Source organism: Ostrea edulis, chromosome 7 (genome assembly GCF_947568905.1).
Source record: "Ostrea edulis chromosome 7, xbOstEdul1.1, whole genome shotgun sequence".
Classification (NCBI taxonomy): Eukaryota; Metazoa; Mollusca; class Bivalvia; order Ostreida; family Ostreidae; genus Ostrea; species Ostrea edulis.
In genome coordinates, this window is record NC_079170.1 from 28,645,230 (window position 1) to 28,717,318 (window position 72,089).

The 72,089-nt window shown below is 36.2% G+C and overlaps 3 protein-coding genes across 3 annotated transcripts in view; 1 reads left to right on the plus strand and 2 right to left on the minus strand.

The window, feature by feature from the left end:
* Window positions 1-4,043: 4,043 nt before the first annotated feature.
* LOC125655623 (eosinophil peroxidase-like) lies at window positions 4,044-19,726 on the minus strand. Its single transcript, XM_048885977.2, has 14 exons — window positions 19,589-19,726; window positions 18,669-18,795; window positions 17,145-17,359; window positions 16,384-16,566; window positions 15,345-15,390; window positions 15,115-15,224; window positions 12,926-13,027; window positions 12,016-12,099; window positions 10,345-10,673; window positions 9,890-10,056; window positions 8,412-8,624; window positions 7,383-7,549; window positions 4,490-4,592; window positions 4,044-4,206 (listed from the first exon to the last, which is right to left on the minus strand). The coding sequence occupies exons 2-14, from the start codon at window positions 18,752-18,754 to the stop codon at window positions 4,131-4,133; spliced, it is 1,881 nt and encodes a 626-aa protein (XP_048741934.2). The 5' UTR covers window positions 18,755-18,795; window positions 19,589-19,726; the 3' UTR covers window positions 4,044-4,130.
* A 13,100-nt stretch (window positions 19,727-32,826) lies between these two features.
* On the minus strand, window positions 32,827-52,404 carry LOC125655624 (eosinophil peroxidase-like). The gene is made up of 12 exons (XM_048885978.2): window positions 52,090-52,404; window positions 48,467-48,649; window positions 46,574-46,622; window positions 45,928-46,037; window positions 44,541-44,642; window positions 43,626-43,712; window positions 43,128-43,456; window positions 41,323-41,489; window positions 39,443-39,655; window positions 36,303-36,469; window positions 33,443-33,545; window positions 32,827-32,966 (listed from the first exon to the last, which is right to left on the minus strand). The coding sequence occupies exons 1-12, from the start codon at window positions 52,295-52,297 to the stop codon at window positions 32,873-32,875; spliced, it is 1,812 nt and encodes a 603-aa protein (XP_048741935.2). The 5' UTR covers window positions 52,298-52,404; the 3' UTR covers window positions 32,827-32,872.
* A 14,411-nt stretch (window positions 52,405-66,815) lies between these two features.
* LOC125655814 (uncharacterized) overlaps window positions 66,816-72,089 on the plus strand; it is a 6,464-nt gene continuing 1,190 nt past the window's right edge. The window contains exons 1-2 of the mRNA XM_048886326.2: window positions 66,816-67,079; window positions 69,683-71,030. Coding sequence (XP_048742283.2) covers window positions 69,691-71,030 — 1,340 coding nt within the window. The 5' untranslated portion in view covers window positions 66,816-67,079; window positions 69,683-69,690. The remainder of the gene's footprint in view (window positions 67,080-69,682; window positions 71,031-72,089) is intronic.

Here is a 72,089-nt window from a genome sequence, read left to right on the forward strand (position 1 = left end):
AGCTTGCCTCGATTTAAAAACTGACCATACACAGAACAAGCTTAGTCTTCTTTTGATCTTCTCTCAACTCGGGGTTACAATCTCTGAATCTCGGTCAAATAATTCATTGTTGTCTCGTTTTTTTACTTACTGTGTCATGAACTGAGGCGCTTGGCCAATTTTCAACCAATCAGAACGCTGAATCGTATTCAGTGCAGTACGGCCTATGCAGACGATTGGAGAAGTTTGAAAATGAAACTAATAGTGTTGTGGTCATTTCTCAAAAAAAGGTTTAAAAACGGGAGTAACCCCAACTTAGGATAAAACAAAATACAACCTATATGATTTGATACAGAATTTTGTCTAGATTATGGAAATGATGGTTGTAGTCTGATAAAATATGTTTGACTTAGCTTAAGTTTGGATTTTCTGTCACAGTCACGATTTCTTGGGGGGGGGATAGAAAGTACATTTTGTACATTTATGGCTGACATAAATATATATGCATATATATATATATATATATGCAGGGAATCAAACAAAGTTGGTTCTACACCATGCAGCCTTATCCAGTAGATTGTATCATGTCTTTTATATGCCAATACTGTACAAGTTTTGTGAATAATGAAAGAAATATGGACTAAAATTATCAAAAACGTCTGCATTTTTCGTTCCGCGTACCCTCATTTTTGGCATCTGACAGACCCATTCATGAAGGAAGTTGCATATACTACACATCAAAGGTTTTCTCATTTACTCCTCTGTCGAATGGTATGGAGTATTCTTGTGTAGCATAGTCTATTAGGCTGTAAAACAGCAAAGTGTTATCCGCTCCCCGCATTTGAGAAACCACGTAAATTTTCTAGATTTGCATAAAATGGCAGAAAGGTTATTCTATGGCAATTATATCGAAGCTAAAGTGGTTAATTGTGATATGCACAACTAACATAAATGTGCACAGATTAGGACATGTGGGTTTACATACACATTATGTAATATTTACAGGGTTACGTATAATTAACATGGGACCACGTGGGACTGTATAAGCAATGATTTTAAATCAAGATTTTACATTTTAGCTGGTCTGATTTTGCATGTTTGTGGATATTTTATAAAGTATGTTCATATTGGGACAGAGGCGAGACTGGAAGTTAAAACCGTTGCCGATATAACCAAGCCTGTAAATAAGACCAAAGCGAATTGACTCAGTGGTCCTCTTTCGTCGATTGCAACTACGAGAAGTCAACCCTGAAGACGTACATAGGCATGAGGTGTCCAAAATATCTTCCTCGCCCTTTTGTGATGAAAGGAATGTGGAAAAACTACGAAGTCAGTGCCACCAAAGAAGCTAGAGGCATCAATATATTGCAATACTGGTCAATTCAGTGGAATTGTATCATCAGCATACATACTGAATGAAATGTCATTGAAACAAGGAATTAAGGACATTATTTGTCACATTTCTCGACCTTGTTGGTGTCTTGCTGAAGTTTATGATGAACGCCTTTGACAGAAATATGGGTAAATAATGGGTGGATCTGTAACTCTCTGGTATATCCAAATATTTTCCCTGAGAGTTGCAGATGTACATGTAATTCTGAATGTTTATCATGTTCTGTGTTGTACCTGTGTGTGTTTGATTGAATAAAGCTGTATAAGACCTTCGTACATTTTTATAAAATAAAACGCAAAACTGCATAATAAATTTACATTCGATTTATCATGATGCAGTGACTTTTTGTAAAGTATAAACAATGAATCAAGGTATCTGTGCGAGTTAAGATTTGTACACCCAGGTATGCATGCATGAATCAATAGCCTTGTACTTTTATGTTTCGATAATTGTCAGATAAATGAAAGAAGTTCAAATGGTTTGAAACGTAACAGGTCTACCGTAATAATATTGTAACATGCAGCGATCTGAACACGCTCGCCGTTGCTTAGAGAGAGACTCTACCATATCAATAGAAAAGCTAGCTCACTAGCGAGGCCGTAGAAATTCCCTACATACTGTTTGCTGCACTTTCCCCGCTCAGGGAAGCTTCGTTCCGAAGCTTAACATTGGTCTTCTCTGATTTTTGGCACCTCTTCAGCAAAAGCATCTGCCATTCACGACGACAACCGTCGTCGTCCCAGGACGAAACAACGTGCATATGACACACAGTCCCTGAGTTCCAAACGTACTCTACCTGAAGCAAGCCTCTGAACAGCCAAACACCAGAGTCACTACACTGCCACCATTTTGTAACGTGCAGCGGTTTGAACACGCTCACCTTTCCTTAACTTGCGTGATCAAGAGAAATCACTAAACAAGCTAGCTCAAGAGCGAGGCAGAAGTTCCCTATATACTTTCCAACAATTCGACTTAACATATATTTAACGATATCGTGCTTCCATATAATACTCAGGTTCAAATGTCCAAGTCAGCCGCTGACCGTGAAAGTCAGTCGTTCTCGCAAAAGTCCACTAGGCAGTCTGCACTATAAATCTACACCATGATCAAATTAGCCTGCCTCACATTTGCACTAACAGAAGATGCTTACAGGATGTCCTCAGAGCAACGTACCAGACCAGCATCTGGTTTTAATCAGGCTGAGGAATCGGTATTGGGCGCCAATACATGAATGGAGGATTCTCGTATTGAATTTACAAACAATATAACAATGCTTTCACTCACTCTTTTTCTTTGTCTCAAACATATCGAACTTTGTAGTGGTTACTAAGAAAATGGTGGCTTTCAATATATTGATCGCTGTTCTTTATATTCACCTTTCATTGGCATATGAATGCTTCCTTTTTGTCTTTTGAGTGGCTGTATGCTTAAAAAGGAACTGTCAGTGGTAGCTCAGTGGTAGAGCGTTCGCTTCGTAACCGGGAGGTCATGAGTTCGAGTCCTGTTCGTGTCATGGCCGCGTCAAACGTGCTATTTTGCCAAACGTTCTGCATTTTTAAAAAATGAGGACCACGGTTATTTTGATCCCGTGTCGTGACAGGCGTTGGCATTTGAGCCGGGCCTAAAGGCCCTTTTATACTGAGCGCGAACACGAACGCGAACGTGACCACTGCGAGTTTTCACGCGACTTTCCGCGCGAATCATTGTTCGTATTGAAAGCGGTGATGCTCGTGGAAATTCGCAGATGACACGAGGTCATTTATGTTTTGGCCATGGCGAGCTACATACCTTCGGCTTTTATCATAAATAATTAAATGTTCCTCGATTAAGAGAATCAGTTGTTCTATTCTGTCACCTGGCATGATGAAGCCTGAATTGTCACAGACAAGTATGACTTTTGACCTCACATTCTGATTGGCTAATGAAAATTGTTCGCACGGTCTTTTCCCAAAAATTCGCTCTGGTGGCTATCTCCGCGGTGTTCCGCGCGAACATGAATTCGGCCGTGTTCGCGTTCGCCGTCAGTATAAACAACATCATTCAAAATGAAGTTAAGCAATCCAATGCGAACGCCGCGTTCGCGGTCGTGTTCTCTGTCGCGTTCGTGTTCGCGCTCAGTATAAAAGGGCCTTTACTGGTACGGTCGTAAGCACAATACATAGGTCTAAATTTTCAGCTGGTGACTTCTCAGTATGAAAAATTCTTGAAAGGAATGAAAACAAGCAACATATGCAACAACACTTTCATGACCATCATTTTCTTGCGATAGTACAGTGTCAGAGTTCTGCCAATAATATGACGTACGTGTAGACTCTAAAACAATTGTGAAGGGGTACGTGTGCTGAATCCGTCACCGATCAGTGCAAGATCTTCCTTCCAATACTATGAAAGGTGAAGATAGTGAACAGTGATCAATCTCATAGCTACTCTTAAGTCTAAGGAATGCAAGAGAGAGAGAGTGTGTGTGTGTGTGTGTGTGTGTGTGAGAGAGAGAGAGAGAGATAGAGAGAGAGAGAGGTGGGATCAGGTGCCTAGGAGGGGTAAGCATCCCCGGTCGACCGACTTTATGGACTTCAGCGACAAGCATAAGTCAACGTTTGTGGTGTTCATGTTTCAACGACTGTTTCTCGAATGGAGCGTAAACCAAACAATAGTTAAATGACACAAAAACTAGTAATGCACTTTGCTTTATTAGAGAATTTCATTTCTAACGATTTCTCTAGCGTAATCTGTGCTGCGAATTGGACAGAGTGATACATCAGACACTTCCTGAGTTGGATCTCCATGCGGAAAAGTCAATTCCAGGTAGCTGGTCACAACGTCTCCAATTATTTCTGAAAGGAAGTGAATTGACTTAACATAATAAATAACCGATTCTGAAAGATGTCCTTGCTACTGGTTACAAACTTGGGGGAATGTGAGGACAGTGTTTATTAATTGCTATGTTTGTACTCCAGAAATAAATTGTTACACACAAATTATGAATCATAACCTAATCTTCTTAAAGATATATTATAAAAAAACAAACTAGAAAAATATCACTCCTAAATATCATTATCCTTAACACCATTCATCGTAACTACTGACGCGAGAAATTACAGTATCTAGTATTTGTACCTTGGTGATGGAACATGGAACACATCCGGTTGTACAGTCTCCACACCAAGATTCTCACACAGAATTTTAGACAACTTGACTTTTCGTATTTCTTGGAGTTGTGCTAAAATTAGAAGAAAAATTAGGCCCCATTCATTTCAATATTCTTTGGGTTCATATTGAATTCAATTATAACTAGCAATTGTATTTATCATAATATTTATTTAAAACCTGTAATTGGACGATTGTTATCACATGATTCTATTATGAAACCCATATAAACTTAAGGAGAGATCAAAAGTTCAATGTCTGAGAAAAATCTTAATTCACATAATTTTCACCAAGACCCCCCAACCCCCTTTAAAACTAAAATTGAATGTTGAAACTAATCAATTAACAAGGGGAAAACATACGAATAAAAATAACTCTGTATACCTTTTCTACTGTTTATTCACAGATGAAAGGCTACATTAAAACTACTAAATGTTCATCAGAATCTAACATTATTATGTACTTGTCGTTTTTCTTTTTCCACGAAAGTATAATCGATGTCGGGTGAAAAAAAACTAACGAGAGTTTTTATCCCCTTCCCCCTAGCTATTTGAATTTAGATTTTTTTTACATAGATGTTCTGATCTCGCTCCTAACTATTCAAAATAAACTCAGACAGTAAAGAAATCTAGTTTTAGTAAGATGAGGTTTATATATGTTCTATTTTTAGTATGATAAGGTTTATATACATGTAAGTTCTATTTTTAGTATGATAAGGTTTATATACATGTAAGTTCTTTTTTTAGTATGATAAGGTTTATATACATGTAAGTTCTGTTTTTAGTATGATAAGGTTTATATACATGTAAGTTCTATTTTTAGTATGATAAGGTTTATATACATGTAAGTTCTGTTTTTAGTATGATAAGGTTTATATACATGTATGTTCTATTTTTAGTATGATAAGGTTTATATACATGTAAGTTCTATTTTTAGTATGATAAGGTTTATATACATGCAAGGTGAAGATAACGAACAGTGATCAATCTCATAACTCCTACAAGCAATACAAAATAGATAGTTGGGCAAACACGGACCCCTGGACACACCAGAGGTGGGATCAGGTGCCTAGGATGAGTAAGCATCCCCTGTTGACCGGTCACACCCGCCGTGAGCCCTATATCCTGATCAGGCAAACGGAGTTATCCGCAGTCAAAATTTTTTCCCCATTTTATGGGGCTCCACCCACTCCACTTTGGCGGAAAATAAACCACCTTCCGATTTGTATGATTGATTGATGTATGTTTTCCGCCATACTCAACAATTTTTTCAGTTATATGGTGGCGCCCAGTTTTTTTTATTGGTGGAAGAGAGAACCCAGATATGCCTGGGAAGAGACCACCGACCTTCTGAAAGTAAACTGGGAAACTTTCTCACTTACCGGTGCGAGCGGGATTCGAACCCGCGCCGACAGAGGTGAGAGACCGTGTGATGCTCTAACCACTCGGCCACGTCCCGGAACGATATACATGAGCGGGTCTAAAATTACAACTAATGATTTGATTTTAATCTATGAACGGGTAATATCAAAAGATTTTAAACAGACTCAAACATGCTTAGATTTTTTTAAAAAGCGAAGTTAAGTCAGCTACTGGTATTTGTTCTGTAATAGAAGAGTTTTTTTTATAGAACTTCGTTTGCATTTGATGGATGAAACATGGGACAAAAAGTGCATGCTTTTACATATCACCAGATATATAGTGATAAAACAGCCTTATAAGTCTACAGGTGCGGAAAGATATAAGGATATTCAAGATATAAGGAAGATATTATCTGAGCATGTACTGTAATTATAAACTGATGATTAAACAAAAAATCTTCACCTTCTACGTAAAAAATTGTGATTGAGCTCAAGGTGGAAATTCTCATATAGATGGAAAGTGGAGGATGTGTACAATGATATTTTGAAATTCAAAAAGTTCAAATTTACTGTATTCAGTTTTTAAAACTGCAGATTTAGTAAGAATTAATTTGGAGAAAAAAATAAACCTTGCTAAACTCGAACGCACGACTTATCGATCAGCGGTCGACACGTTAACCAACTGAGCTACCTGGCTTGACAATCTACAGATCAGCGGTCGACACGTTAATTAACTGAGCTACCCAGCTAGACAATCTACAGATCAGCAGTCAACATGTTAACCTACTGAGCTATCTAGTTAGGCAATTTACAGATCAGCAGTCGACACGTTAACCTATTGAGCTACCCAGCTAGACAATATATTGATCAGCAGTCGACACGTTAATCTACTGAGTTACCCGTGTCGACTGCTGATCTGTAGATTACATAGCCGGGTAGCTCAGTAGGTTAACGTGTCGACCGCTGATCTGTAGATTACATAGCTGGGTAGATTTGGGAATAATAGCGTCAAAATCGAACAAATTGGGAATTTTATACCTATGTATCGGCAAATGATTTCAACTAAAAGAAAATAAAAAAGAGAACAAAACAAGAAGTATTCATCTCTTTGCAAACTTGTTACGGTAATATTTGCTGTTGTGAGAGATAAGGAATCGTCGTAGCTCTACAAAACACGCGCATTTGCCATGATCTGTACTTTCGATTTAATACTGGAAGTGAACATTTTAGTTAACTCGTACAAAGTTTCAGACTAAGAAAATTACGATGTTAGCGGTCTATTTTTCGGCAAGTGAATTGGGAAATTTTAGTCTCAAAATTGGGAAAAAAAAATCGGCTTTTGGCATTGGGAATGGTACCGTTTATCGGTACCAGTTATATAACGGAAAAAAACCCCGCTGAATTGCATGTGATTGTTTGCGCCAAAAGTTTCCTTATTCAATATCATATTAATAATTTTTAAAAAAAAAAAAAGGTTGGGGGGGGGTGTTACACACATCTCACCTCTGCTGAATCCCTCCTTTCCCTGGTTCTCATACCAGTATCTGTCGCCGTCCTTTAAGTCTCTAAACTGGTTCCCTATGATGCATGAAAACAGGGGTCCGACACTAGCTCCTGTCATTGGTGTCTCCGCCATTCCCCCCGCGTAAACATCGATGTCGTCAACATCACTGATGGGAATATTAATAATACTAAAGTATATTTCATTTTCAAAATCACTGAAGCTGTAAGTTGAAGATCATGAATAATGCATGTTTTGTAATGAAAGTGGGTTTTTTGTTGTTGTTGTTGTTGTTGTTGTTGTTGTTGTTGTTGTTGTTTGTTGTTGTTGTTTTGTAGATGTCATTAAAAATGTGAAAGGTGAAGCTAACGAACAGTGATCAATCTCATAACGTGTGAAAACCGTCAGATATTTTATAACAAAAACTAATAAAACTAATATGAATCTTGAAGAAGAAAATATCGTATCTACTGAGAACTCATCGGCCTAAGATTATAGATGTAGAGACGCGGTAACGCTGTAAATCCGCCTATAGTGTGGATGATTTTCAAAAGTCGAGTGTCATTGTAATTCACTGGGCGGGCGTAAATACAAAAAGTGCAATGTGACACAAGTACCAACCAATTTGGAAATACATGCATCAGTTGGGTCACATGAAAAGGTCACAGAATTTCAGTGGCCACTCCGCAAAACATTTTACTACTGTACATGTACATTACTGACATACTTGTACGTTTCATGGAAATAGATGTTATATCTTCTATTGTAATGTTCATTCAAATTGTAGTCTACACCATTCAATCCGGTCCCGTGTGGACCCGGGTTAGAATAGGTCCTCAGTATCCCTTGCTTGTCATAAGAGGCTACTAAATGGATTGCAAAAACCCGAAGTCCCGTGTCACAGCGATTGTGGCACGATAAAGATCCCCCCACATCAAAGACCATAAGCGCCGAGCATAGGCCTAAATTTTGCAGCCCTTAATATGAGTGAAATATTCTCGAGAGGGACGTTAAACAATATTCAATCCTACCTATACACGTCCGCTAAATTGAGTCTGTTCTCTTCGCTAATGTCCTGCAAATCACTGAAAGAGGTTGCCACTGAAAGTCCACACCACGTCCGCCAGGAATTATACGCCGGAAGTCCATGATCTCGACCCCTCTGAATATTCAATGCTCCAAGGTCAAAACCATGACCATGTGTGTCCGCAAACATTCGATCACGAACTGCTCCCTCAAACTGACTGATAAATTATGTAAATTTAAAATCAAATAAATCTACAAAAACACAGCTACAAATACATATGAATTAAAACTATCAGAAACTTTGGTGATTGAAGATATTTTCATACTACAAAACAGAGATTTTTAGTAGTTGCGGAGCTGAATGAGCCTTTAAAATGTATCCAAGTGGTGTTTCTTTTTTTCAGTTTGGTGATTGTACATTGAATTAATCTACCTTTGAAAATTGAATTATATTCGCGTGGTATATCTTATATGTGCGAAAACCTTTTAGTATAATGTAGAAATTAATTTCATATTTCATTATCTCGTAATTAAGATATAATTATCTCGGAATTAGGAGAAAATATCCATTAATTACGAAATCTTTCTCGTAATTTTGAGATTATCATCCCGTAATTACTATATCTGTTCTCGTAATTTGAAGATGATTATAACAAAGATCTTTTCTCATGATCTAACAGATCTTTTCTAGTGATCTAATGAGGTCTTTTCTCACAATCACGAGATAATGATCTCATAATTACGAGATAGCAGAATGTGAATCTATTTTTTTTTTTACATGGTAATGATAGGTTTTCGTACATACGATACACTGTACAGATGTAGTAAGTTTTCCACTTGTAGAAAATCTCTCCTTAAGGGGAATAGTGACTATTCGCTTAAAGGGACTAGTTCACGTTTTTCGACAAATTTTTTCCTTCTCTTTTTTGATGTTAAAAATTAAAAATATAACTCATTTAATGTTGACAACCAAAATTCGGACCGTCTGAATGAAAGGAAAAGAGCAATATTTTAGCTTTAATTCTGTGTTATGTAAACAAAGACTCGATTATGTAAACAAACAAACCAGTGAAATGTTATTTTGTAATTCAGAGTATCTTCATTTTGTACAATCTCAAATCTTAACTTTTGAATGACACATTTTACCTAAAGTATACTTCAGATGTGATATATACTTGGATCAATATTGATTTATTTTGAAAACTTTTTAAACAATGACACACCTTAATCTTTGTTTTAAAACAAATAATAAACTCTCTATAATGAGCTTCTGTCATGATATATAGTAACCCTTATTTTTTTTGTGAAACCTTCTAAACATATTGGACTGTAGATTTTGATCATTTAGAGTGAAAAACAAAATTTTGGGGAAATCGTGAATCAGTCCCTTTAAATAGTACAAAAGGAAAAGGACTCGCATATAATGACAACAGTGATTTTATGAAATCATCTTTAGTCATGCAATATCAATTTGTAAAGCTACCTGTCTGCTTTCATTCCGTTTGATGTTATTACAAACCGCGCCAAATCCGACACCCGCTGACCTCCACTTGTGACCAACATATGCGGATCGTGAAAGGTGGATTCGATGGGAGCAACTTGAACCCGAGTCATGTAATCCTGAAGAAGGTACGCCATTGTGGGAGGAATCTACAAAAGTTCGTACACCGTAGGTAATTTGTTCCACCTTAGACTTATAGATAAAATTTGACATTTTCCAGCAAGAAAAAAAAATACTTACATATGTACATAATTATCATGATACTGTGGATTCATCGATTTCCATGCACAAATGTTAAAAGTTTGTGGATATGTCTGATAATTAAGTTTCGTGATACATACATATGTAATAAATGTAGGTTTTCTTTCTTTAAGAGTAAAATCTAAATATGGTTGATCACGTGATTCCGGTGTTTTATTTTCGAGCCATAACAATACCTGCGAATGTCCAAATCTAAATGCGGCGGCGTTGAAGACGTTTTTGGCGGCCGGATTCACACTAGCATTGTAACTAGAGCTAAATCCCCTCTTTCTTAATTTCAGATTGAATTTTACAAGGTCTTCCTCTCGTAGAACGGTAAGTAGGTATTCCCCGTAGGTAACTTGCTGTAGTAGGGCGCCTACGATTTTTCTGGCTTCCTGGAACACCCGCCATGTCCCCCAGTCAGGTCTCACTTTCCTCAGTTCATCTGTTATCCGGTTGTGTTCACGTAAAAACATCAAGTGGTTCCCTCCTAATGACGGCACGACATTCACGCGATGGTCACCTTCAGAGAGAATGTTTACATAATTATATTTAAATTTCCAATGTTTTTGCCTGTGATATCTCTACACATTGTAATGACTGTATTGTTCCCATGAATGTGTTGCAGTTATAAACTACTACAGAAAAATATAGCACGTGGAAAAATATAGGACCTCTATTTTAAAGGCTGGAAATTCTAACAGGAATGAAAGTAGATTATGAATATAAGGAAACACTTCATATTTGAAAATACATGAGGTTATGAAATGCAACGCTTCTCGCCAGCATCCAATTCATGAAGCACAAGTTAACGCGCCGGCGTGGAACATCACAGTTCATAGTTACCCTCATGTATTTTTAGAACTGAAATTTATATTTCTAAACTATAAATAATCAACCAATTCAACACCACGACTTATGACTTTTCAGTAAATTGTTGATATTTTTTGAATAATTATTCTCATGCATCCAATGCATCCCCATAAAGCAAACATTTATTTTCCTTAAACAAATGTTCATAATAGTGATATAGAGGTTTTTATGTCAGGTTTGTAGGTCAGTGCTTTTTATTAAGAAATGAAAAACATTGAAACAAAATAGACATATGACTGACAAAACATGATTAGTAAATGTAAATATACAAGTATTTACATTTCTGAAGATGATGTTTTATCTAACCGAAAAGTACAATATTCCTCAAGCTCAGAAGGCGATATGAAACTTGTACTTCGAGAGTAATTAAGGAAAAGCAGAATATTGACCAAGAAAATGTCTAGTATTTTTTTTATATCATTGAATGATTTAAAACAAGGAAATTGGCTACTAGAGGCTATACCTGGTCGGCCATCTTTGTATACAGCTACAGTTGAAGAGGCAAGTTAACGTTAGACTGCGTCGAAAGTGATTAGAACGAGAGTTTTAGTTTATCATAAGACTAAGTAATTCAAAATATCGAAATCAGATGCTAGAACATGTAGAACTCACCAAATGATACCTGATCGGTTATGTTTAGATCGGGTTCGATGTTTCTAAATCAACAATTGTTACTCCAGTTTGTGTCACCCTTTCTTTACAATTAGTTAAAGGTAACCGAGAGTAAAGACCCGAGTTTTCACAGCGACCAAAATTTAAAATACCTGAAATTAATCAATATTTGGAATTCCCAATTTTATTGTTGGTCTTACGTAGGAAAAATCAAATGTTATATTCACTTAGAAGACACATGTAGGTGAATATGTTCTATATCTCCCAAGCTGTTGGATCTCAGTCAATCCGATAATGCATGATTAAATTTCCGTGTGAATATACACAAGTGGATTACAATACCACTGGTTTTAAACTTTTCCTGTTACATATGATGTCACCTGCTTGTTGGCAGAAGTCGCCGTCTTGGGTTTGACAGGATCCCCCTGCTGGTAACAGATCCCCGTCCGAGACCAGCATACTTCCTGTAAATCAAAAGGTACTTGTATATCTGGGGTTATGGTTATGAAGTAACTGAAGAGGGCAACTCACATCGTCATCTAAAGATCTGTATGAAGGAGAGCACCAATTAAGCATAAAAGTGTATGGGTTCTGAATTCATGCCTCGACCTTAGCCTATGAATAGTCTGTTCTTTTCATGAAATTTTATTTTAGAAACTAAACGATTTTTTTTAAAATTCCGCATACACATGTTTCGTGCATGTAAGCCTTCATTTTACTTCAGTAAAACACCCCATGAGAACCCCTTCATTAAATGCTATTTGATTTGATTGGCTGTAGCTTACCCATATATAGCAGCATTTTTTTTAAATTAGCGATAAATATATAGAAGGTGTGCACAGATATTATATATCACTAGAAAGAAAACTCCTACTACGAGATTCGGTGAAGGTCCAGCCCAGCTCAATTTTACCCGACATTAACATCAAACTAAGAACATCATTGGCAATTCAATTCAACAAGATGTTTTTGAAATTGAAAGCGAATTGAATATATATTAAATTCAAAATAACTCTTTTTATTGACTTTAAAAAAAAAGAGAATTCATAAAAGTTTTTGATATTTTGTATTGTGTCCGGCAAATTTTGAATTTTTTGTCTCTTTACAAGTTTCCGGAACTCTCTTAGCTGTGCTTCGTGAAGTTCAATTTCCACGACGATCTGATTTTGTATACAGCCCTAGTGGCTAGTCCCTAATTAATCTACCAGACAGGAAAAACGTATCTTAATCACCCCAGCGACATGCAGACGAGTTGATTTTATATCAAATGTACAGGTGTTGTTTCCATACCTGTCTCCGAATCTGCGAGATCTAGCCACGCCCTCCGCGAGTCACCGTAGACGACCCCTCCATCAATGAAAGACGTGATCTGGTTGATCTGTTCCCTCGGACCTAAATGATAAAACTACTGCTAAAATTGTCATTCTGAAATTCCATTTGTGCTTTAGTACGACTAACGCCTCGACTTTTATTTGCTCGACCTTGGAGGTTATCCTGCAACATACATGAAAACGTGACCTTTATTTCATAAGTAATAAATGCTCCTCTGTATAGGTCCTAAAATTATGCATGTACATTGTAGTAACTATACTATAAAATACAATAATCTCTTGCTTAGCATATAATAAACAAGAGGCTCATGGGCCTAGAATCGCTCTTCTGATACATTGTAGAACAGGCAAAAATTCTCACCAACCAAAATTCATCAATTAACAAAGTTTAATGATGTTAAATCAAATAGTACCTGAAAATTTAAATGTAACTGTCCAAATGTAGGTCACTCACTGAAGACTCAAAATGCATCAACTGACAAGTCAAATAGTATTCAAATATATCGGACAAATTCCCAAAAAAAGGCCACAGTGACCTACTTTTTTGTCGACACACTCTGAAGACTCAAGACCCATCAACTGACAAAGTTTGATGATTGGAAGTCAAAATAGTATCTGTGATATTCAAATATAGCCGTCAAAATCCAAAATAGGTCACGGTGACCTACGTTTTAGTCAACACACTCTGAAGACTCAACATGCATCAACTGACAAAGTTTGATAATTGCAAGTCAAATAGTATCTGAAATATTAAAATATAGCCATCAAATTCCAAAAGTAGGTCACGGTGACCTACTTTTTGGTCAACAAACTATGAAGACTCAAGATGCATCAACTGACAAAGTTTGATGATCCTAGCTTTCATATTGTCCAAAATATGCATCTAAAATTGAAAATGTGATATTTGGATGTCTGCAAAATTCGAAAAGTAGGTCACAGTGACCCATTTTTTAAAATAAATATGTTTTGAGGCCTCTAGACACATCAACTTACAAGGTTTGATGATTCTAAACCTCTTGGTATCTGAAATAACAACCTAAAATGTATTCATAAATGATTAGCCCAAAAATTCAGAAAGTAGGTCATGGTGACATACTTTTTACATGACGCACTTCAAGGTCCCATGATTCAACAACTGATAACTTTTGATGATCATAGGCTCAATAGTGTCCAAGATATGCATCAAAATCCATTTAATAATAATTACCTGCGAAATTCAAAAAGTAGGTCACCATGACCTACTTTTGAGACAACATGATATAAAGTCCTAAGATGCATCAACTGACAAAATTTGATGATCCTAGTCCTTATACTAAGCAAAATATCAAGTTTTAACAAAACAAAATTTAAGGTCAACTTTGAAGTGACCTTGAGACCACCCCCTTTGCCCCAGGATGATGTCTTGAACATTTTTATTATCTACAACCTATCCTCATCCTTATGCATAAGTTTGGTGATAATTTTCCCAGTGGTTCTTGAGAAGAAGATTTTTTAGCAACCACTTATTTTGTTTGCATTTTCCTAATTATCTCCCTTTGTTAAAGGATCACAACCCTAGTTTTAGTACAAATGAAAGCCCTTGGGCCAAGGATACCCTGTGACAAATTTGACAAAAATTGACCAAGGGGTTCTTGAGATATAGCCCTTTTTACAAAAAGTTGACGCACACCGTACGCCAGACATATGACCATATGATTAGCTATTTGAGCCGTCGGCTCAGAAGAGCTAAAAATGTATCTCACATGATATTCTTCAAAGTACAGTGTATAAAAGTTCCTTAGGAAGGCAAAATGTGCATGATGACCCTCTCTATTAAGGAAACGCTACGATAAAGATCATAAAATGTCCACATCTGCCGCCATTGCAGTACTTGTATGAAAGGCGAAGAAAAGGAACAGTGATAAATCTCATAACTCCTATAAGGAATACAAAATACACAGACCCCTGAATATACCAGAGGTGGGATCAGGTGCCTAAGAGGGGTAAGTATCCCCTGTCGACCGGTCACACCCGCCGTGTATCATTATGCTTATAGATGTATGTGTCCCATATTCATAATACTAAGCAGACGGATGATTAAGATACGATAAAAATTTATATCTTTATGAATGTTCCCATCTACCCAACATAGTTTCTAGTCATCATTACCTGGCTGACAGCCATCTAGCGGAGGAGCGGGTGCGGATCTCACAAACTCCATACAGCTGACGGTGAAGTGCGGGTCATCCGTGGGGATTTCTATTGGGAAACAATCCTCTCTAGTGAAGAACAAATTTAAACAAATCACTGTACCTTATAAAATTAATAATTTGTGTACGTAATGATATCAATGTTCTTGACCAAATGACGTAAATACAAAACGCTATAGTATTCCAAACCTGTCTTGTACTTCTTCACCACAACACTTGATCGGCGAACCAAACCCTGAAAGAAGATTAGTTCTATTTATAGACCCAGTCAACAATTAAAAACACGTGTCGCATTCTATGACGCAATAAATCACATATCAAATGATCTTCACACAACAAGAAAGAATTTATACATCTATATTCACATTGCCAATGTTTTTGCCTTACAATTGCAAATTATACTGATAGTTATTTCCCCATGAACGCGTTGCAGTTGTAATCAGTGCGCGTATGGATATTGATGAATACATGCGTAGTACACCGGTAGAAATGAAAGAACGTGTGGTAAGTAGATAAAATAATTAAAATACATGAGGGTATGAACTGCAATGCTTCACGCCAGTATGAGGGTATGAACTGCAATGCTTCACGCCAGTATGAGGGTATGAACTGCAATGCTTCACGCCAGTATGAGGGTATGAACTGCAATGCTTCACGCCAGTATGAGGGTATGAACTGCAATGCTTCACGCCAGTATGAGGGTATGAACTGCAATGCTTCACGCCAGTATACTTTTCATGAAGCACAGTATTCATTTCATATAGCTTTTTTGCAGGACTTCAGTATATCTTTATAAGTTTTAATATATCAATGCGCTAAATATTGAGTATCTCCATGTAGGCCTACATGTATGATCAGATAAGTGAGCATTGTGACCAATAGGTCTCTTGTTCGACGTACCTACACTACTTCAAATTGTCATATCGCAAAAGATCTTGAATTTAGACAAGAATAAGATTGATAGAGCTATGCTTGTATCAATATTTTCCATGACTTAGATATGATTGCAGAAATGATACTATGAATTCATCAGTTTTCGTAGTCATCATTTTCGTGGGTTTTTCTCCATTTTTCCTCGAACACGAGAAACAACCCGCAGTAGAAGATGATTACTACTCAACCACAGAATCAACTTCTCATGAAAATGCTAAAATATGCTTTTCTCAAACCATGAAAATTCTACCCTACGAAAATAAAATCAGTGATTCTATAGCACATTTGTAGATACCTTCCGTCACAGGAGTGGATACTATGTCGTGATCAATGAACTGTCCCCACACCATCACCATCAGGGTCTGGGTAAAGTCAGTCTCCGTGCAGTCTCCTGCCGCCCGGAATAATTTGTTACTGATCAATCTTGTGCTGGGAAGAGGCTGTCCATTTTTACCGTTTTTCCGTGGGGAAGTTATTTCTAAAATGCGAATACGTATGTACATGTTTTCGGAAAACGCGTGACGACAGTAAAAAATTTTTTATCACAGTGCTGATTTCTCAGATCCTTCTAAAATATCGTAAAAAGACTTTTGTAAAATTTCTCATCTATTCGAATCATGCAGTTAAACAGACATAATTTGCATTTGGAACTTTCAGATTTTGCAGTATGACAGTGACTATAATCAAAATTCAAATTCCGTGAATGTATTAGACGATTTTAAAGGAAACACATTGAATTGTGGGATTTGAATCAAAGTATCAGAGTCAAGGTATAGAGCGAGATTAATATAAGCCTTTTGGCTTATTTCGCAATCTATTTCATGTATAAGACATTGTTTGTAAACATTATCGAATGATTTACGAATAAATATTGTTTAAACTAAGGTATATTACTTAATTAAGCGATATATGTCGCCGGGTTCATATTAATTTTATCACATCGCAGACTCATGCGAAGAGTTAATCCGGGCTTGTAGAACATCTATCATTTTAACAAGTCTACGATAGTAAAGGAACATCAAAATAAGTAACACGATTAACAGAGGGTTTCCATACCGTCGTCATATTGCGCAGGTTGATATCGAGGCTGAGGTGTAATGGCGGCCCCCCACTCCGGATGATTTATATTATTGCAACTTCCATCCGTGGATCTGTAGGCACTTCGTTCTGCTTTGTCACAGTTTTCTAGCGTTTCATTTGGACAAAATTGTGACTGGATTTCTTCACGAAGTTCGGGATGAGAAGCCAGTTCCGTTGGTGTCATGCCAGTTCTATATCGGGAAAGAAATCGAATCATGGCACGATAAATGTGTATCATGATAAATTCAATCCGCGCAAACACGGGTTATGTTAAACCATGAAAAAATGCATCAATTTAGTTTCAACCGGCACAAGTACCATTGACGTTGAGATGATTTTTGATGATGAATGGATTAAAATTCACCGAATCATGGGGAAATGCATCATTAAAAAGTGAAGATAATGAACAGTGATTAATCTCACAATTCCTGTAAAGAATATGAAAATGAGAGTAGGGCAAACACGGACCCCTAAACACGCCGGGAGGAGTAAGTATCCCCCTTTGCCCCATCACTCCCGCCATAAGCCTGATAAGTCATATTTAGCATTGAACAAATTATATTAAAGCGAATAAACCAATAAAAAAGAATGAATGAATTACTGTTTTAGAAGACGGAATTACGCGAAATAATCCGGAACAATACGATTTGAAAACTCAAGGTCGAAACGAATTGAGATAACTTGTACAACAATCGACCTTACAGATTATGTAATTTTAGATTCATCCCGCGCAAACATGGGTGACGTTGAGATCAGTGTCATCTGTGAATGGATTCAAATTTATTTCTTTGATTTATGCACATAGAGGTGACCGAGGACGGGATGGGGTGAATCGTAAAAATAAAAATGAAAATAACACGTTTGTTTGAAATTCAAATTGTATTTAGAAAAAGAAAAGAAAAATTGATTCGAAAAAAAAAATATTCTAATTGATCCCGGTTAAATAGCATTTTCTATTCAAAAAATATGTGCAATTGTTGTAACTCCAATATTTAAGTTTCCTTATCCCCGTTCGAATCCAATCACTGCAAATTAACCCCAAGAGTTCTTCTATCTTGACCTGAACAATCATAGAAAAGAAACTTTAAAATTTGGGCTAGAGATTCACTTTGTAGAATGTGGTGATATACTTGAAATTTTCGTGGAAAATTTCGGTCTATTTTGTTTAAATGCAATTAACACAATGTGAGATGACGTAAAATGTAAGGAAACTCCAGGAACAGAGGGTCCTAATTAAGATTAATTTACATTTTATTTTTATGCGATACGTGTCTTTATGTCCTTGAAAGTCCCAAGAAAGCCTTGCTTAAACAGTACCTGACCTATAGCTTGAATAACAGAAACAAGTGTATCTGTAGAGGACATTAAGATATAACATGTATGATCCTAGACTTACAATAGATATATTGCAGAGGATATTGCAGAAACTTTGAACATTACTTTAAACCATTTTCTACTATTATCTGAAAGGTCCAGATTTAGAAAGAAACCTAAACTCACTGTTGGACCAGGGTCCGGGTCACCTCTATGGAGATGATGCCGTTTAAGGCCATCTTCTCGGCTTCTTTCTTGCGTTTGTTGATCATGTCATGCTTGTTTTTAGAGGGTTCTTCGTTGGTATCAATTCCTGTAATATCAAAACTATGTCGATATTCCTGACATGTAACTTTGTACTTGAATGCCTTATAGGAATGTCAGATTGTCTTCCATCCATATTGTTGTCATCATTTTAATCGTAACACGATAACTTGAATAACTTTCAACATAAACTTTTCATATTTCATAAAAAGGTAGATGATTATCAATGAAAAACGCCTATGTATTGTAGGGTCATGGTGTTAAAAGTCAAGGTCACAAAAAATTATTCCCGTGGGGATCCGGGCTAGAATACACCCTCGGTACCCTTTGCTTGTCGTAAGAGGTGACTAAATGGAGCGGTCCTTCGGTTAAGACCACAAAAACCGAGGCGCCGTGTCACCGCAGGTGTAGCACGATAAAGATCCCTCCCTGCTCAAAGGCCGTAAACGCCGAGCATAGGCCTAAATTTTGGAGCCCTTCGTTGGCAATGATGACGTCTCCATATGAGTGAAATATTCTTGAGAGGGACGTTAAACAATTTGTAATCAATAAGCCTTTCAATCTTAAACTTTATGCTTTATCATTGTGACACGACAGATTGAAACGTTTACTACACAGATTTTGTTTTTGAAAGCTTTGTCTTATCGGAGATCTACCATTTTAGAAAAGTTTGATTAAGTCAGTTTAATGTACGTCAAAGGTCCTAAAGACGGCAAGCTTTGGTAAAAAGCTATACTTGTAACGGTATTTAATTAATTAAATTTCTGTGAGACCCTTTCTGGGTCAATTTTGTCGTTAAAAATGAAAATAATAATTGAAAGAAAGAGAGAAAAGGGGATGACCTTTTTCCTTAAATTCACGTAACTCCTTTCTATAATTCTCAAGGGTTTGATCTCCAGCTTTGATTGCTTTTCGTACAGCCTTCCGAATTTCCTTGCTGCTTAAACCATCTGCTGTACACGTACCTGGCAGTACGAAAAGAGCCACCACATAGGTAAGAAATCTGACATCTGAAAAAAAAAACACTTTATAAATCGAAATTTTCAAAGAATTGTTGCCACATCGCTAAGGGCTGTTCAGTGGAATTGACAGGTAAATTACGCAAAAGTTGAAAATCTGAGTATACATGTACACAACCCATAGACTATAATATGACCAAAGGAATGGGGTTGACAAAGGTGTGTATTTGTACCCCGACGTTTTGTGAATTTGTTTTCTAGTTGTAACCCTAAATAGTCCCAGGTCGACCAGTCGATCTTATGATGGCATCCTAAATCAGATGTTAAAAGTATAAAATTCGTAATGTTAACTAATAGATTGAATTTTCAACAGGGAAAAAAATACACATCCGATTTCAATGCTATAACACCATCAGTAGTCACAGACAATGAATAAAGAAGAAGGTAGAATATATCTACATGTATCAAGGTCCCTTAGACAAAGGCTTTGTGACTTATTAAATCATAAACAAATGAAACATCAAAGAGACTCAAACTTTTTTTTTTTTTGCAAAAATTATACTATCTACAGGGCCGTAAATTAACCTTCAATTTGGAGGAGGCAGGAAATTAGGCGGGGGTCTGGGGGCCGCCCAGGCCCCCAGACGCTGAGCACATTTTGTGCACACTGAACACGTTTCGTGCAAAATCCTTGATTCTAGGGCCTTCTAAGATGTTACTTGACTAACTCATTCTAAAAGAAAGATTTGGAATGCTTTTTAAGGGAGGTATTATGTTCTTAGTTATTGGAAACAACATAAATTCTAATGAACTTTAAATTTTAATTTTTTTTGGCTCAAAAGTTGGAGGAGGCACCTGCCTCCTCCGCCTCCATGTAATTTACGGCCCTGATCTAAAGTACATTTAGGTCAATGTCATGTACATCATGCATGCTGACTAGGAATATACATGTAAAACATGAAACATTTATACAAATGTAGGCCTAGTTCAAAAGATATAGCCGACGATCATCAGAAAATTATGTCAACTTTTAACAAATTTTTATTAATTGTATAAGTAGTAAATCTGATAATAAGCACGTAGAGTCGGATGGGGTGGAGGGTTTGGGAGTGTTGTCCCCTTTTATTGACAATTTTTGTTGTTATTATTTTGACATGCAGAGTGTTAGATTACCCTACTTCTTTATCTTATGAATAGTAAGCGTGTATTTTTGAATTAAATCCATGTGCTGAAGGATGAACGTCCCCCCCCACCACCATTTCCTCTCCAACGATAAGATAGTAAGAATGAAAATGTTTTAGGTTTTTTGTTTTATATTTTATCCTCCCCTACGAATTTAAGTATTTTCAATATTTGGTAAAATAGGATTGCGGTTTTGTTTTCTTTTCAATTTTTTCTTTCGCTTGTCATTTATACTTAACAATGAAATCAACATCTCCGGATTGCTTTCCAATTTGAAAAACAATGTCACGTGCCTTAAAAATATCTTCCTCTAGTTGGGTGCTATTTATTAATCACCCCCTCTCCTCCCCATCATCTTCAGTATCTAAAAAGGAATTCTGGCTAGTGGTTATAAGGAATGTTTTTAGTAACTGCTATTTTTAGTTTTTCAAATTACTGGTTCATATATATCTCCGTTCTCTGACAATGCCTCATTAAATGTGGTATATATATGAGAATGGATATTTTAGTCAAAATATGATAAAGATCAATTGACCTTCAAGGTTTTCAAGATATGGAAAATATCACCCCACAAAAAGACACATATCAAGGAAAACAATACAAAAATGAATATCACCGAAGGAATAAGAATATAATTACAAATGGAAAATCTTATCAAAACAAATAGGAAATAAGAACAAAAATATTTTGCAACATAAATGTATGACCTGCCATAGAAACCGTCAATGTTTGTTTTCATATTTTCCTTGTCTGTGTATTGTAAAAATATTTTCCACCTGTTAATCAGAAATCTTTATTTCAAGTGGGGTTATACCGCAAGTTAACATTAGCGCTCAAGAGCTTTTCACTAAATACAAAGAATACGGTCTCTCCCATAAACATACAGGAATGTCCAATTTCTGTCGAAGTCCATCGCTTTTAAAAACAATTTGTTTACTTGAACAATTCTAACCAACATGCTTAAAATGTTTATCTGATTATATACGTCACTGATAAAATTCAATTAAATCCACTTCGTCCAAGATTGATTAATGTCCATACCACAAACAAATTCCAAATTAAAGTGAATAAAGCACTTCTGATATATTGAAAACACTGTCCTACATTTTTGTCTGTTTTTTCATTCAATGTGTTTTTAATAGAAGTCACTGAAGGAGATAACATGCATAGTAGTATACTTAATCTATCAACACATCTCTGAAATTGTGGAGCCTAATCATTAAAGGCTCAGTGGATAATTTTACACTTCACTGAATTTGTTTAAATCGTAATTTCATACCACAAGTAGATAGGTCATTTCACTCTTAAAGTTATTGAATGATATAGTTTATATATTCCGCAGTTTAAGGTAAAACTCTCGTGATAAATATAATATTTGCATGACAGCACATTGAAGATACACGACGTAATAAGTGGTGGGGGAGGGGGGCGGGAGGAAATTTTCCCCCCATGAATTTCATTCAAAAGTATGGTCATTGGTTCTTTCATATTTCATTTACTTACTGTGTAGGTGGTTGGAGAGCCGTGATTAATTTCAGTAAAAGTAAATTCCAATAAAGTGACTGAAAAATTACCGGTAGTTACATGTATTGTGTTGTATACATATGTTGGTATTTGACTTTTATTGAATTATATTCACTTAGTTACTAAGTTAGAAATAGGTACTCATGTGAATTAATAATTGAAAAATATTTAATTTACAGAATAAAATACAGTGCAATTCTTGCAGAGAATATATGTTTTTAAAATGCTGGATCAGTTACGTTAGCAATGAGCGAATTTATATCAATATTCCAACGAGACACAAACAGAGTCAAAACACTTTATTTATACATGTATTTCTTTCTTTTTTTAACTTTTGATAATAGAGTTTTCAGTGGGTAACTCAGTGGCTTCAGATTAATATTAAATATATCATAAAGGATGAAAATTACCAAGTTCGTCAAGAATTTAGAAAATATATACTGTATATAAAAAAAATAAATGAAAATAAAAATAAATTAATGTAACAAAAATAATAATCATATTACACGCATGTCATTCAATTCCCTGGAAATACTACATATCTGGTGTCATTATAGAGACTCCTGTACTCACCCATGCTGTTTTGCTGACAATTGTTTGGTCATCTGAATGAAAAATAATGGTACGCTGGGATTTAAATACCAAGACATACCATGATTCACGAGAATTGCCAAATATTTAATTTTAGAATAATAGTATTAATGCGATTTCTTTGTGAAAAGGATTCATCTTGAACTAAGATTTGCAAATCAAATGAAACTGGATTAATTCTTGTATAGTATAACGTCCATTATTCCAACCGTGGTCACTCCATTTGTTTGTTGTAAAGAAAGCACTATCTGTATAGGTGATAGACGGACACCGCCTGACTCAGTATCCCTAAGAAAATTTCAATAATTATGGATTTTCTCACAACCAAGGTTTCATACATCTTCCCATGGTAAGAGTTTCTTATCCGATCCGCTTTACGCGGAGCGGATCAGAAACCATTGACTTGGGAAGATGGGTTTGACAATACACTCCTGATTTCTGAAACAATACGGTACGATAGCCGTGACGTCATTTAGTTAGGTCAATGTATTCTACTCAGAAAACAGGTGCACGCAGGTTTACCGAACAGTGAATGTCGGCAGGGTGACTGAGTGACGTCCAGAACCGATGAAAAAATACGTAACTATAGCCTAAAATTAACTTAGTCCAGAATGTATAAGCTATATCCTTATGAGTTTACTTCAAACAGGACCACAGAAACAGTGAATTTTCACACTCAGCTTTCTGCAGTTAAATGATATATTAATTTACAAGCCGTAAATAAGGCAATTTCAAGTTTTTTTTTCTATTTTTAGCGTAGAATACACCCTCTCTCTCTCTCTCTCTCTCTCTCTCTCTCTCTCTCTCTCTCTCTCCAAGTATAGCTTTACAAAAAAGTTTGCCGTCTACAAGAACAATACAGTAAACTATAATGGAAAATCTCATATAAGGTAAAGTTTTAAAAAAATACACCTGCTAGAACCTACTGTTTGTTGTGTGACCTTGAAGTAGACATACTATTTGTAATAAAAACAGAAAGCATACTATTAGTTTCTTCTGAACGCAAGAAAAAAGTAAAAAGCAGATGTTCAGTGTGTTTAATACTGTAGCGTGTTGTGTATTGGGTTCTCAGGGATAATGTAATAATTTTCCTCTAACTCTGCCTGAGTAATAATGATTGGTATAATAATTTTTCTCTAATCGGGTAAATAAATTCTTCAATCACTTATATAATCAATGGAAATAATGTACGACGTTGGGCTTTCTTATTTCACCGTGTGTCTGTACCCGGTTCCTGTTGAGAGTGAAACACTTGGTGTCTCAATCTTCTTCAGATTTACTACACAAAGCGCCTCACCTCAATTCCCTGGGTTTCTTGACACTGGTTTCTGCTTTACTCTACCTCTGATTTCTTCTTTCTATTTTTCTTCTTACTCTCCGAGCTTCTCCGCTGCTGTTCACTTCCAACTCCTCCAGATTCTGCAGTCCATCAGTTTATATACCCTTGGCGTAGTCCACTCCACGGGAAGTCAGGTCGTTCCATTATTCTCACATGAATCAAGTTCATTAGAACGTTTCTCTTTATAGGATATTATCATTACATTACCCACGCCTCTGATTTCATTCGTCCCGCATGCTTATCGATTCTCTCAACTCTTTGTTTTAAAGATGTTTTTATTATTCATATTCTAAGCATAAAGATCAACACATGTACCAACATAACAGTCTGTTAGCGGTAGAAATAAAACACCCAGTTTCATTGCAAACCCAATATAATTGTTTTTCTTTTGTTTTGTTTTCTATAACTTAATCATACCAAACGTCTTCTTCAAATTTTTCTTCACTTTCACCCTTCTCTTGATATCTCCTGATCACTCTAAATATTTTCTGATGACCCGTTTTCTTCTGTTCATCAAGCTTTACGTTGGTCTGCGTTCCAGCATCAATTCTCTCTTTTCTGGCATTTTTGCAACAGGATCAGTGATCAAGGGCGCCTCTTGGGAATCGGGTTGACTGATCTCCGTTTCATTCTCAGTTTCTATTTCTTTATCTTTGCGTTTAACGCCTAGTAAACGTGGTGTTGTTCTTTTACGCTGGTTTCTACCGACCTCCAGATCAGCATCATCAAAGATCAGTTCTCCTGGGTCTTTGTCCCACTCCTCTTCCTCTTGTTGGGAAGGCTATGGTGTAGACTCTACTTGCTCTGGAATAGCTGCTTTGATCTGTTCTACACTCTGGTGAACCCTTTTGGTGTGCCTCGTAAGAATAATCCTTTTCCCAAAAGCTTGGTCACATAAGTCACATTCAAACTTTCGTTTGTTCATGTCAGCCAAACCACATGCCAACAAATGGTTACTCCACTCATCTTTTGACGGAAGGCGAACCAAGCAAATCAAACATAAACATCCTGGTTTTCTAGGTGTCAATTGTGTAACTGGCATCTTTTAATGCCTATTCTATCCTACAAATAAACAAAATTATATTTTAACAATCTTAAGGGTTTATTTTTTAATACTGTATATATATTGGTTTTTTTATTACAAAAGTGTAACAATACTCAGTTACGGAGTGTAATCAAATTGATAATCACTGTGCCACTTTGTCTTTCTGCGCTGTCTGCGATCAGAATATGTCATTTCTAATTCACTGAGTTCTGAATTTCCAAGCAAATCTATCTTAGCTTCATCACCTTCAGGTTCATCATTCAGACTCTCATCTTGCGTACTTTCTTGACTCTCAATAAACTGTTCAGATTCATAACTTAGGACCTGAGTTCCATAAGGACGTAATCTGTCAACATGCACTATGAGTGTTTTATCGGCATCTTTCTTGCGTATTTTGTATGTAGTATCGGTGTGTTTTTCTTCTATACTATAAGGACCATACCAAAAACTCATCAACTTTAGAGAATTTCCAATTTTTCTTTGTGGGAAAAACACTATTACATCATCACCCACGGTAAAGCTCTTACAAACCACATTTTGATCATGGTATTTCTTTTGTCTTAGCATAGATTGCTTGCTAATCTGGCGTATTACTAATCTAGCGTGTATATTTACACGCTTCTTCCAGTGTTTCACGAAGTTTCCATACATAATCATGAACATTACTTGGTTTTATGTCACTTGGTAATTCATACCTTAGATCCAGTGGAGTGGATACTTCAGCATATTTGGGGTACTACCTGTGGTTTCGTGAACTGCAGAGCGATATGCCATGAGAACATATGCCAAATGTTTATCCCAGTGTTGCTGGTGGTCAGACACATACGCAGTCAGCATTGTAGCTAAGATTTTATCAAATCTTTCCACCATTCCATCAGACTTTGGGTGAAAAGCTGTAGTTCGGGTTTTTCTGATACCGAGTAGGTTACATAGTTACTTAAACAACTTACTCTCATACTGTCTGCCCTGATCACTATGAATAATTTCTGGCACACCCCATTTTGTTATGAATTGCTCTACTATGACGTCGGCTACGGTCAGTGCTTCAATGTTTCTTAATGGGTACGCATCCGTCCACTTCGTGAAGTAATCTGATATTACTAAAATATATTTATTACCATTATCTGTTTCAGGCAAGGGGCCCATAATATCTGTAGCTACCCGTTCTAAGGGATACCCAGTCTGGTCTAACTGCATGAAGTTCTTTCCTGCAGACCGAGTTTTCCTCTTCCGACATTGTGGACACCCGGTTACATAGTTTCTTACATCACTTTGCAAGCCTGTCCAGTAGAATTTTTCTCGAACTCTAGCCAATGTTTTGGTCACACCCAGGTGACCCGAAGTACGTGCATCGTGACATTGTTTAAGAATTTCTTTTCTTTCTGACAATGGTACTAAAATCTGCCTAAACGCCTTTCCATTACTTATCCATTTTCTACAAAGCAAATCATTTTCAATTTCTAGAGAATTCCACTGAGACCATAATGATTTAACAACGTTGCTGTCACCTTTCATTTCAGTAAATTCTGGACGCTTCTTGTTAATAACCCAGGTTTTTACCTTTTGTAGGTCAGAATTGTCCTTCTGAAGTTCTTTTATTGTCATATTACTCTCATCTTCGGTTGCGTCTACTGCATGTATAATGCTTACTTTGGGGTCTTCCTTATCAATGTCACTCTTTTCAGTGATTCCGCACTGACGGCATGAATATCTACTCAGACTATCTGCATTGCAGTTTTGCACCTGGTCTATGTCTTATATCTAGATCATATGTACCAAGAAACTCAATCCCTGTGGGTCTTTAAAATTCATCAGCCACTTTAACGCGCTATGGTCAGTTCTAACAATAGTTTTGTGCCCGTATATATAGTGACGAAAATGTTGGCATGCATACACTACCGCTAAAAGCTCTTTCCTTGTCACACAATATTTACGTTCACTCTTTGAAAGAGTTCTGCTAGCATAGAAAATTACTCTTGTCTAACCTTCAATGTCCTGCGACAAGACTGCACCAATTCCTACTTGACTAGCGTCAGTATCGAGAACAAAGGGTAACGAGAAGTCAGGATGAGCTAGAATTGGGGCACTAACTAAGCGACCTTTTAGTTTTTCAAAAGCTTCCTGACACTTTGTGGTCCATTTAAACACTCTGCCTTTTTCTGTCAACCTAAACAATGATTTAGCTAGAGAGGAGAAACAGCTATAAACCTCCTATAATAAACCACATAAATCCAAAAAAGATCACACTTCACTTGCATCAATTGGTACAGGCCAATTTTCAATCACTGCTATATTCTGAGGATCAGTTTGCACTCCCATGCCAAACACTCTGTAACCAAGAAATAAAACTTCTTTTTTAAACAGTGTGCACTTAGAGGGTTTCATTTTCAGCCCAGCTTGTTGCAGTCTTTGAAACACCTGTTCAAGATTTTGTAATGTGTCTTCAAACAATTTACCAAACACGATTATGTCATCTATATACACCAGACATATCTTAAAATGCAAACCAGCAAGTACAGTCTCCATCAATCTCTCAAAAGTTGCTGGACTGTTGCAAAGCCCAAAAGGCATGCCTGAGAATTGAAACAGGCCATTTCTTGTAACAAACGCGGTCTTTTGTTTATCAGCTTTCATTTCAATCTGCTAAAAACCTGAATTAAGATGCAAGGTACAAAACCAGTTAGCCCCTCTCAAACGATCAAGTGAATCGTCGATTCTTGGCAAGGGGTATCCATCTTTTACAGTCTTACTATTTAGAGACCTGTAATCTACACAAAACCTTTTAGTGCCATCCTTCTTTTCTACCAATATTACCCCGGCAGCCCATGGACTTGACGAGGGTTCAACTATACCCCGCTCAATCATATTCTCCACTTCTTTGTCGACAAATTCTGCTGCATGGTGAGGTAAACGTCTTGGCGGTTGCTTAGTCGGCTTTGCACCTTTTGTGTTTATTTTGTGTTTAATTAATGAAGTTCTTCCAAAATCGTCTTTGGACTTGGAAAACAAATGTTGAAACCTTGATAATGTCATTTTCACTTTAGCTAATTGCTCCTCTTTCAGATATCTAGTGGCTTCATGGTGCATCTCAATTAAATGCACTGGGATTCTGTCTTCTTTACCAGTTACAAAAGAGTTTAACACGTTCACATCGACACATTTAGAGACATCCATTACAGTCGATGTCACGCCTACTACCGTGTTCTTATAAATTGTTTGAATCTGGCCTGACATATTCATGAAATGCAATGCAACACTTTTATCAAAACTAACGAGAGTTCTGGAAACCATTGCTTTCCCACTTCTTTGAAATTTTTCACATGGTTCCACTAACAAGGCTCTCTGAATTGTAGTTCCAGGAGATGACAGTATTTCACCTGTACAAACCATTTCACTTCTAGGTGGAATTACAATAGTTTCGGTCAGGCTAACGTGAAAACACCCAATGTGGCCTTGTAACTGTAGTTCATGCTTTACCCCCATGTATATACATTTTGTTTCGAGATATGTCAACTAAACAATGACTTGATTTAAGGAAAGCAAGACCTAAAATTCCGTTGGCCACCACAGCTTTACATTCAAACTTATATTCCCCTAACTGGATTTTGAAATTTCCTTTTCCTTTTACTTCTAAGGGAGTTCCATCTGCGCCCACAATGTTTTGTGCAAGTGGTTCCAAACAACAAGGATATGTCCTTTCTATCTCATTAAATATTCTATCAGCAAGAATGGTTAATGTTGCACCGGTGTCAACTAGCAAATTACATGGAACCATGTTTACAAACGCATTTATAAACAAACCAGATTCTGTACCCACTGTAGCGTTCTTTATACATTGTAGTAGCCGTATTAGATGTCGGTTCATGACCTTTGCCCTTGAACTGACTTTCGGAATGTTTATCTGCTTTGGATTTAACAGAATTCTTTTGTGTCTGTTCTTGGTTTGTCCTTGGCTTCATATAACAATCTTTTATCTTATGCCCACGCTTCCCACAATGATGGCATTTAAAAGGAAAACTACTGTAATGCCCTGTATCCGTAGACCCGGACGACCCCTTACTTGCAGCCAATTTTGATATATTATTCTCCAAATCTTTCATGGACTGTTGAATTTTCTGACGAAGCTTAAGACGTTCTTCATTTACACCCATGCTACTCCGTGCAGTATATGTAGTTGTATCTACTTGGTCCTTTGCAGCACCTCGAGCAAATCCAACATCATGCCTACGTTGACGCTCAGCTCTGCAAAACGCTTCTATTTCGACTGTTAATATTACAGTATTATTTAAAGATTTGGGTCGAGACTGTTGAATACGGAGCCGCATGTCGAAATCAGACAATGCATCAACAAACTGGTCTTTGGCAATCATTTCAGTTACCTCCCTTGGCGCTGTAGGGTATGCAAGATGAGTCAAACGACGCATACTTTCCCCTAGCTCTGGTAAAGTATCTGTCGCTTTTTGGCGTTTTCCCCTCAACATTGCTCGGTACAGTTCGGTTTGATTTGCAGGAGCAAATCTAGCCTCTAATGCTTCGCATAAATCTTCATATGTGCATGTTGTACTTATTTTCATGTTACCAAGGACAGTCTGTGCTTGTCCCCTTAAAGACGCTGCCAAGTATAAGCTCTTATGTCGAGGATTCCACGTGTTAATACTACAGCAGGCTTCAAAGTGAGCTTTATAGTCTATCCAAGAGGATGTGCCATCAAACGTTGCCGGTTTCATGATAGTTTTGCCCATGGTATACTCTGTCAGATTGTTTTCAGCACTGCCTTTCGAGCTCGATTTTTTATTTAAGCCTAGGTTTGGATGTGGTCCATTCCCTGCACTAAGTCCTGATGTCCATGTTACACTAATCGTCGTTGATGTAGCCCCGAGATAATGTCTATAAAAAGGAAAACTACCCGAAATTGGCGTCTCAGAGAAAATCGGTTGTTCAATTGATCGAGGGGTTTGAAAATCGTAATGACCGGTATTCATTGTTGTTTCTTTACTTGTGTCCTCTTGGTAAAAAGAGTAATTTGATTTTGGATATTTTGAATGACCAAAATTATCAACAGTGTTTGGATTAACTCTTGCACCTCCAGTAGTGGCATATCGATACGTCAGCTCGTCTATACTAGTATCGGATTTCTGTCTTACATCTACCCCCAGAATCTGGTATCAAAGACGGTTTAGATGTATAAGGCGTAGACCTCAATTTATCCAATTTTTTTTAAACTTCTCTCGTCTAGCATCTACTGCACTGAGATCAGCCCAAAGGTCAGCTTCTTTGTCATCCATTTCTAATATTCTTTTGAGGAACACAAAAACAAGACCCTTATATGTCTATTATTCTACTTTTATTTGTATACCTTTCTAACTCAAAATTCCGATACACAGTCGCCCTGAACCTGGTATACAGTACCCGGTAACACTACACCTTGTTCAAAACACCCGGTAACAATGCAACTGGTATCTAGTACCCGGTAACAATACACCCGGTATCTAGCACTTGGTAACAATACACCCGGTATCTAGCACTTGGTAACAATGCACCCGGTATCTAGCACCCGGTAACAATACACCCGGTTTATGCTACTTTTTAAAAATAGCCAAATAAAAACTAAGAAATTAACTTACATTGAAATCACTACAATTTTACCCCTGAACCGGCTACCACCAAAATATAACGTGTTTTGTACTGGGTTCTCAGGGATAATATAATAGTTTTCCTCTGACTCTGCCCGAGTTAATAATGATTGGTATAATAATTTTTCTCCAATTGGGTAATACTTCAATCACTTATATAATCAATGGAAATAATGCACGAGATGGGCTTTCTTATTTCACCGTGTGTCTGTACCCGGTTCCTGTTGAGAGTGAAGCACTTGGTGTCTCAATCTTCTTCAGATTTACTACACAAAGCGCCTCACCTCAATTCCCTGGGTTTCTTTCCACTGGTTTCTGCTTTACCCTACCTCTGATTTCTCCTTTCTCTCCGAGCTTCTCCGCTGCTGTTCACTTCCAACTCCTCCAGATTATGCAGTCCATCAGTTTATATACCCTTGGCGTAGTCCACTCCACGGGAAGTCAGGTCGTTCCATTATTCCCACATGAATCAAGTTCATTAGAACGTTTCTCTTTATAGGATATTATCATTACAATAAATTCACACAACAAGAAACAAAATATACTAAATAGCTTAGAATTGTCAAAATATTCTCTAGAAGTATTTTAAAGTTTGCGTGCAAAAGACCATTTCTGTTCTCTATCAAATTATAGAAACGTTTTTGACATTTGCTATGAATAAGATCAAAGCACATTGCAATTTTCTTCTTCTTCTGTTTGCTTTACGTTTCCTCAAGAATTTGTCACCCATGCCGAGATACCACCGTCTGTACGTGAAGTGTCATAAAATTTAAACACATGCTTAGCGTTCGGGGCGGTAGCAGAAAGGATTCTCAAATGTACCAACACCTGCCTCAACATGGGGTATTATGTCATATCAAAGGCCCTGTATTTCTATTTCTAAATGCTTGAACATGGGCTTCTGTCTTTGCGGTGTCATCCGAAGGAACGTTCCATTTAGTCGCCTCTGAAGCTTGACACAATGATAAGTTGTATTGGCAAAAACTACATTGTTATAACGACCATAGAATCTGCGAAATGTTGATTTTAAATGAGACTGTTGATACCCCTGTACCATTAACGTGTTTGGCAGTAGCCTGCTCCGATTGAAAAAAAGTGATCATGCGCAGAACAAGCCTTTGTTTGTATCACTTTATTAACTGAAAATTAGTTAATATAACATACATTTAAGAGAAGGGAGGAACATGTGCAAAACACATCCACTGTGAGCCCAATATCTTCATCATCATGAATTGCCATATAGAATGGAAAAACCCAGAATATAATGAGGATATTTAAAAACAAATCAAGCGAAGCTCCACTTACATTTGTATATACACTCTGTAACTAGATCTACGTGTAGATACTTATACGTACATTTGTATATACACTCTGTAACTAGATCTACGTGTAGATACCTATACGTACATTTGTATATACACTCTGTAACTAGATCTACGTGTAGACACCTATACGTACATTTGTATATACACTCTGTAACTAAATCTACGTGTAGATACCTATACATACATTTGTATATACACTCTGTAACTAGATCTACGTGTAGACACCTATACGTACATTTGTATATACACTCTGTAACTAGATCTACGTGTAGACACCTATACGTACATTTGTATATACACTCTGTAACTAGATCTACGTGTAGACACCTATACGTACATTTGTATATACACTCTGTAAATAGATCTACGTGTACATACCTATACGTACATGAATATGTAAATAACAGAAGATGTTTAAAAGTATATATGAATTTTATTTCAGATTTATTCATGAAATGACCAAAACATATACTTGAAAAATTTCGAACTTCCCCCCGTTCACGGTACAAAATCACACAGGCATCCATATCAACCTCTTCTCTGGCCGCCCCTAGGTTTCGTGTTGGATCTCCACGCGGAAAAGTTAATTCCTGGTAGCTGGTCGCACTTGATCCAATCGTTACTAAAATGAGTCAATAATTCAACATTATGAATAGAATGACCAGAATGATGGCCATGCCGTTTAGTAGTATCTTGAAATAATACTATGCTTCATATAATATCAAGTTCATTTTTCACAATCATGCATAATACAATAGTGTACAAAACATATGCGTTATGCTATATCACAAACTTTCATGGACTTTAAAATCTAAAGTTGATGTTCTATTTCCAGATCCCAGTACGTGTATGTATCAATACATAAATAATAATATATGTTGCACAATATCAAAACAAGAACTTCTGCTGCAGAAAAAAAATGAACTGCACATCAAGAAACATTTAAGGAAGTTATAGAAGATGCACATTACCAGTAATAGAAAACAATGCTGAAAAGAGCCTCATGCACTACTAGTGTTCACTTGAAAATATGAGTCACTGGCCCAGTGGGTATTTGAGACATAAAGGCTGACAGTAGCACATGCATTTGATATATACCTTGGGTTCGGGACATGAAACACATCTGGTTGTACAGTCTCCACACCAAGGTTCTCACACAGAATTTTAGACAACTTGACTTTTCGTATTTCTTGCAACTGTTCTGAAATTAAAAGAAAAATTTTGTCCTGTTCAATATGAAGGAATATGGAAATTGTGTTTACATACATTGTAATGAAGAGTTGTTAGTATTTTTAACAAGTTTGTTTGTTCAGGTGTGCTGTTTGTAGTTGTACTGACTTCACGAGAAGACCTATACATGGTACTCCATGCCGTAGAAATGAGGGTTTTTTTTATCGTGCTTATGCCTACCGCGACATGGGATCTCCGTTTTTAAGGTCATAGCCTTGGACACTTGCCAAAAACAGTTACCTTATCCTCTTGGAATTGACTTAATGTCGTGATTGAGAATCGCCCTCCCAGTTGCGAGGTGAGCGCCCTAGCCACAGGCTATCATGACCAATCCATTGAGGCTCTGGTAACTCGTAATGAGTTACGTAATGAAGATTACAAGATATTGAAAACATAAAGAAATGGGGTAGCCCTACAAAATATTGAAAAACCTCAACAACTTTATCAAGATTGCAACCTCTTTCCACTATTCCATTAAGTTCAGTGCGGAAATTTCAACAGCCACAATCAGAAACGGGGAAATTGAGTCCATCCATTTATACCTTATGCCATCCAGTTGTCATCCATCCCATACTTTCAAAGATGTGCAAATGGGTTTGGCCACCCGAATCCGCCGCATCTGTTGTACTCCTACTACTTTCCAAGAGCAAGGAAAAATCCTTAAAACTCATCTGGCAAACAGAGGATGTGATTCTTGCAACGTAAAGCCAGCAATTGATGAGATGTCACGACAGGACCGACAATTCATCATTCAGTACAAAAAGAAACCTCACAATGACTGGGCTTCACTAGTTACTACTTACAAGTACCACCCCGCCCTCAATGGTACTCTGGTGAAACATCTGCCCATTCTGTATGTCTATAAACAAACGGCAGATATTTCAACAACTCCCTACGGCATCCTCCAGCGCCCTAGACACCTGAAGGACATGATACATATAGTAAAGACTACACTGAATAACCCTATACCCAATGGAGTTTTCAATACATGTACATGTTCAGATGTAAAACTTATACGGTACCAATTTTGATGCACCAGATACGCATTTCCACAAATAATGTCTCTTCAGTGATGCTCAACCGAAATGTTTGAAATCCGAAATAACTATGAAGTTTTAGAGCTAAATATAGCCAAAAACAGCGTGTCAAAAAAGTGGAGCCAATTTCGTCCAAGGATAAGAGCTATGCATGATGTTAATCATGCAAATATAGCTCAGACACTGAGAGTCTTAGCAGTCCTGTCAAAAGTCGTAGTTACAAAATATTGGGGAACTTTTCCTGCAAGACTAATAACTGCAATTATCTCTTCAGTTGTGATGTCTGCCAGAAAGGGTACGTGTTATTTCGGATTTCGGATTTCAAACATTGTGGTTGAACATCACTGAAGAGACATTATTTGTCGAAATGCGCACCTGGTGCATCAAAATTGGTACCGTATAAGTTTTACATTATGACCCCTGGGTCGAGGCCTCTGCTGGTGGACTGTTAGTCCCCGAGGGTCTCTACAGCCCAGTAGCTAAGTACTTCGTTACTAGCTTGAAAATACGGATGTATATTTAATTGCTGTTATAAAATTTAGAAATTAATTTCAAAATTAAGGATTATCTCCCTCATGCATAGCTCTTATCCTTAGACGAATTTGACTCCATTTTTTTTGGCACGCTGTTTTTGGCTATAATAGCTCTAAAACTTCATTGTTATTTCGGATTTCAAACATTTCGGTTGAGCATCACCGAAGAGACATTATTTGTCGAAATGCGCATCTGGTGCATCAAAATTGGTACCGTATAAGTTTTGTATATATATATATATATATATATATATATATATATATATATATATATATATATATATATTGGTATCGAGGTAGAATAAAGTCAAAAAATAAAATCCAATACTCAAACTTTTATCCCTTCGTTCTTACACACAACCCGAGAAATTACAACATATTCAAAACAGCCAAGCAGTTATTCCCAATTCTTCAACAATCAGAAATATTAAATGACCTCATTCAGTCCACGGATATACTCCACAGCAGACGTCAACAACCAAATTTGAAAAAAAAATTCTCACTAAAGCATCAAACCCCGAAAAACCAAGTCTTCAAATGCGAGGATTCACGATGAGGTACTTGCTAATTTATACAAACCGGCCACTCCATAACTTTCAAAACCGGAATGAACTTCAATGTAAATTCAACTATGACGTGTAAATCTAAAAATCTACTTTATTTTATGATGTGCCCTACATGTGGATAAAACTATATATGACAAACAGGAACCAAATTGGCTGACCGTTTTCGTGTACATAAACAATAGATCAGAGATCCTACAATAAGAAACACATCATGTAGAGGACATTTATATTTTCCCATTTTACAAAGCCGACACTAAATTTTTACTTCACGTTATTTAACATGTATATTTTACACAGAATGTCTCCTTTAATGTACAGGATAAAACTTATAGACTGAACTGTTTAAAATATTTCTGTATTTTTAAAAGTACCTAACATTAACATTGTATAATGTTCTGACGAATGGAACTTGTTTACATTGATTTTTTTTTAAAATCTACTGACTACCCCGCAGGGCAAAAGCTCTTTAGATAACAGTTTGAGGATTGGATTTTAGTTTTTGACTTTATACATGTATATACCAATTTTATAAAGGAGATGATCTACTGCGGTATATATGAATATAAGTATGAAGCCAGGTTAAATGTCTCACCTTCACTGAATCCCTCCCTTCCCCTGCTCTCATACCAGTACCGGTCCCCATCCTTTATATCTCTAAACTGGTTCCCTATGATGCATGAAAATAGGGGCCCAACACTAGCTCCGTCCAACGGTGTCTCCGCCATTCCTCCCGCGAAAACATCAATGTCGTCAACATCACTTATGAGAAATTATTTTTTTAAAATTTGTAAACATTCAAACAATCCATTTAATAATACATGTATTTGATAATGCACAGGTGCGCTTCGTCAATGCAATATTTCACTGAAACAGGTAGGAGGAATATTTACACCATATCAGAAAGTTATCTTATTGTTTGATATACATCTTTACTTTGATCATTTCGGGCCTATTTTATAAAATTCCGTACATAAATTGAAGAGCTGCAATAAATAGTGTTTGTGTACACTTACCATAATTGGAATCGAGATAAAACATTTCTGATTCATGAAAGGTGAAGATAACGAACAGTAATCAATCTCACAACTCCTATAAGCAATTCGAATTAGAGATTTGGGCAAACACGGACCCCTTGATACACCAGATGTGGGATCAGGTGCCTAGGAGGTGTAAGCAGCTCCTATCGACCGGTCACACCCGCCGCGAGCCCTATATCCTGATCAGGTAACCGGAGTTATATGTCGATTGTTAAATCAGTAGTCTTAAAGGAGAACTATAAATCACAGATCATTACAACTTCCATAGTCAAGACCAAATTTGAAAGAGACTAGTTTGAAGTTTACAAAAATTATTGTAAGCCAATATTTGACTTTTGTATCATCAATTATCTATTCTTTAAAATTTGCTTTGTTTTTTGTCAAAACATTTCCGTAACCTGTGTAGTAAATTGATATAATTTACATTCCTGGTTTTATTTTACCTGAGTTAATGTAAAAATTATTAAAACAGAGAGATGAAAATTTGCGTTTTTGCACAGCATTTCGCAATGATTTTACTTAAAGTAATTCCACCCTTCTGTGATGTCATCAGATTTTGCAAAACCAATAATTAATTTAGATTTATGCATGATAGGAACATCAATTTTGTTAAAGTCTTTTGCTTTCGTTATTGTAAAAAACCTTGTTCAAAATAAACTATTTCAAAAGTCTAAGTTATAGATGAATAATCAATGATACGTTTCAAAATATTGAATCCAAGGGCAATTACTCTGTTTCTATTGATTTCTTTAACAATTCTATTATGCGATAGATTTTCTTTATCTTTACAGACATTTTGTATATTCTTGTGAAGGAACAGTTTCATGAAATTGTTAGGAATGTTACTATATCGACATAACCAGTTTGTATGGAATTTTGATAACGTTATTTGATGAAAATTGCAATTTTCTGACGGTGATATATGATTATGTTTATGCACGTCTCGCATCTTAAAAAGTGTGATGACATATGTATTTTATTTGATAATTTGTTAGTTTTAACTTTAATGACTGGAAACAAATACACTTTTCAAACTTGTATCAGATAAAACTACTAGTATGGAGTTACCTTAAATGTAATTCAATATTTCTGTAAGCAGTGTGAATTTAATTTTAGACGTTTTTCACTTGTCTGTGTTCGGATAAAAGTAATAAGAAAACATGTTGACTTTCCGCCTGCAGAATCGTTGGTGACATATGATACATACTTTAAAATTGATAATATCATATCAAATTGTACAGAAGTGTCAGAATCAAACTCCCCCAAACTGAGAATAGAACACACATTGTATCATCTAAATTTTCGCGTGTTCACTGTTAGGCACCAAAAAAGTAATTTCAATACATATTATATGTATCTTAACTGTGTATCGAGTTGATAACGAATAGGATGACTGAATCATGGTGTTCCCGAATTGTAGAAGCTCTATATCTCAGATTAAGGTACTGTTTTGCAGCCACATGGTTACATTCAGTGTTGCTTTTTTTATGATAATCCTAGCATAATGTGCTATTGCAATGCATTATATTGATTTTAATACATATTAAGAAGGAATGAACAGTGACGCTTCACGCCAGCATATTTCATGAAAGGTATTGCTGGCGTAAAGGTTCACACCGATTATTAGGCCGTTCTTGCACACTTATTTTGACTACGGACAACTCCGTTTACCTGATCAAGATATAGGGTTCGCGGCGAGTGTGACCGGTCGACAGGGGATGTTTACTCCTCCTAGGCACCTAATCCTATCTCTGGTATATCCAGGGATCCGTGATTGCCCAACTCTGTATTTTGTATTGCTTATAGGAGTTTTGAGATTGATCACTGTTCGTTATCTTCACCTTTCATTTGCAGTTCATATACCCGCATGTATTTTCATATTTGAAATTTATTTCTTATGTTTACATTAGTTCTTCTTTCATTGCTGCTGCAATTTCCATTCATTGAAATAAACTTACAAGATATATCATATCAGTGTTTACAACTGCTACCGGTTCATGAGGAAAAGACTGTCATTATGACAAACGAGATGATTTCAGCTTCTCCATCGTCAACTTCCCATATTTATGTAGCAATATTCCATTATCACCTGCATATAGTGTTTATATCTCTCAACTGATTCGATACACAAGATCTTGTTCTGCGTATAGTCATTTGTTAAATCGAGGCAAGCTACTGACAAACAAGTTGATGGTACAGGGGTTTCAACAGTCTCGATTGAAGTCAGAATTTCGGGAATTTCGTCTTAACGATCTAGTTCGTCAATACAACCTAACATTGGTTCTAATGCTGCCTGACATGTTTCATACCGATTGTTAGGCTGTTCTTGGCACACTGATTTTCACTACGGATAACTCCGTTTACCTGATCAAAATATAGGGTTCACGGCGGATGTGACCGGTCGACAGGAGATGCTTACTCCTCCTAGACACCTGATACCACCTCTGGTATTTATTTCTTATGTTTACATTAGCTCTACTTTCATAGCTGCTGCAATATCCAGTCATTAAAATAAACTGCTACGCGTTCATGGGGAAATGGCTATCATTACATGTATAATTATTTGGTAAAGATATCATAGGCAAAAACATTGAAAATATAAATATTGCAGTACTAGTAGCAAATGTCTGTCTCGTGATCGTTGATGATTGTGCTTGATGTTAACATTCTATCACTGTGCAATATTCAAACCTACCTATACACATCTGCTAAAATGGCTTTGTTGTTTTCGCTAATGTCCCGCAGACTACTGAAGGAGGTTGCCACTGGAAGTCTACACCACTTCCGCCAGGAGTTGTACGGTGGAACGCCATGGTCTCGACCTCTCTGCATGTTTAGTGCTGTAAGGTCAAATCCATGACTGCTTTCGCTGACGAACAGTCGATCACGAATTGCTCCCTCAAAATGACTGGTGATTAATGCAGAGAAAAATGGATGAATATTAAGTGATGTAGGTGGCTTGGAGGAACACGGTCAGTTTCAAATGTTTGCTTGATTAACGCGTAATATATGTTAAAATACACTTTGTGAGGTATGGTAGATTATAAAACATGTAGTGTCGAGTCAAAAGTAATTCTTCCGAGTTATAAAGTGTCTAACCACTCATATTAGGATTTCCCCCCGGGGGAATTTATGATTACAATATTTCATAATTACCCTAACTACTCTCTGGAGGAAAAGTACTAGTAACTACATGTACATGTTCATTCTTCCAGGAAGAAAAGATATACAGTCACTCGACCGAGAGGAATTCCTGTCTACTAATAAGACTTCTTCAGCGACACCGATAGTATCTGCAGCTATGGAATCTCAGTGACACCGATAGTATCTGTATTTATGGAATTATATTGCTACCATGTGCTCCATTGCCACGATAGTGATGGCGATGCCAGGCACGATGCTATCATTGTACTGTCGTCATCCTGTCATCGTACCACATACCTCTTCAATGTATGTATTTACGCATGCGTGATCAGGCGAAAGTTTGAAAGGAGCTGTGGCTAACACAAGCAAGGTACATGTAGTTGGAAACATTTTTCGATATCATTTGGATTTTTTTAAATTTACATCGTTATATATCTGTTATACTTGATTCTGATAAAATCCCATCGAATCGAAGTAAGCTGGGTATAACCGGCATGCGCTAGGAATCAAGTGACCCAGCTACAGTACAGTAATGAAAATGTTGACTCGCAACCATATAAACATTATTCAGCATAGAAATAACCAACACATTTACAAATCACGTTTATTTCACCAGTGTACCTGGATTAAATGAATCATATCGTAGAATAAACCGTTGTCGCTACTACTGACTTTAAGGACGCCATCTTGAAGCCACCTGCACCTATGAAATTTTTCCGGCTCATTCGACTCATTCAGCTGGATGCATGCGCAATTCCGACTCAAAATCAAGTGTGTTGCCGGTCATCGCCGGTTTACCCGGGTGGGCCGGATGGTTAGAATCAATTATGCTAATATTGAAAGAGTTTCCAAGAAGTTACGAGAATGTACGGCATGAAACACATAAGATCTATCTTCAAGATCAACTGTGCTGCCTAAAACCACTGAAAAAGTTGTTATTAATACCTATATAATTGTTACCGAATACAAATATTTATACATCGGTACAAAATGTATCTACGTATGTACCTGTTCAATACTTCATTGTATAAATACATGTACAGTATATATATGCTTCTGAGTCTAAATCACACATATGTATGATGTATACATTTTTTCTATGTTCATATTAGAACCGGCATCCATCCATAGTGCCCCCTATTCTATTATTATTCTATTTTACTCAAGTTTTATGGAATATAACAAAGCAATCTCTCTCTATGCATATAACAATGCAATCAACAAAATTCAAATAACAAGTACAAATGTTCCCGACTACCTTGCTTGTCCTTTCAAGCTCCCACCTATTCACGCATGCGTAAATACACCTGTCAATAAATTTACATATTAAAGAGGGCGATGGTACGATGACCCTATGACGGTGTTACGATGGAGCACATGGCAGCAATATAATTATATACAAATAATCAATGTACGTATTTGTAAGTCTACCTGTCTACTTTCATCCCGTTAGAAGATACAATATATCGCGCCAAATCCGACACCCGCTGTCCACCATTAGTGATCAACATATGCGGATCAAGAAAGGTGGATTCGATTGGAGTAGACTGGAGCTTAGTCATGTAATCCTGAAGAACGTACGCCAATGTCGGAGGAACCTACAAAACAACCTCTGGTCTTAGGAAAAACTGTCATATTTTGAGACTGTATCTATATAGATAAAGTATGATAGCATCCATACAGGAAAACTACCACGTCACCGATAAAGTTGTATACTAGATCCAAATTTAATTTTTCGCCTCATTACAATCAGAGGGGGGGGGGGGCAAATATGGCTAGATGCAAAGTGGTATCGATTGACAGGAGAAGGACATGTAGAGAGACTTTGTGATTCCCCAGTTTCTTTTTATCTCCCTGTGACTAAAGTGGGGGTATTGTTTTTGCCCTGCCTGTCTGAAACTTTTGAATGGTGAATGATATGGCTCTCATTTTTTCATATTTATATTTCTTATGACAAGACCTTTCTTTAGGTATAAAAAGTTATTGACCTTGTGATCTTGACCTTTGAAGTTGACCTACTTTTAAAACAAACCTTTCCCAGGCAATATCTTCTGAACGATTTAAGGAAGGGCTTTCATATTTAGCATATAGATTTCTCATGGCAAGAAATATTATTTGATGACGTGATATTTCACCATGTGACCTTGGCCTAAAAGTTTGCCCCAAATTTTAAAACTTAAACCGAAACTTTACCTTTAACTTTTTAATACGGAGTGATACACTTTTCATATTTTTTCTATGCATTCCTTGTGACAAGACCTTTCACTTGGTACCAACGTTTTGACCTTGTAACCTTGACCTTAGAGTTTGACCTTATTTTAAGAAAAGTTAACATAGGCAATATCCTCTGAACTGTTAAGTCTCGTGGAGACCCGGGTTAGAATAGGTCCTCGCTACCCCTTGCTTGTCGTAAGATGCGACTAAATAGGACGGTCCTTCGGATGAGACCGTGAAAACCGAGGCCTTGTGTCACAGCAGGTATAGCACGATAAAGATCTCTCCCTGCTCAAAGGCTGTAAGCGCCGAGCATTGGTCTAAATTTTGCAGCCCATCACAGGCAATGGTGACGTTACCATATGAGTGAAATATTCTCGAGAGGGTATTCAATCAATTAATCAATCTGAACTGTTTATGGTTGGGCTCCATATTTTGTATGTAGATTCCTTATGGCAAGACCTTACATTTCATACCATGAATTTTTTATCTTGTGATATTGTATCATGGTTATGATGTGACCTTATTGGGCTAGGTTGGGGCCACAATATGGGATCCAAATTTTTCAGAAGAAAAAAAAATGTTTCAGAAGAAAAAAAAATGCATTCAATATTTGAAAAATCACAAAGTGACTCATGTGAGCGATGTGGCTCAGGGCCTCTTGTTATCTAAGTAACTATTTACATATAATTAATTTGATTGGTTGTTTGTAGTATATTGTTTAATATCCCGCACGAGAATCTTTCACTCATATGGGGACGTGACTATTGCATGTGAAGGGCTGCAAAATTTAGGCCTGTGGTCGGCGCTTACGGCCTTTGAGCAGGAATGGATCTTTACCATGCCATACCTGCTGTGACATGGGAACTCGGTTTTTGCAGTCTCATCCGATGGACCGCCCCATTTAGTTGTCTCTAACTACAAGCAAGGAGCAGTGAAAACCTATTGTAACTTGCATCCCCTAATTTGAATAATTCGGACAAAAACAAAGTAACTCGTTATGTTTCAAGTCATAAACATACCATTGAATGTCCAAATCTAAAGGCGGCGGCGTTGAAGACGTTTTTGGCACCAGGATTCAAACTGTTATTATAACTGGAGCTAAAACCCCTGTTCTTCAATTTCAGATTGTATTTTACAAGGTCTTCCTCTCTTAAAAAGGTAGGTAGAAATTCCTTGTATGTAACTTGCTGTAGTAGAGCGCCTATAATTTTTCTGGTCTCCTTGAACACCTTGGAAGCCTCCCAGTCGGGCCTCACTTTCCTCAGTTCATCTGCTATTCGGTTGTGCTCACGTAAAAACATCAAGTGATTCCCTCCTAATGACGGCACAACGTTCACACGATGATCACCTATTATAGAACCAAACGTTTTTAGCTAATTATCTTTTTTTTCAGTTACAGCAAAAAATACTTCAAACATACAATAATTTCATTGAAATACACTAATATTAGATTAATTCTAAAAGAAAAAAAAAGGTAATTTCACTGAAATCGACCTTTTTATGCACAACTTAAATACCTGCGAGTTGGCAGTAGTCGTCCGCGTGACTAGTTCGGCAGGCTCCACCTGGTGGTAACATATTCCCGTCTGAGACCAGCATGCTTCCTGCGATGAGTCACAAGATTCATTCGATTTACATAGCGATAGTTCTCGTGTTAAATCATGGTTATTACGTGTACGTAAGTAAAGAAGATACGACAAAATATTTTAATACCCTTATATGAGTGATGTTGCTAAAGCGACGATTTCTACTTACCACTAGCATCATTGACAAACTTTCCGAATCATTGAGTGTTTGAAAAACACGTAAAGTATATTTTTTGCAAGACAATGCTTAGATTTCTCGAAGAAATTTCAAACTTTTCAAAATTTGAGTTTTATTTGAGCAGTCAAAAGTTTAGTAAAATCCCAGACTTTAAGGGGTTTTTTTTACAGGCCAGCTTCGAACTTAGATATTTGATGTGATTTTATTTACTGCATCAGCTATAAAGTCACTGCTTTACCAAATTTGTTTTGATGTTTAGTCATTAATGACTCTGTGATGTTTCTTTTGTTTTTAATTTTCGATATAAACGATGACATGTAACTTATTTTATTTTGCCTCTGATTAGAATGTTGCTCTAACATTGAATAAAACGCATCGCATGACTGCCGACTCTCTCCCCCCCCCCCCCCCCCCCCCTCTCTCTCTCTCTCTCTCTCTCGATCGACGTCTATTTATCTAGACATTCAGTAGAAAATCATCTAAGACACAATTTGAAATAAGTCTGTTATGATATTGTCGTTAATGAAATAAAGTAGTAATGAGGTTGTTGAATCAATCGGAATGATGTCAAGCTAGAAAATGACGAATTGTGAAAAATATTTTAGTTGGGATTTCATGGCCCCCATGTGTGTGTAAATTAACATTAATTTGCATGTATATTTCCATACCTGTCCCAATATCTGTGAGCTCGAGCCACGACCTCTCTGAATCGCCGTACACAACTCCTCCATCAATGAAAGATGTGAGCTGGTTAATCTGCTCCCTCGGACCTGTTTATATTGACCGATAATCACAATTATTGACCGATAATCACATTTATTGACCGATAATCACAATCATTGACCAATTATCACATACATTGACCGATAATCACATGTATCGAACGATAATCACATTCATTGACCAATAATCAAGACAAAATAAAGGTTGGACCTATGTCAACAAATGGAAACAAAAATTTAAATCAAATAGGTCGAAGGTAAGACTGTGCATCTACCTCCTAATGTGTATTCAATCACCAAACAACGTTCGAATAGTGCAGCATGATAACTGTGGCTGTGCCAAACGAAGGACATCGAAAATTACGCAATTTCCGAGTTACCCAATAGTTCCTTCCCTTTGTGGAACTCTTCTGTACAGTGAGACGCAAAACATACTTTCATGCACACGCGTTGGGTACAAAAACTCATCACTGCCTACATATATTACCAAAGGATGACTATCAGACATCATGCAAACACCCAAACTGCTGGGACACACAATTTTAGTAAGTTAATGAGTATTTCATAATAAAATAGCTCAAACAAAAATCGATAATCACAATCTTTCTTTGATTAACGTATCACTCTTGCAATCAAGGAAACAAAAATTATTTCATATTTTGATTTAATGGCCTAATTCAAACAAATATCATTCTTGATATGGTCAGTTTAATGTATACCAACGGCTGATATGAACAACATACACGCTTTCATAACTTTTATCCTTATTTACATTGCTAGTCTATAATATATATGTGTACATCTTGTACCCACCTAAGCGTTCAACAGAATACTAAACGTACCTTCATCACAGAAGAGCTGATATCTCGGAAGTTGCGTATTATGTTCACCAAAGGCATACATGTAGTTTGCCAAAATGACTTAAATACCATAGATGTAAATTCTGAACAATGAGTATATGTCAAATGTTTCTAAAATAAGAGCTGAACATAAATATCTAAGTTAATTATTACAGCTTAGAGTTGAAAGATGTAAAATTAAACTTCAATGGTTTCTGAAAACGCATAAAAGGAACTCTAAATGAGTACTCCTGACTAACTAGATAAAGAGACTCGTTGCATTTCACGGGTGTTGATAAGCATGGTGTATCAATATACATGTTGAAGTATTGGTCACTGATAAAAAAAAATTCCATTATATTCACTATTCAAATTTCGCAGATTAATTGCATAAACGTTCGATGATTTGGGTGATGATAAAATATCAGCCTGCGTATCAGTTGGGTAGCAAAAGTATAAAAGCAACACAGGTCCAGACCCTTGTTTGATTTTACCTGGCTGGCAACCATCATCTGCAGGAGCAGGTGCGGATCTCACAAATTCCATACAGTTATCCGTGAAGCGAGGATCGTCAGCAGGGATTGAAATGGGAAAACAATCCTCTCTAGAAGTGAATTAAATATATGGAATGTGTGTTTTAATCGGGGCCGAAAGCATACACCATGCAGTGCCTGCTTAAGTTGGTGGTGGTGCCGCTGAATTGTACTAAATTAAGGAATCGCTGTCTGGGGGAAATGTAATGAACATAATAGCTAAGCCGTTTGTCACATTTTACATTGTAGTAATATCAACTCAAATACCAAACAAACTAGACAGGGATTCCTTATATTTGGAACAAAAATGAAAATATAAAATCGATATATTAAAATACTAGCTAGTATGAATTGAAATACACGTTGCATTCTATGTTAATTTCAATACTTCCCTCCTAATGACACCATAACAAGTTGCTCATTTGCATACAATTAAGCAAGAAATTTACATGTACATATAGATATGGGGAAATCAATACTTTGGCATTTTAATTGGTTATCACAGAGAAAACATTTGGAAAATATTAATCGATCAATCTAATAAAGCACATTTTCGAAAGGAAATAATGAATATCTTTAAAGTTTTATTATTCCAGCTGTATCATACCTGTCCTGTACTTCATCACCACAACATGTAATCGGCACCCCTCCATCGCCTGAAATAAAAAATGTCTCTTTAGAGAATATCAGATAGATAACAATAAACTGTATTAGGATTGGGTACAGTCATGTATATATATGGCACGCCAAATTCACAAAAATGAGCTAAACATAGTTTCACAGTTGATAAACTAGGTTTATCGACTGTAAACTATAGTTTACGAACTTTAAACTATAGTTAACGATTCGTTAACTATAGTTTTCATCCGTAAAACTATATTTAACGGTTGTAAACTATAGTTTACAAATGCTAATCCAAGTTTATCTGTCTTTAAATAAACGTAAACAATAGATTTTGCTGATAAATACAGATTCACATTTGTAAACTATAATTTACATTCGTTAACTATAATTCACAATTGTTAATCCTAGTTTCACAAATTGTGATACTATTAATAATATTCACCGTAGTTTACAATCGTGAAACTGTATTTATCAGATAAACTATGTTTTGCAATCGCTAATGATTGTTTTCATTGTTAATTATAGTTTACGCTTGTGAAACATAGATTATCTGTTAACTATGGTTTACAGATGTGAAATATAGATTAACGTTATCAACTGTGAAACTATGTTTAGCTCATTTTTGTGAATTTGGCGTGCAATATATATATCTACATTCACTGAATCTTTTCTCTTATATTTCTATTGAAATTGACATTGCTTTCATCTGGGACAATGAATACATGTTTGTTGCAAACTAGTTCGATCCAGATTTTAGTACCACCTGTCTGCTTGAATGTTTCTGCAATGTTAGATACCTTCATCACCCGATGAAACAAAGAAAGCATTTTATCATTTAAATAACATCATACATATAGATTTATGCGGATTATGCATGAACGAATTATGGTTTGTTCTTCAGAGCAGTATCTTGTGGCGCAGGAATCTGTAACATCCTGACAACTTAAAACGACATTTAGCAATATTAAGAAATGGTAACTCAATAATGAAAGGTGAAGATAACAAACAGCGATCAATCTCATAACTCATATAAGCAATACAAAATAGAGAGTTGGGCAAACACGGATCCCTGGACATACCAGAAGTGGGATCAGGTGTCTAAGAGAAGTAAGCATTCCTTGTCGACCGGTCACACCCGCCGTGAGCCCTATATCTTGATCAGGTAAACGGAGTTATCCGTAGTCAAAATCAGTGTGCCACGAATGGTCTAACAATCGGTATGAAATACGTCAGACAGAATTTGACTCAATGATAGGTTGTATTGGCATACTAAATCGTTATAACGACCATAGAATTTGCGAAATGCTTACTTTAAACGAGACTGTTGGAACTCCTGTACCATCAATTTGTTTGTCAGTAGCTTGCCTCGATTTAAAAACTGACCATACGCAGAACAAGCTCTTGCGTATCGAATCAATTGAAAGATATAAACACCATATGTAGGTGATAATGGAATGTTGCTACATAAATATGGGAAGCTGAGGATGGAGAAACTGAAATCATCCCGTTTGTCATAAAGTTGAGTTGTTAGTTTGCTATTAATATCTACTTTCAATAAAATATCTAAATATGAAGCAGAAGTGGACGACTCTGTGGTGTATTTTATTTCGAGCTCGCAGGGATATATCGATGCAATACTCTCGATAAATCTTGAGTGATATAATGTAAAACTTATACGGTACCAATTTTGATGCACCAAATGCGCATTTCGACAAATAATGTCTCTTCAGTGATGCTCAACCGAAATGTTTGAAATCCGAAATAACTATGAAGTTTTAGAGCTAAATATAGCCAAAACCAGCGTGCCAAAAAAGTGGAGCCAAATTTCCAAAAACAGTTTATGGCCATATACTGTAGAAACACACTGCGGGTATACCTTGCGCGACAGGGGTAGCCGTTATATCGTGATCAATGAACTGCCCCCACACCATCAACATCAGGGTCTGGGTATCGTCAGCCTCCGTCAGGTCTCCCGCAGCTCGGAATAATTTGTTACTAACCAATCTAGTGCTGGGAAGAGACTTTCCATTTTTACCCATCATTCGTGGCAACGTAATTCCTTAAAAATACAAAATTTAAACATGTTTTCAGATATCGGACAAAGACAGTAAAAAGTGTAGCAACGTACATGTATTTCATCTTACATAGTTCCAATTTACCAAGCTCAGGCACGTTTTGTGAACGTGATTGTTAAACAAGAGGCCCAAGGGCCTAGAATCGCTCTTCTGATAAATTGTACAACCACACCATTTCTATTCTTAGCCTCTTAGTATTCTAAATCTTTAGTTAAATCCTAAGAATTCAAAAAAAGTAGGTCAATGTGACCTACTTTTTGGTTTACACATTTTGAGAACCCAAGAAATATCAACTGACAAAGTTTGATGATTTTAAGCCAATTAGTATCTGAATATTGAAATATAGCTGTCAAATTCCAATCGTAGGTAATGGTGACCTACTTTTTGGTCAGCGAACTCCGAACATGCAAGACCCATCAACTGACAAAGTTTGATGACTGTAGGTCAAATAGTATCTGAAATATATAAATATAGCCGTCCAATTCCAAAAGTAGGTCAAGGTGACCTACTTTTTCGTCAACACCCTTCAAACATGCAAGACCCAACAACTGACAAAGTTTGATGACTGTAGGTTAAATAGTATCTGAATTATATAAATATAGCCGTCCAATTCCAAAAGTAGGTCAAGGTGAACTACTTTTTGGTCAACACCCTTTGAACATGCAAGACGCATCAACTGACAAAGTTTGATGACTGTAGGTCAAATAGTATCTGAAATATATAAATAAAGGTGTCCAATTCCAAAAGTAGGTCAAGTTGACCTACTTTTTGGTCGAAACCCTTCGAACATGCAAGACCCATCAACTGACAAAGTTTGATGACTGTAGGTCAAATAGTATCTGAAATATATAAATATAGCCGTCAAATTCCAAAAGTAGGTCAAGGTGACCTACTTTTGGTCGACACACTCTGTTGACTCAAGATGCATCAACTGTCAAAGTTTGATGATTGTAGGGCAATTAGTGACTGAAATATATAAATATAACTGTCAAATGCCAAAAGTAGGTCACAGTGACCTACTTTTTGGTCGATACACTCAAGATGCATCAACTGACAAAGTTTGATGATTGTAGGTCAAATAGTGTCTGAAATATAGTAATTTAGCTGTCAAATACCAAAAGTAGGTCACGGTGACCTACTTTTTGGTCGACACAAACCGAAGACTGAAGACGCATCAACTGACAAAGTTTGATGATCCTACGTTTTACAGTGCCCAAAATATGCATCTAAAATTGAAAATGTGAAATTTGAATATCTGCAAAATTCAAAAAGTAGGTCACTGTGACCTACTTTTTTTATAAATATGTTTCAAGGCCTCAAGATGCATCAACTTACAAGATTTGATGATTCTAAACCTCTCGGTATTTGAAATAACAACTTAAAATATATCTATAAATGATAAGCCATAAAATTCAGAAAGTAGGTCACGGTGACCTATTTTTCAGTTGACGCATTTCAAGGTCCCATGATCCACCAACTGACAAGTGTTGATGATCATAGGCCTCAAAGTGTCCAAGATATGCATCAAAATTAATTTTAAAATAAATACCTGTAAAATTCAAAAAGTAGGTCACCGTGACCTACTTTTGAGACAACTTGACACAAGGTCCTAAGATGCATCAACTGTCAAAAGTTGATGATCCTAGTCCTTATAATGACTAAAATATCTAAGATTTAAGGAATTTAAAAAAATTTTAAATTTAGGTCAACTTTGAAGTGACCTTGAGACCACGCCCTTTGCCCCAGGGTAATGCCTTGAACAATTTTTAATCTACAACATATCCTCATCCTTATGTGTAAGTTTGGTGATAATCTGCCCTGTGGTTCTTGAGAAGAAGATTTTTTAGCAACCACTACTTTTTTTTGTATTTTCCTGATTATCTCCCCTTGTTAAAGGGTCACATCCCTCTATTTAGTATGTATGAAAGCCCTTGGGCCAATGATACCCTGTAACAAATTTGAAAAAAATTGGCCAAGGGGTTCTTGAGTTATAGCCCTTTTTCTAAAAAGTTTACGCACACCGCACACCGCACAAATGGCCATAGCATTAGCTCTTTGAGCCTTTGGCTCTGAAGAGCTAACAAGAGGCCCATGGGCCACATCGCTCACCTGAGTCACCTTGGTCCATATCAGAAGATTTTCCATATCTATTTGCATGTAAAACCGTAGTCCCTATTATGGCCCCAAACCTACCCCTGGAGGCCATGGTTTTTGCAAACTTGAATCTACACTATGTCAGAAAACTTTCATGTAAATATGAACTTCTTTGGCCCAATGGTTCTTGAGAAGATTTTTAAAGATTTTCCCTATATATTTGTATGTAAAACTTTGATCCCCTATTGTGGCCCCATCCTACTCCAGGGGGGCATGATTTCAAAAAACCTGAATCTGCACTATATCAGAAAGCTTTCATATAAATCTCAGCTTTTCTGGCTTAGTGGTTCTGGGAAGAAGATTTTTAAAGATTTTTCCTATATATTTGTATGTAAAACTTTGACCCCCTATTGTGGCCCCATCCGACCCCCGGGGGGCCATGATCTTAGCAATTTATAATCTGCACTATATCAGGAAGCTTTCATATAAATCTCAGCTTTTCTGGCTCAGTGGTTCTTGAGAAGTTGATTTTAAAAGATTTTTCCTATAAATTTGTATGTAAAACTTTTATGCCCCCTTTGAGGCCCCATTCAATCTCCGGGGTTCATGACTTTAACGAACTTGAATCTGCACTATATAAAATAAAACAACCAAAAAAAACAAAAAACTTTGACCCCCTATTGTGGCCCCATCCGACCCCCGGGGGCCATGACTTTCATAATTTAGAATCTGCATTATATAAGGAAGCTTTCATATAAATCTCAGTTATTCTGGCTCAGTGGTTCTTGAGAAGAAGATTTTTAAAGATTTTCCCTATATATTTGTATGTAAAACTTTGACCCCCTATTGTGGCCCCATCCGACCCCCGGGGGCCATGATTTTACCAATTTAGAATCTGCACTACCTAATAAAGCTTATCTATAAATTTCATCTTTTCTGGCCCAGTGGTTCTTGAGAAGAAGATTTTTTAATGACCCTACCCTATTTTTACCTTTTCTTGATTATCTCCCCTTGGAAGGTGGCCTGGCCCTTTATTTTAACAATTTAGAATTCCCTTTACCTAAGGATGTTTTGTGCCAACTTTGGTTGAAATTGGCCCAGTGGTTGTTGAAAAGAAGTTGAAAATGTGAAAAGTTTACAGACGGACGGACGGACGGACGCCGGAATACGGGTGATCAGAAAAGCTCACTTGAGCTTTCAGCTCAGGTGAGCTAAAAACGACATACATGCATCTTGATCTAACGTACAATACATATGCGTGATTTAAACTGATGATTTTTTTTTTATATACTTACGAGGATATACAAGTATATCATAGGCTTATACACACCGTCATCATATTGCGCAGGCTGATATCGAGGTTGGGGGGTAACGGCGGCTCCCCACTCTGGGTGATCGAGATTATTACAACTCCCATCCACTGTCCTATAAGCACTTGATCTAGCATCGTCACAATTCTGTTGAGCTTTGTTTGGACAAAATTGTATCTGAAATTCTTCGCGAACTTCGGGGTGAGCTGCGAGTTCTGTTGGTGTCATGCCAGTCCTGTGAAATAGGTCGAATTTTTAGTTATAAGTCTAATATTCTGCAATATGTTAGCTTAAAGTTTATCTGATTATATTCACGTCGTGGGTTGCTATGTATCTCCTTGTTTGTTTGCTATTCATTAATTTAGAACTTCTCTTCTGCATCCATCATTAAATTCTACCCAAACATAGTTTTTTGGATTCTGTAGGAGAACACTGATGCGTGCGAAGATGTAGCGTAAAGCCGCAGAATAAGAAAATATGATTTTGACAAACCAATCAACAACACAAACAACAAAATAAAGTGAATATTGGATTCATTTTCTGAGGATCAAACACTTTTATATCTTATATTCAAATGGAATAAATATCTACATTCATTAGAAGACTGGTCTTACTCTTCCACCAATGTCCTCGTGACTTCTATGGAGATGAAGCCGTGTTCGGCCAATGTCTCGGCCTCTTTCTTCCGTTTGTTTACTATGCCATGTTTGTCCTTTGATGGTCTGCCTTTTCGATCAATTCCTAAAGAAGAAGATACTTATAGTTGATATTTCATTCCTCACATATCCTATTGAGCTCATTTTTGAAGGAGAAATGAAACTTGTAGCAAAATATTGGGTAACTTCCAGTGCGTCCTCTGCGATATATGTATTTTGATTAATCTGACACAAAGATGTACACTGTACATGTACGTAGCTATTGTGTTTATTATAAAACACGGCGAACCATGGGATCATGTATAAATTGCAGTGTTATTCAATATCTTTACCAGTTGAAAAAACAGGATTTCCTCATGAATGTGCACAATGTGCGTATGAATCTTGATAGATATAGTTCGACTGTTTTAACAGCTGGGAATTCCAACAAAAATGAAAATAAGATGTGAAAACATCTACATAAGAAATAAATTTCATTTTTGAAAATACATGAGGGTATGAACTGCATCGCTTCACACCGGCATACTTTTCACGGATCGCTAGTTAACATGCTTCATGAGGTATTCTGGCGTAAAGTGTTGCAGTTCAAAATCTCATGTAAATCTCATTCAAAAATGAAATTTATTTCTGAAATACCATACAAACCTTCACAAAGCACAAGAAATTGAAGTCGGCATGGCTGTCACTAGGCAGAGCACGTGGTAGATATTGAAAAATAGATTTCGAAACATGGAACTTTTAAAATTACCAAGCACAAACTCAAAGTCTTGGAAGGATGATCATGTGGCATTTCACTAGAAAGTCGTGAAAAATGTAGGCAATTACGACGATTTACAGGGTGGTGGTAAAGAGGAGTAGGCTTTGAAGACTTCAATTCGTAATAAAATCTGAGAAAGAACATCTTGAATAGTACTGTTGCCAAGATGAAGGAACCACTAGCCCCACCGGCTACAAGCATTATTTTTAGATTTAATTTGTCACGATGTGGAATTTAAGTTTCCGTGACCCTCTAGTTTTTGCAAACGTATTTTTCTCAGAAAGTTATGCACTTCATCAAACATAATACGCCGATTTCGCGATACGTCCGAGTTATTTCCCTTTGGAGTACTCTCGTACGTAGTAAGGCGCGAAACAACTTGGTTTACATGCCGGAGTACGTGAGACAAATATTTATCACTGCGTAAGTGAATGTGCTCAGTAAGTTCCTCATACAATGTACGTAGTTTCATCATCCGAATTCGACTGATACACAAACTGAGTAAATGTAATTATTCAAGGAATAATTAAATACATGTAGGTATCATATTTGATCCCACCTCCGGTATATCCAGGGGTCCGTGTTTGCCCAACTCTCTGTTTGTTTTGCTGATAGGAGTTGTGAGATTGATCACTGTTCGTTATCTTCGCCTTTTATCTAGGATATTAACTTTTATGATTCCACTTTAATTATATTAAAACATTTCTTTCGATAGTATTTTGTATTTTATAAATTCTTACATTTAGATATTTTTAAAGAGAAGCCACTTTTAATACATTTTATCTTCTTCCTAACTGAATATAGATCCATTATATCCCACTTAATTAATTAAGGATGTCCTCTACATCGTCATAATGGCTGACTTCCTTTTATAACATTGATGAAAATATTTATATCAGCAATATGTGTCTATTCATTTAATAGGTCACACATTAGCTGAATAGCTCAGTAGGTTAACTCGCCGACTGCTGAACTGTAGATTACGGGTTTGAGTCTCGCGGGTGTTTTAAATTTTATTTTTTCCAGATTGCTGTCAACGAAAACTGCATTTTTTGACTAAATAAAGTTAATTTGAAAGTTTTCTATTTCAAAATATTGTTGTGCATACTCTCCACTTTTCATCCATATCAAATTTCTCTGGTGTAGCATACATTCCTATTAAGCATTTTTAAAAAGAGCCACTAAATGCACCTCTATACAGAAAAGCTCTCATCTCCAAACTGGCGTATTACTCGAAAGTCATATATCATTTCATAATATTTCTTGTTATTTCGCAAAAGTTACATGATTTTTGCGAAAGTTTTGTATTATTGTGCAAATTTACTTGTTGTTCTGCGAAATTGCATTTTTGTTTCTCCTATTAAAATGTGCTCAATAGGCTACAGGTTTTCGTCACTCAACTTCACTCAGTGTATTTCAAAATTAATGCAGAAAATGAAATGAGAAAGAGAAAAAATTACCCTTTTCCTTGAATCTGCGTAGTTCGTTTCTGTGGTTAGTGAAGGTTTCATCCCCGCTTTTGAATGCTCCTCGCACAGCTTTCCGAATTTCCTCGCTGCTTAAACTGTCTGTTGAATCTGGCAGTGCGGAAAGAACAACCACAAGACAACACAATGTCGAGGTAAAATATTTTATATCTGAAAAGTACAAACAAATAAATGAAAAGGGGCTTCAATCCTTAAAGCGCAGTATGAAAGATGAAGATAACGAACAATGATCAATCTCATAACTCTAGTCTATGTATAAGGAAAACAAAATAGAGAATCGGGCTAACACGGACCAGAGGTGGGATCAGGTGCCTAGGAGGAGTAAGCAGTGGCGGATTTAAGGGGGCACAGCCCCTCTTAAAATTTTCAAATTTAAGGTAAATCGTGGTCTCTTGTTTAGACAAATGTAAACGTTAAAAGAAGCAATAATTTCTTCCACTCTCAGAGGAATAAATGACAAAATCTTTTGATTTATTGAATTACTTTCATTGGGAAAACTTACTTCTTTTTTTTTCAAAACCGCTTAAAATCTCCGTCATTTTATAAAATTCACCTTATTAGAAATGACAGAAAATAGTAAATATTACTACATACTGTAGGAGACAAATTTCAAGCCTTATAAAATCTGTAAAATCCAGGAGCTTCCGGGGCCTTCGCCCCTTAGACCCCCACCAGGGCTTTGCCCTGGACCCACTGGGGGCCTCAAGCGGCCCTCAGACCGCCTGCCTCATAAAAAGTTGCCCCCCTCCCCGAACCGCAATTCCTGGATCCGCCCCTGGTAAGCATCCTCTGTCGACCGGTCACACCCGCCGTGAACCCTATATATCCTCTAGCACTATGGCATCATTCAATGAGTACCATCGTCAAAACCAACTTGTAACTTGATTTCTCTGAATACGACCATGAAATTAAATGACATCGTCTTCTCCTTTCCATCTAATAATTTTTGTAACAGGTACGAGGATGAAAGGCTTTGGTATATATGGTATTTTCATTATGTCTGTGACATTGTTGAGTTCCAGTGTTATGACATATTGACCTAGAAATCTTGCAATGTTCATTTTCCAATTCTTGTTAATCATTAGGAGACATCGGGCAATTTCCTTATGAGGCTTTCTACGATAGAACCACGCAAATGGCTATTGATGGACATGTGTCGGAATTAAAAAAATTTTTTTTTTTTTTTTACATGGTTCTATTCGTAGACAGCCTCTTAACATTGTTACATTTTGATTCAATTATCAGTCTATATGACAGACATATCAAAAATCAAATGGCTGTTTTGTTTTAAATATATTCACTTGTCATCCATAAAACATGTCATCTGAATTAATAGGGTGGCATTTTGCAATACGTGTTTGTCCGTTGTCTGTGGTGCGCCAAATTCATATCATCATGTATTCCAAGATACCATTAATTAAATTATTGTGCACAATAATTTAATTGATGCGCGCATCAAATCAATTATTGCTCTCATCAAGTTAAGAAGTTACTAATACTAATCTTTTCTGAAAATTTATGAATTTCCAATGTAATATGATGTAATTATAAATTATGCTTTACAATGATATTGATCGAAATATGATTTCATACCGAGAAATTAGAATAATCATTACGGAAGATTCCTTGTGATCTGAAATATTCGTCAGATTTCCACAGACCTAAAACTCTGATGTCAACGTCTGCACAATGAGATGCCATACCGATCCTAGTTATAGCTACATGTAAGTGACAAAGGATTTTTTCCTAAATAATGATGATGAGAAAAACATCATTGATGTTTTGATATTTTCGCAAACTTAATCCTGGAATCTGGAGTGTCTGGGACATAAAAGAAAAGTGGGTCGTCTTGCGCTCCCCTTCTGCTCACATAGTCCTGGAGACCTTGCACTAGACAATAATGAGTCGTTTGCTGAACAGACCGTAAGAAGAAAAAAAAATCATTTTGTACGTGAAAAATTTAACTGTAATTTTATGTTTTTCGATGCAAACTTGATTGAAGGATAGAAAATGTTTTTTAAAAATTTTCTGGCCAGATGTTAGTTCCCCAATTCTTAAAAAGGCATAAAAAGCCAACAAAAACATTGATTTAAACATAATCCTTTCAAATGAACTGAGACGGTATACGTTAATGCATCCGATATTTTATGGAGAATAGTCTTTGTAATCGGAAGTCTAACATCCTGTGATGGTTTTTAAGTTTGCGAGCTGCTACTGGTAATGTTTTAATTATGAATGAAGCACACAAGTCATGCACATGTACATATTGTGGAGTTTATGAATACACCTACACAAGCATAAACTATATATTAGTGTATATTTATATGAAATGAGGGAATTGATTTTAAAATTTCGGCTACAGATTGTACCGACAGGCTGTCAAATGCTTCAAAAGTCATGTCTTATATCCCCTTTTCATAGTCAATCACTGAAATAATCCGAACATCAACTGTACGTCAATGGTAAAATGCCGTTTAAATTCTATTAATTTTTTTTTCACCAGGATAGAATAATGACCACATCATGCCTAAGGCCCACGCCAATGTGCCCAAATGTCCGGCAATATTGAACGACAGTCCGATTTCATCTGTTTGTTTTTCATTAGATTCGATAGGGTTGTTGACGTGGATTGGTATACACATCAACACCTCTCTGTGCTTGTGGATGACGTATGTAGAGCAGAGACACTGACGGTTCAGTGGTCAGTTTTACACTTGACTGAATCTGTTGAAAGCTCTGTTACTTTTCACAAGTTTAAATGTCATTATAGTTTTGTTTGTTAGGAGTTTTGTTTCCTTAGAAAGTAGTTCACTCATGATATAGAGACGTCGACATTACCAGCTGAACTCCTAGAGGCACACTTCCACTACTGACCTCTGCTAGAACCTCTCTGTCGCGCCAACAAATCTTCGGTCTTACCCGGAAAAAAACAGGGTCTCTTACTTCCTATGCCAAGCGATTGGTGAAAGAACTTTCACAAGTACTACTATGAGTTTTATTGATCAGATATTTGACCCACGGCGGGTGTGACCGGTCGACAGGGGATGCTTACACCTTCTAGGCACCTGATCCCAACTCTAATGTGTCCAGGGGTCTGTGTTTGCCCAACTATCTGTTTTGTATTGATTATAGGAGTTATGAGATTGATCACTGTTCGTTATCTTCACCTTTCATCAACATGCACAATTTATATCTATTTATATGTATAAGAAGAGAATAAGACCAAACTACAAACTGAACATATGTTACTCTGTGCATGGAAACCGTGAGATTCCATTTCAGTGACCTTGACCTTTCATATGTGAGTTTTAACTTATCTCTCCTATTCAGATTTCTGTATAAAGTTGCATTCCTAGTATAGCTTATGGGAAAACTCTTGTTGTGATCAGCTGATGCATTCAGGTGTGGTATTGTGGATGTAAAACTTTACAATGCCGGAGTAATTTGTAGTCCCAGTGCCTGTTCTGTGTTAATATCACATCGATATCACAATCACGTCAGCTTTCTTATAGTAGAAGGTTTTTTATATATATAAGACTGATTAATCATTCCCATTTCTATAACGAGAAAATATTTTCCAACACAAGAAGGAAAAAAAAATATCTGCATGTCCTAAATATACCACCGTACTATAGCACAAGTTTTAATGAGCAAATACATCATATCATAGGGCTATAATTCTGTAAAAACAAAATTTTAAAACTCATAAAGTACCATAAGATCCTGCAATCTGTGGCTTCATCAGTGAAATAGAATTTGGTTTTAGTTTCTAGCGTGGATATATCGCGTGATGTACATGCACGTCTACTTGATGAATACGTTGTTGTCCACATCTAGACAGGGCTACAGGACCACGATAAAAGCTTAGATTTAAAATCGAAATTTCAATAATCTCCTTACATGCTTTTGAATTGTATGACAAATTTCAATTTATTTAATTAACAACACTCAGGTGGTTTATAAAGTGCCTACTTTAGCACCCCGTATACAGGCTGGTACTGAGATATCTATATACCCTGGAATCACAGTTTCACAGTGATGTGCATGATTTATTAAAAGAAAAACTTTTAATCAAATTCACTTACTTTTTTTTCTTCTCACGGCAACTTAGAGGCGAGATCAAAAGTTCAATGTCCGACAAAAAACTAAATTCACATACTGTAGTTTGACCAAGACCCCCCCCCCCCCCCCCCCCTCCCCTTAAAAGTAAATACGATGAATGTTGAAACTAACCGTAAGAACAAGTAAAAACACGTGTACCTTTTCTACTGTTTATTCACAAATGAAAGTGTACATTAAATCTATTAAATTTTCATTAAAATGTAATATTATGTGGTTTTCAACAACAGACAAGTTTGTTTTTTGTGTGTGTGTTGTTGTTTTTTTTTGTTTTTTTTGGTGTTTTTGTTTTTTGTTTTTTTTTTTTTTTTTTGCTTTTTCCACAAAAGTGTAATCGATGACGGATGACAAAAACTTACGGGAGATTCTAACACCCTCCCCTTAACTATTTTAATCCGACATCGATCTTTTGATCTCGCCCCTTATTCTTTCTTTCTAAACTAGTGCCATAATTTCGTTTAATACTAGATTTGCCTGTACTGCAAGTTATTCTAAAGGATTTACAGAATATATTTTGTGTCATTTCACTGGAATTTCCTATATGTACTATTTGTATGACCATCTGCTGTGGGTTCTTATAATTATAGCTGAATATACAACAATTTACACATTTGATACAACCTATACATGTATAAAAAAAATATTTTTAAAAAAGTGTGTATAAACAGGCATCAAATATGTAAGGCTGTTTTGAAACATATAATTCATAGCCAATTTTGAAATGTTTTGATGCATATAATTCATAGCCAATTTTGAAATGTTTTGATGCATATAATTCATAGCCAATTTTAAACGGTTTTGATGCATATAATTCATAGCCAATTTTAAACGGTTTTGATGCATATAATTCATAGCCAATTTTAAACGGTTTTGATGCATATAATTCATAGCCAATTTTAAACTATTTTAATTAAAACGCATAATTCATAGCCAAATTTAAAATGTTTTGATAAAAACGTATAATTCATAGCCAATTTTGAAATGTTTTGATAAAAACGTATAATTCATAGCCAATTTCAAACTGTTTTAATGCATACAATTCATAGCCAGTTTGGTTCAATCACTTTGAATCAATTACCCGAAAGACTAAAAAAAAAAGCACACATCCGCCCTCACTGTTTTGCATCATGAAATCAAATTGATAAAATTACATGTAACTGGATTTCTCGTGCAATATAGCGTAGATTTCAACTACTGTCATCACTACATGTAAGAACACATCACCCTCAGAATAAAATCAAGTTTCGGTAAAAATCGAATGAAAAGAAATTTCCCGATTTTTGAAAAAATCATAATTATTACAAACATTTGGCTTATATTAGATTTAACATTATCAGCATTCGTCTTATTATTATTATTATTAATTTTTTTTAATATTATAGATTTGTTTACTCACCCATTTTGTTTTGCGGCTTCTCAGACTTCTCTATAAGAAGCGACTGACTGGGGATGTTACACAAGTGTTTAAATAGCCACACGTGTCTGTCAATCTCCCAGGGGGGCCTCGTGACTTTCGTTCGAACGACCCAAAGTAGAAAGTGATGACATCAGCAAGATCTTATTGTTGTCAAGTTTTGAAAACAAAATTTTGTATTCTGACTTGTGTAGGTCTAAACTAGAAACAGTTTGCACTAAGTACTGTTGTACTTATTCGTTTTTCTTTCACTATTTTTATTTGATTTTTTTTTTTGGAGGTCGTTTACTTCCCATTAACCACCCCACATTTCTATTTTGTTAGCCTATTATACATATCAAGAAATCACACTCCTTATATAATCATTATAGCTGGAATGACTTCTTATCCTTTTACTTCATATCTATATTATAATTTCTTGTGTGTATAATTATATGGACTTTACCTTGTACCCTAAAGGAGAAGGCTTATATATATATATATATATATATATATATATATATATATATATATATATAGGTGTTGCCTGCTGCCTAATCCTTATTATGTTATTCATAATAAAATAATGTTAAATTAGTCCTTGATATCTTGATTCTACAAAAACCATTATTATTCTTTTTTTTTTTTTTTTTTGATAGCACGTTCTGAAAGCTGCTCTGTAGCAAATTGAAATTTTCGACCTGGCATTAAGACTAGCTGCAATGATATAGCCCTTTCCGATTTGGGGGGGGGGGGGTTGAATGGAAGAGGGCTACAACTCTTTAGGATCTCCGTAATGGTGTCGATGTGGGAGTGGTGCGTTTTTTCATCTAGATATGGATTTACAACCTGCACAACTTACGATTTGTGAAACTCTATCCAACCGTGTTTTTTAAAAACACTTTCGATATATATCCCAATTTATCGATTCCTGCTGTGTGCCATGTTTGATGCACTTTTTGCTGCTTTTCCTTGTCGCCGTATTTGTCCCATTATATAGACAGTTTTCCCTCGCCTTATTATCCCATGTTTTCTACGGTATAAGGAATAAAGCCGAAACTCTATTCAAATTAAGAAGTTTATATGGCAGTCTTCTAATTTATAAATGCATTGAATATAATGATATTATAGAAAGGGTTATTTTAAGTTGCAAGAACTGGTATCCAATCCATTTGTATGTACCGGGTATGCACCACGCGATAAAGTATTTACAAAATACTATTTAGGTAGCAGTTTTTCATTTCCAAAAAATAAGCATTTCATTTCCAAAGACTTTCTTTATTTCCGATATAAAAAAGAATAAGCCGCCCCTATATTTCATATCCGCACCCCTCCTGCATGCACAGGCACTCGACGTTTTAAATATCTATAATTAAAAAAAAAAATTTCTTCCTGTAAACATGATATTCACGCAAGTTCGTGCATTTTCACAGCCAACCCGGCCGTGCCAATATTCACCAATATAAGTTCAATAACCCTATATTACATACATGTAATCATAACCACGCACCATTGTCTCTAGTGTTGATGATGATATATTATACTTTGTGTAAAAGTAAAAGTTAATATATGTACATATTGTATTCATACATTTAAATGTTCTTTTTGCATCTGACAACAAAAGATATTTTTCCAAAAACCTGCATGCACATGAAAATACATATGTTTATACATTGGTTCTTTTACTGTTTTCAAAAATACATGTATATGTAAGATAAACAAAATACTACAATTAACCAAACACGATTTACTTTTTAATTCGTGTAGAGGTCAGCAATAGACCTGTATAAATTACCTCACGGGGCTGGTCATAAACTTTTCGTAGTATCAAGATTTCACACCATCCATTCAATATTCAAAATTAGAGAGGGTCAATTCGCGACGAACCCTGTGAATACGTGGGCGTTTGTTTGTTTGTCTTGTTGTCAACAGAGCATTTTTCAAATTTCGGAAATGAGGTGCGTCCATTCAGAATGCTTATTAGTAAACCATCATTGCCAAAAAGTAACTCTGCTGAAGGGGTTTCCAAGAATTTGAAATGAAATATGTAGCCTATATATATTTACTTACTTTTGAGCAAAAATATTACAATTCTGTGAGAACTCTTAGGAGTTGATATTAAATACATCACTGTACTCTGATTTCACTGTTATTTTAGATATAAGATTGTAATGTTTACTAAGAGAAATAGATCGCTGAATAGCAGTTCTACTAATCAGGAGTGTTTTGAGGTGCGTTTTTTTTTTTTAGGGGGGGGGGGGGTCTGTTTCATGTTTTTATACATTTTCACACAAAATGTGGAGAGAGAGAGAGTGAATAAGAAAGAGGACGTTTCAAGCTTGTCTGAATAAGAGATTTTGCCGGGGGTCCGTATTGAATTTAATTTGAAGCATGAAATCGATGTTACACCACACTTGATTGCACTTTGCGCAATTACAAATCTTCACTCGTCGTGATTTTGATCTGTTGAATGAAATCGCCGTCACAGTGGCACATGTTGTCTTATTCATTAGCTTTATCTATTCTGATAAAATCACGGCTGTTCAGCGAGTCCGTAGATTCGTTGATTTTACGCCTCTGGGTTTAAAAGTCATTTTGTAAAATGTTGATAAAGTACCGCTAGGCAAGCAAACCCGGCCCGTGCCGGAGCAGATTGAATACCCGTTTTTTTCCCCTTCTATTTTCTTCCTAATCACTCCACCAATCAATTTTTCATATCATATTTCTGACAGGTTAATATATGTAAGTATTTCTTGAGAATTTATCGCTAAAATACGCATGAATTTCGACTTTTTGGGCGATTATTTACTTTCCAAGCCGACATTTTACACTGTTTTCGATAAAAAAAAAAAAGATTTTGTTTTAAATTGACATTACTTCGATGTGTAATATTGTACAATATCAAATATGAATAATTATTTTGATAATGACAAGTGCTCTTTCTAAGCAAAAATAAACATTTAAGAAGAAAATATCGGGTCATTAAACCCTAATCCGATCACCAACACGAACCTGTTCAAAGAGCCAGTGCTCGGATTTAAAAAAATACATCAACCGTCCAAAATTACAGCATTTAGATTATATTGAAATATCTGCTATTTGTATGATAATTAAAAAATGAACTACATGTCCAAGGGTTAACAATATACGTATATCTTAGATCAAATAGATATGATAAAAACTAACCCCACTACCAAACAATAGCCTGTTCCAAATTTGAATGGACATATAGGAATTTTCAAATCAAGAGGGTTGAGTAAGAAATTTATAAAATATGTGAACCATAGAAATAGTGAAGTGCCTCAAAGTTACACATAACACCTTGTGTATGGAGCGACAAATACCAAACTCAAATAATGGTGAAGATATCATTTCATTTGAAGAATGCAACAATTCAATTAGAGATTAATGATATCTTCAATTTTGAATTATTGCGTGCATTAATTGAATATTTATAGTATTAATTATTCTGCTGGATTGCATGGTGAATTGGTCGCTTTCTTCAAATGAATTGATGAAATCAACAATTGATTTGATGAACACTAAATCAATTAATGCACGCGATAATTAAATTATTGTTTTCTTCAAACTGAATTAATTATATCATTGTTTCAGTTGATGTGCGCAATAATTCCTTTAAGAGAGAGAGAGCAACTACATGTATCTAATTAGAAATATATTCGGTTCACCATACCCTCAATTGAAGTAATGATCTCTTTAATTGAATTGTTGCTCTCTTTAGAAGAATTGATGAGCACACGAATTCCTTACACAAAATCGTTGTATAAGATCAAATATGTCTTCATTTGAATTAGAGAGATGATTAAATCATTTACACTGAGCTCAAAACCAAAAAAGCTGATTAACAATCAGAGTTTGAATCATTATTTTAAATGTATTCCTATGTAATAAAAATAATCAGATCCACCACACATACATGTAAAAGGTGAAGATAACGAACAGTGATCACTCTCATAACTCAATCCTATAAAGTTGAAGATAACGAACAGTGATCAATCTCATAACTCCCATAAAGGTGAAGATAACGAACAGTGATCAATCTCATAACTCCTATAAAGGTGAAGATAACGAACAGTGATCAATCTCATAACTCCTATAAAGGTGAAGATAACGAACAGTGATCAATCTCATAACTCCTATAAAGGTGAAGATAACGAACAGTGATCAATCTCATAACTCCTATAAAGGTGAAGATAACGAACAGTGATCAATCTCATAACTCCTATAAAGGTGAAGATAACGAACAGTGATCAATCTCATAACTCCTATAAGGAATACAAAATAGAGAGTTGGGCAAACACGGATCCTGGATATACCAGAGGTGGGATCAGGTGCCTAGGAGGAGTAAGCATCTCCTGTCGACCGGTCACACCCGCCCTGAGCCCAATGTCTTGATCAGGTAAACGGAGTTATCCGTAGTCAAAATCATTGTACCAAGATCGGCCTAACAATCCGTGTGAAACACGTCAGACAGCATCTGACCCAATGATAGGTTGTATTGACCAACTAGATCGTTATAACGACCATAGCATTTGCGAAATGCTGAAGTTCTCTCTGTGTTACTATCTTAGTCGATATGCCTGTCTATCTGTCTATATTTAAATCATTTAATAGCTTTTAAAGTGATGACTTATAAACGATGCTGATTGGTTGAAAAATTCGTTTGATTTCTCTGTCAAAATTTCGTTCGGAGTTCATCTGCACTAAGCCCGCGGGACTACTTTTCTCTGGAATGCGTCTTCCCCGTTCTAATTTTAGCGCTATTTATAGAACGGGATTTTCCACACTCATCAAGCATTATATATAACGAAATGCATTTGTTTGATTTTTGTTTTTCATTGCTATCAAAAATTAGCACAACTAAAGATGTGAATAAAATACAAATTAATTTAAAGAAACAACATACATAGGCGATGACGTGGCAGAGTAGTCAATTTGATGACGTAGACCACTTACTGGTAGAAGTAGACAGAGTTCCCGGAATGAATCGTCTGCTTTACAAGATCGATAACATGACGGAGCAAGTGGCGACTTCTGATCTGGTAAATATCAATGAAATTGAACTGCGTTATATGGGGCTCAGTCAACGAGTGCGTTTTAAACGTTTTCCTCGATATTAAAATGGAGCCGAATTGCATTCCACCGTTCCAACGACACAGCCAGTGTTCAACGTCTCCTCCAACACGATGCAGCATAAATCCAGTCACCACTTGTTATCTTCCTTTATATTTAATTCAGCTTTTAACCATTGCACCTTTAATTTGGCGTATAATCCATTTAAATCTGCACAGTAACTAGGGCTGAAACGATTCAGGTACCTCACGGTTCGGTTCAATTTTCGATTCTTAGGCCACAATTCGATTATTTTCGATTCAATTCAGTAGTTGTCAAAAACTCTAACAAACAATAAAAAATACACAACTTTCATGTTTTTATTTCATTTCCCCCCTGAAATTCATCATTTTCAACAACGGAATATGGTCTTTATTATATCACTTGCTATAAAATATCCAAGAGCATTGGTAATTTATTTCTGTGAAACAAATTCTACATACTGCCGCAGTTCCGTTCTCTTTAAAACCAAAATGCTTTCATACAGGGGACCTTAGATTTGCCGGATTCACGATTCCAGAGTTAGCGTCCGCCATTTTTGTTGTATTAAATTGTAAGGTAAAAAACCAAATCCGTGTTGAATTCTTTATTTCCGGAAAAAATGTAAACATGGACCGAATCGAAATTTGGAGATGTTGAACGGAAAATTGAACCGAATGCCGTGAATCGCGGTTCGAGTGAACCGCGATTAATTGTTTCAGCCCTAACAGTAACTGTTCCTGACATGACCTGAACGCACAGCCATGCCGTTTTGTTTTTGTTTTCATTCTTGCCTATATGTATTCCTACGCGCCATTTCAGAAACGTTAATTCAAGCTTTTTGATGAGAGAAACTATTTGTTTTTCTATCTTAAAAACATAATTAAATGATAAGAAATAAAACTTATAATTCTTTGTTTGATGCATGTATCAAACGAAACATTGGACGGAAAACTTTTTCCATCGATACGCGCATTGATGAAGTTTTCCGTCCAATGTTTCGTTTGATACATGCATCAAACAAAGAATTATAAGTTTCATTTCTTAAATCAAACTTAGTAGATCTACACATGTTCCCTATGATAAGAGGTAATTTCAAGCATATACATTTATACATGTTTTCGCCAGTTTTGAATTTTTACATTCTAATCCACTTATGTAAAAAAAAAAAAAAAAAAAAAAAAAAAAAAATCTAAACTAAAAGATGCCTAAACTCCATATATGGCAAGATATCTCAGTCACAAAGGTCACTAGGGTGAACATAAAGATATAATGAAAATCGATCACTTCGACCTAAGCGTTTATTCCGTATGTACAGTATATTTATATGGTAAAATTGTGTATTTCTGCCAAATGAACTTTCCTCGGGTTCGGAATACACATTGTTTTGATGCCTGCAAGATTTTATTTTCAGTTTGAGTTTCGGGTTAACTTGTCAAACCAGCAAAGTCGAGAGGAATTATTTACATATGCAATTTGTAAATAGGTAAGAATTTGTAAATTTGCAAATAGGTAAGAAACTCGTATACCATCAAGTTCAATCTGATGGAAAGCTTTTTATAAAGCAGAGACAATTTTATATATTTAACACTGTTTAAGTATGACTCCGGATAAGTAAACATAAATAGCATATATAAAAAAAACAAATGTGTGGTTTTAGAGGGGTGACCTCCGATTAAATACCCTGTTCAGTCCGGAGTTCCAGCAGGGGTCAGTACTGATTCACAGCCTGTATCTGTTTTATATTTGACATCCCAGTTCATGATTCCACAATTCGCCTTCAGGAATCAGATGTGACTAATACTCAACAGTAGTTTTGGACAAGCTAGGTAGTGGGGAGAAAATAATTGGAAAATGTAATGTTCTTTCCATTGGTAACTATAAAGTAATCCAATAAAATAGGAGTTCACACTAGTTAATTGGCAAAACTGAACAGGTTGGGAACACTTCCCCTGTAGCGAGATATTCTCGCTAAAACGCGATTATCCCTCTCTAGCGAAAGTAAATATATCCCGTACAACCGAGAAAAACACCCGCGGAATACATCTCTTTGTGTTTCACGTGAAAAGAAGAAAAAGTGCTAAAATGTGCGATGCTTCTGCAAATATATTAATCAAAACAAAAACGCTCACGATGTATATTGGATTTCAGACTGCTTCTTTCTTACGCAGCAACTTTGATATGAAATTTTTTGACTATGTTGTCAATTTCATAGAAACAATTCGCTTCATGTTGAGTGTGTGTCGCATTTACTCAGCGTTGCACGGGATTTGCCATTATTTTCAATAAAGACGCCAAAACACCTGTTTATGGTAATGTTTATTTCTCACTTAAGAGGGATAATCGCTTTTTAGCAAGAATATCCCGCTATAGGGGAAGTGTTCCCAACCTGCTGAAGAATATTTCAATAAAGCGGCTAGCCATTCAATCAAACAATAAAGATCCCTCCCTGATCAAAAGCCTTAAGCGCTGATCTTAGACCTAAATTTTGGAACCCTTCACTGGCAATGGTGATGTCTCTATATGAGTGAAAAGTTCTCAAGCGTGACGTTAAACAATATACAACCAACCAACCAAATTACATATTCTGTTCTACTGGATGAGCAATTGCCTTCAACTTGTTGAGGCACTTGACATTAGGTTGTGCTTCCAAGATAAAAGCATAGTTTTTCAAGGTTAAATCTATTTAAGGGGAGTGATACGGGGCTTCAGTTTTGTGGTCTCATCTGGTCTAGCCATTCAATGAATCGGACGATAAAGATCCCTCCCTGATCAAAAGCCTTAAGCGCTGAACTTAGACCCCATATAATAACCTCTTTCGACAAGCAAGGGGTACTGAGGACTTATTCTAACTTGGATCTCTGCAGGAAACAAAAAGTACTAACTTCAGAGCAAACTGCATTCATCTATGAAATTTCGTGAAAATCAGTCAAATTGTTACAAGAAATTCTCCCCACAAAATTTGTAAAGAATAAACAAAAGGAGTTTTAATAATAACAGAAGTAATGAAATTTAAAAATCAACAATAGAATAACAGAATCCCGCTGAAGACAGAAGACTTCAATTAGGATTTTTTGAGTGTGCTTTAAATTTTGCATTTTTGATCAGCTTTCTGTCAGCTCTGAGTTTGCTAGAGTTCATGCAGGATGAACCAGTCCATGGATTGCTTTTGGTTAATGTTTCGGTAGCGTAGGTGTGATGATAAACCTCATGCTATGTAATGATGGCGTGCATGCCACATTATCCGGCAAACGACACAACATGTGCTCCAATACATGTAGAAGCAATTTTCCCATGCACAACAAATATGTCCATTTTGGTACTGTTTGAACACATCTGACAGTAAAACAGTATCTTCATATAGTAAAATTTTTGATGTTACTATTAGTTCCTTCCATTTCTATAAGTTATAGGTCACTAATTCAGTTCTCACACATGTTTTTCCTGGAATCCATTTTGTAAACAAAACTAAGGTTTGTCATTTTACCCTTGATTTAATGGATACTGTAGTACTGAGAACTAAGGTTTGTCATTTTACCCTTGATTTAATGGATACTGTAGAACTGAGAACTAAGGTTTGTCATTTTACCCTTGATTTAATGGATACTGTAGTACTGAGAACTAAGGTTTGTCATTTTACCCTTGATTTAATGGATACTGTAGTACTGAGAACTAAGGTTTGTCATTTTACCCTTGATTTAATGGATACTGTAGTACTGAGAACTAGGGTTTGTCATTTTACCCTTGATTTAATGGATACTGTAGTACTGAGAACTAGGGTTTGTCATTTTACCCTTGATTTAATGGATACTGTAGTACTGAGAACTAAGGTTTGTCATTTTACCCTTGATTTAATGGATACTATAGTACTGAGAACTAAGGTTTGTCATTTTACCCTTGATTTAATGGATACTGTAGTACTGAGAAGGGCATTTTGTGAGTGTAAGTGTAGAGGTTATTGACACAAGTAAGATTTGAGAACCATTGGTCTTTTTTATTCACATAGTAACTTATTAATATTTACTGGGTATTATTGTTGCTGTTAATTAATGTCTTCATCTGTTTCTGAGATTTCTTGCTTTATTCTAGAATGAGAAATGGATTATTTTCACAAAACTGACATTGGATTCTCTACAAATTTCAAGTATGATGGTTTAATTCATCATAAGGTGCCAGCATTTGCACTTAAAAGACTGAATCCCAAAAGGCGAAAAAAAGAAAAACAAAAGAATCGCATGAACCTTTTAAAACAACTATCCGGACGTTCCTCCCAATCTACAGGAGCTGAACAATCACAGGGTCAACAAGCTAGCTTCTGCTCTAGGGATGGAACCATAAGGCCATTTGATGAATTTGAAAACACTTACTCAGAGAGCACTGGTCAAGAGGGACACCAGGTAGTAAATGATGCATCACAAGCGATGGATGAAGAAATAAGTGAGGAAGTTATAGAGGAACCGTTGTCTCCATCTGAAAGACATAAGGCAGCCACGATTGTTCGTATCATTGTAGATCATTCTAGCAAAATGGACGTGGAAGATTTGCATGAAATATTAAGCATGGAACCATTTAATATGGGCTATGAAGATGAGGAAACTTTTGTCGACTTTCTGAAATCCTTTAAAAGAGTATTTGTTTTACATGAATCAGAAACGTCAACAGAAGCACTGAAAGTGGAGCTGCGAGTGAATATAGAAGTCTGCCTCCCCCACTCGGGAGGAAACTGTGAGGGGAACTGCAATGACCTCCACCTGTGCAAGTTCTTTGTTCTAAATGTATGTGAAATCTGGAAATGCAAGTTTGGCCATGAATATGAGACCCCTCACAACCAAAAGGTGCTCAAGTACCATTTGATGCAATATCTGCAACCTGGTCAAGTGAGTTCTCTGATGAGAGCACTGCCAAATAGAAGAGGCATTTGCATTCCGGGCATCTGTCGTTTTTACAATACCAGTATAGGGTGTCGTAACTCTGAGACTTGTCCTTATCTACATGTGTGCAAATTCATTGCTGAGGCCTGTCGCTACTATCCGTTTTGTAAATTTTCTCACAATTTGTTAGACCTGCAGCCCAGAATCATATTATGGAAATATGGTATCAATATGAGTCACGTCAAAAAAGAGAATGTCTTGAAATTGCTTTTACGCTCAGCCTTCGTGGACAACCAGCACTCGTTTTACAAGAAAATGATGAAAGAAGTTACAACAAGAGTTGTTGAACAACCAACAGGTGGAGCCACTGGCTCACAGGCTAAGTCTGTAGAGACCCCTGCACCGTTCCGGTGGAAGTCCACAGAAGATGAAAATGCATCCAGAAACTGGAGCACATTTACAGAAGAAGAAAATAAAGTCATTCACAAGAATTTCATCAAGTATGAAAAAGCATACGAGAAATACTTGAAATTCAAAAAGTTTGCTACATCATTTGGAAATAAAAAGTAAGTGTGACTTTAATATAATAGCTACATGTACTGTTTTTGTCGAGCTCAGGGCAAATGTTATGATGTCAACCTTGGTGAGACAGGTACATAAAGGCACGACCATATATGGGAACAGCATTACACGGACTCATTTTGTTCGTAATATGAATATATAAGGAAAAGGAAGGTGCTTTTTGTATTTGCCACGAGTCTGTGCTGTTAATGCTTGTCCTCCTTTTCCATTAGATGGATTTCACTGTTAGTGAATATCTGGAAATAATATATCCTGTATAAGCAGAATTTTTAGCGAGGATTTAATTTTGGCATTATTAGCGAGAGTAATAAGGTCGCTAAAATTGAATATCGCTAACAATTTATTCTATATCGGAGGTAATAGTCACCTTTCCTGGAATTATAAGGTCGCTAAAATTAGCTCTCGCTAAATATACCCGTTTTTACAGGAAAATCGCAAAATTTGTGTCTCGCTAAAACTTCTACTTTAATTATATACGGTATTAGAATTCACTGTATGGTCTGTGTGTAAAGTTATGCAATAGAAGCAATTCTTCTGAATTCATCACTTAGTGTTTCTCTCATACCCACCCATCAATCAAGTTTTATTACAAATGAACATACATGTATAATATATAATAGTATGTTAATGTTTGTTTTGATACACACTTTAAGGATATTTGTGACATTTCTCAATAATATATTTTAATTTTTTGTGACATTTTCGGTACATTTTTCTTTCATCCTATCTTGTTTCTACAAAACAAGTTGGGGTAGTGTTCGTATATTTTGATAGTTCCTGGTTGTGGCAAGTAAAAATGTAAATTCGGCTCCTGTGTAACACAATAGTGTGTATACAGGACTCGAAATTAACATATGCCCGTCAGTCTTTGACTGATTAAAAGTCTGGCGGACTGACATACATTTGTTTTAGTCAGTCCGATGGGACTGGTTAATTTTAAAAGCATCATTTTGGAAAATATACTTATGAAATTTTATACACACATTTGGCATGCTTCGATCTATAGATATCAGACGAATCTGATTCGTAAATATAAATCCCAC

What these genes read in the sequence shown, in the direction of transcription:
- LOC125655623 (XM_048885977.2), bottom strand. Translation starts at nt 18,754, where the DNA reads ATGATCAACAAACGCAAGAAAGAAGCCGAGAAGATGGCCTTAAACGGC. An exon ending in ATCCACTCCTGTGACGGAAG is followed by an intron (nt 15,391 to 16,383) that starts GTATCTACAAAT and finishes ATCTTCTTTCAG; the next exon opens with GGTTTGGTTCGCCGATCAAG. An exon ending in GGTGAAGAAGTACAAGACAG is followed by an intron (nt 15,225 to 15,344) that starts GTTTGGAATACT and finishes GTTCTTCACTAG; the next exon opens with AGAGGATTGTTTCCCAATAG.
- LOC125655624 (XM_048885978.2), bottom strand. Translation starts at nt 52,297, where the DNA reads ATGACACCAACAGAACTCGCAGCTCACCCCGAAGTTCGCGAAGAATTT. An exon ending in GCCTGCGCAATATGATGACG is followed by an intron (nt 48,650 to 52,089) that starts GTGTGTATAAGC and finishes TGTATTTTTAAG; the next exon opens with GAATTACGTTGCCACGAATG. An exon ending in AGATGATGGTTGCCAGCCAG is followed by an intron (nt 44,643 to 45,927) that starts GTAAAATCAAAC and finishes CAATATAAACAG; the next exon opens with GTCCGAGGGAGCAGATTAAC.